Source organism: Mchenga conophoros, linkage group LG5 (assembly GCF_057382185.1).
Source record: "Mchenga conophoros isolate Kocher_MC1m ecotype Shallow Benthic linkage group LG5, M_conophoros_male_GT1.1, whole genome shotgun sequence".
NCBI classification, from domain to species: Eukaryota; Metazoa; Chordata; class Actinopteri; order Cichliformes; family Cichlidae; genus Mchenga; species Mchenga conophoros.
In genome coordinates, this window is record NC_140530.1 from 6,510,867 (window position 1) to 6,576,635 (window position 65,769).

Sequence of the window (65,769 nt, forward strand, 5' to 3'; positions counted from 1 at the left end):
ACGTTTTCTCATAGATGACTGGGGCTTGTAGGACCTTAGCTTACAATTAAAAGGTCTTTGAGACAACTGCTGTGGTGAATTGGTGCTAAATAAATGTATTATATTGTAATGTAATGAACTGAAATCACTTAGACAATAGTAGGCAACCCCTGCAGCCTGGACCTGGATAAGTGGATAAGTTGTCGAAGATGGATGGGTAAACAGTTTAACTTAGTTCTAGTAAAACTGTGGTGAGAGGCCATACACATGAGCACAGCAAAGGCCAGCTGACTTTAAGCACAGGCTGCAGATGTATGCGTGTATCTTGTATCTTGAAACACTGCTAATACACATTTACATAAATATTATATTCCTGTCTTCTTTCTCCTTTTTGCAGCTTTTCTAACTGCAACCCTTTCTCTATCAACCATCTCTCCATCCCCCCGTTCCTTTACTCTCTCTCCTCTCCACCCTCACCTAGCTCTTCACTCGTTCCTCTCTGTTATTTTCCTCACCATTCTCCTATTGATTTATCTCCATCGCTCCTACATTACTTTTCTCTCCTCCTTCTGCCTCTTTTCAGCTCGTTCCTCCATCGTCCATCTCTTCATCCCCGCCCCTGTCCACGGGCTGTTTGTTCACCCATGTTACCTCTCCACACCCATCTCTTTCCAATTTTCCTACATTCCCCCCCCTTTCCCCCCCCACACTGATGAGCTGAGATGCAGCTCTACTCATCAGATTGCCTGTCTCTCCTCCTTGCTTTCTTTAACACTTGTAGAAATGACCTGACACATCCAATCCCAGGTTATTACACAGATGTGCCAAATCTCTCTCTCTCTCTCAAACACACACACACACACACTTAGTGAAAGAAAAAGCACATTCCCTGCGGCCGCTACACAGACACAAACTCACCCTATTACAGCAGTCCAAATGAAAATGAATTATGCATTCTGTCCTGCCACTTGTAACAAGTATATGATGCATCCCCCATTTCCACACAATTGGGCACACAAAAACACGTGCAAAATGGGAATGGACATGCTCATGTAAACACGCAAACACAAAACGTAGTGAAAACAAAAGCATGAATGCGTTATTGATGGAAATATCAGACAAGCGCACGCTCGTTCTTCACCAACACGTTGCTTCGCACTGGGCTAATGAAACTCTTCACAGCCCTAATGCTGTGATTTCTACTTAAATGGACGCGCACATCACACAAGACCATCATTGTTTTCAGCCCTCGTGTTTACCGCAGTTTTGAATGATACGCCAACCACAACCAACCCCTCCTCCTGCCTTCCAAGTCCATACCAAGGTCGTCGGCCTCCCTCCCGGCTTTAGCATTCCCCTCGTATCCCCCATAATCCTCACTGTTTAAGCCTGAGGTACAAATACATTCTATTCAACCTGCACCAAGGGGGCTGATAATACCCAGCACAGTGTGTTTGCGTATACGTGTGCATGCTTAAGTGAGAAATGTGTGCCCATATACACCTCTGTGTGTGTATGCACACGGGTGTCTGTACAGGGCTTTGTGTTAAACACCCATAGGTGCTTAGTATTCTCTGCGCCACGCGTCCTTGCATCCCCACTCTTATTTTTTCCGTCTCTGTTCTCCTCTCTCAGATGAGACTCCCAATGGCTGATGGAGAGTGGAAAGAAAGAGGGTTGGGGGGGAAACGGGGAAGATGGAGGTGGAGGTATGAGCAACAAAATGCAGGTGGATAAAGTTTACACAGCGTGACTGTGGATTCTAAACATACCTTGCTTTCTTTATAACAGACAGTTAAAGCATTGCTAATGCTGAACAGGACATTATCCGCTGAGTGTCGATACACAGTAAACGTGTTAAACAGAGAGATGGAGTGCAAGGTACACCCACCTGCACTCAGTTTATCCACCTTTAATAAGACACAGCTGAATATAACCCCCTTTAATGCTCAGGTCTACCTAATATCACAGTAAATTGAGACAAGTTATATAATCCATACTTGTGTCACACATACACACGCCTTTAGCCTGCGGCGTGCTTAGTAATCACAGGTGATTAGCTATATCCCAACAGAGAGAAAATGGAAGCTTGTAGCACGAACAGCAGTTTACTCCAAACAAAATCTAATTTGGCGTCTTCTCAGGCTGCTGCCGAAATGTGTCCACGCCAGATGGTGAGGCTTGCGTGTCGTGGTGGGATCAGACATGCCTTACAACGTCCTCAAAGCAAAAAGTACAGACAGGAGTTTTAGGAAAACTAGTAAAACAAAATGTTCAGACCAAATTCCTTCATGTAACTTTGTAGACAGCTGTACTTGAAACTATTGCAGCAACTGGTCAAGAAGATTGTGCAACAGATGTGATAACCAGAAGTGGTAGAGACTGAAATAATTAGTGGAGGGAAAAACGGCTAGAGGTCTGGACTCAGTGGAACTCGTTGGGAAACAGTTTGCAATGCATATGTTTCCCGACGAAACATATGCATTGCATTCCTGTGCAGTTCCTTTATAAAGGAATGCTGCAGAAGTTCTGATCACAGGCCAAAAACAAAAAAGCCTTTTGTCTTTTGGAAGTCAAAGCAGTGATCTGTCAACTTGATTTTCACTTTTGAGAACTACACAAAGTTGTAGGGAGGCAAAGTTGACCATTTCCATAATCTAGAGGAGGTATTAGTAGCAGTAAAACTATTAGAAAGAAAATGCTCATTGGGTTTTTCCACAGTAGGGACGCTGGTTGCCCCAAACTATGTTGTGAATAGCTGCTAGCACTTGAGCCACACTGACACATTTTAAGTGTTTTTCCACTACAATGCAAGATATGGTTGATTAAGTAACAGAGGTGTGCTGTATCTGTTTGTGCTATTGCATTACACAGGTCTAATTTGATTATTCTAATATAGATTTCACCTGGGTGAATAAGCATACACTAAATTCATTACATTTCCTTTAAGGTTCTCATAATAATAACATCCCAAAGAAAGACGTGGCAAGTAAATATCTAAAGCAATGGTTAGCAATGAATCTCTACAGTTGGGCTGATTAAACTGACTCACCATTGTTACTGATTTTACGGATCATTTGCTCATACCAGGTACTTTTTAGCTAACAAAGACATTTACAATCATAATCTGACAACATGTGATAAACATAACGCGCAGTGTGCTTACTTTTAGATTTCTTTTTTTTTAAATTGAACAGCTTGTGGTAACTACAGGTCAGCTATACTCTCAGAAACAGATACTGCAAATGTTCTATCCCTGTAACTAAAATATAAACAAGTTGATCAGCAAAGGCTAATTTTGGATCTCAGGATAACTGCATATCTTTTTCAAGGGTCAAAAATATATATATTTGCATTGTCTGGTCTAAATTTTAAGGAACAATATCAGGAGACAATTTGTTTACTAGCTATATAGATATTATTTAAAATATTCTTCTTATTATTAGTCAATTTTAAGGTTTTATCTTTATTTTCCTTGTTTCTGGTGAGTTGCTCTGGTTTCCTCCCACATGAATGGTGACTTTAGGTGCGGGGACAGATACAACTTTGAGCTGTCAATAACAAAGAAGTACTTTAAAAGTACTTTACAGAAGTTAGTCCAAAGCAGGCATAATACTAAACCAATACAGAATCAATGCTTGACATCATAACCATCTAACACTGTATTCAATAACTAGCTTAAAAAATGAACATCCTATTAGTTTACTATGAATCTTTTACAAAAATAAATCATAATTTGAATCACAACATGCTTTTGTGTTTATTTGCTGGTATGCCAATGTAAACATAATGTAAATTAGGTTGGCTTTGCATCAGCTCTAACTTAGCACAGCTCTGATACAGTAGATTAAAGCTGATGTCTGCTAGTACCAAAAGAAGCAAAACTTGAGGCCACAAGTGTCCTTTCCACTTTACACTTATCACAAGCGCTGCACAGGTACATTGGCATAGTTATAGGTTATATTATAGCATTAGCTGATAACTTAGCACTATGTTCTCTTGTCCAAATATGGATGAGCTAATGCTAGAAAGCTTGCTAACTAAACTTGCTAGCAAATCCAGATATAACTTCTGACTCCAAACAAAACCAACATGGTACCAGTCAAATTGCCAAAACCAATGAGTGGCATCACTATGGCTATGTAAAATATATATGTATGCATTATATGCAAAAATTCTGTTTAATCTCATTGCTGACATAGTGAAAGGAAGCTGGTAGTTTTGACAGACAGAATGACAGGATTGGAAAGATATTTAGCAGCATTCAAACACTTGAGCCCTGTGCAAAGATATCACCCAGCACAGAAGATATTGTGACATCAAATTGGCTTAGAGAAGTAATCTTCCTCACTGGGCTGTCAGTCAGTCTTCATTATGAAGCTCAAACAGTGCACATATTCAATTTGACAGTTTTTGTGTGAAATTTTGAGTGTGCCAAATTACATTTCATTAGACGCACAAATTACAGGCATGAGGAAAAAAAGCCCTGTGCCCAGGTTTCTGCAATCATGGAGGATACTTGACCTTAAGAACTGTTTAAGTGGATAGAAATATGAATAAAACATGAGAAATGGCCATCAGATACAAAGAATCAAAAATAATTATATGGTTGCATAGGTGTTTTGCAATTACATCGCTTGCTGAGAAGAAATGAAGTACTGCTAATGCCAAGTGACAGCCGCAATTTCCAAGTGGGATAACATTCCTATGGTATAATTTTTGCAGACTTAATTTTGAGGGGATTGGAAGAGAGGGCAAAAAGTAATAAAAGAAAATAAAGGCAGTTTCAATAATAGGTGGGAACATCTAGTTACATTTTAAGTCTATGTGCAAATTTAGAATTTAGAAAAAGAGATTTTAGATCTAATTAATCTGTAACTGACAGACGAAAAAGACTCTGGAGATCAGCTAAAACTCGAAAGTCTGTTCTTAAGACACAAATATCTGTGCATTATAACTGCAGTATGCATAAAATACAGTTATAGTTTGTTATAACAAGGTCAACACCAGAGCGGACTTTACACCTTTACTTCACCACACTGCACGAACCGTAAACTGCATCTTGGACTGCTGGATGTAAATCATGTCTTGCAGAGACACTCAATACAAACATAATTCCAAGGCAGACTGCTCACACAGAAAGAATTCTTGTACAAGAACCACAAATATCGGTGGCATTTGTTCATGATAGTTTAAAGAACTCATGTTTTATATTTTGCTTTGTCAGAGCCAGCCGTCGATTACAGTCTGCTCTTTTTGTCTTACAAGTTGGAAATCGTTAAAAGAGTTAAAAGCATTTGAAATGATTGTTTATTTTCAATAACTTTGCTTTGCAAGACCAGCAAGTTATTATTTGCTTTCTTTGTTAACATTCACCTGGTACCTTTGAACTGGTGTGAAGCTGTAAATCAAATCCTGGTATTGACTATATACACTATACTGCCAAAAGTATTCACACATATATGAACTTGAGTCACATCCCATTCTTAATTCATAGGGTTTAATATGATCTCAGCCCTTTGGAGCTATAACAGCTTCAACTCTGAGGAGGCTCCACAAGGTTTGGAAGTGTGTTTATTGGAATTTTCATTCTTCCAGAAGAGTATCTGTGAGGTCAGACAGTGATGATGGATGAGAAGGCGTAGGTTGTAGTCTTTGCTGTAATTCATCCCAAGGCTGCTTTGTCAAGTTGATGTCAGGACTCTGTGCAGGCCAGTCAAGTTCTTCCACACCAAACTCGCTCGTCCATGTTTTTAGTATGCTGGAGCATTAAGAGTTCTTTTCATTTGAACTAAGACCAACTTCTGAAAAACAACCACACACCATAATCCCTACATCCACCAAACTTTAAACTTGGCACAGTGCATTCAGACAAGTACCGTTCTCCTGGCAACTGCCAAACCCAGACTTGTCTGTCAGATTGCCAGACAGAGAAGCCTGATCTGTCACTTCACAGTGGGTGTGTGTGAAATTTTACGCCACTTTGTGGCAGAGTTGCTGCCATGCCCATTCACTTCAACTTTGTAATAATGCCACTAACAGTAGAAGCTTTGTGGAATATTTAGTAGTGAGGAAATGTAACAACAGTTGCATGGGTGGCATCCTATCGCAGTACCACGCTGGAATTCACTGAGCTCCTGAGAGCGACCAGTTCTTTCACACATGTTTGTAGAAGTAGTCTGCATGACTAGCTGCTTGATTTTATAGATCTGTGGGATGTGATTAGAACACCAGAATTCAATGACTTTGATGGATGAGTGAATACTTTTGGCAATATAGTGTATCCAGCCAATTCCAGGCTGACTGTCGTATTATTTATGGTGGCAAAACTAAAAGAAACATTCTCATGGTGTGAGTACATATGCAGAGTAAAGCTTCACACAGGCCTAGAGACAAGTCAGAATCCATGTTGCAAACAAATGTATATTCACCAAACAGTTGCAAGTGATTGCTGGCAGTCGCTGGGGAATCTATAAACCCCCATTCACACAACATAAGCTATAAACGCACATTTTTTTCAGATAGGTCACTGACTGGGCTCTAGGCCTTGGTCACTGAGGCATAAGTAATTTTAATCTGCTGTGTCATGGTGTCAAAATTAGAATATGATGACAATAAACAAGCTACTTATGAGTCCATATCTATGCAGAGAAATGTTCATACAGTATGTGGTTGAGTTCATCTTGTGCACGTAATCAAAGAAATTTGCTCCTGTTTTAATGTTTACAACATAAAACACATTTGCATTAATTGTGTTACAGTGTTGTGGAAGCCAAATTAATTATTAATGACCCAAGCTACAGATGTGGAAGCACCTTTATACTAATATGCAGTCCTAACAACTGGCTATAAGAACTCTGAAGTCACTCCCCTGTGGATTAGGATAATAAAATCTCCAATCTCTCAACATACAAAGGACAGCTCTCCACACAGCAAGTAAGCTTTGACTAAATTAAAGTTAATGGAAGTTATTTGCCATTGCCTGGTCCCACATATCACCATTTACTAATCCTACTGTAAATGCAAAAATTACATTTACAATATCTGCAGCACATAGCAGACTTTATTTGGGGAACTGAGGGAACTAATTTCTTGGAGTACAAAAGAGGAGAATGTAATTAATGTCTACTTTGTTAAGATCTGTGCAAAATATGTAACTCGACCTCTTTTAATTGTATTGTCAAATGAAAGCAATTTTGACAGTCCATCCCTACCATCTGGACCTGTTTTAGGTTGCCTGTGGCTCAGGAGTTAGAGCAGGTCATCCACTAATCTGAAAGTTGGTGGTTTAAACTTGGCTGTCCTTGAGTAGAAAAGCGCTATATAATAAAAACTACATTCACCATTTATTTGGGGGCCATCTGCATTGACTGTATGTAAAAGATGGATTTAGGCACTGGCACCTCAACTTTGGCTCTGTTGTTCTTTTGGAGGCAGAAGTAACTGCATTTAGATGAAAGGAGGCTGAGATATCAGCAGAGGTTAGATAGAGGGCATTTCAGAGCAGATTTCATTTTTCAACGCTCCATGTGGTCACTGGCCATCTGCAGTGGTTGTTAGCTAAAGGTTTCCCTGTGGAAGATGCAAACTGGCGAGGGTAATTGATGTCTTATGCTGTCATTCGTCCCCACCACCTGACAATGCAACATTAAAACATTTTTAAAGGATTTCATGTGGTATAAAACTCGCCTGTCTATGAGTGCATACAAACTAATGTTCAATATAGTAAACCGACAGTTCAATGATAACTTGTTGTGCACTTATCAGTTATGTTCTGCAAAAATATGGGGACCGCAGGTCTAGCAGCACCTCTGAGGTAAGGTGGCCAAAGTCAGGAGGAGCATTAAAGGCATTTGCTTATATCTGTTGCAGTAATGGCTTAGGATGAACCGCATAACTGCAGTATTTACCACTATATCAGATCTGAATGTCAGTGTGGTGTGCGTGTCATCATGGTTACAGCCTCTATGGAGCATGTTATGAGCCACGTAAGTGGTTGGACGGAGCTGCGCTCGCAGCTGATTGATGCTGGGCGGACCGGCTCTAATGCTGTCTGGCTTGCAGCATACAGAATGTGACACTGGTTTGGTTTGGAGAATATTGATCTCGAATGGTTCTTGCCGAGCGTAGATATGGGGGCCTGTATTGATGTTCACTATGGCTCTCATTTCAGGCTCATCTCACCCTGCCTCTGTGTTTGTGTGAGGGCGTGTGCGTATGTATGTGTGTGTGTGTGTGTGTGTGGGGCAGCAGCAGTGCCGGAGGCTACTCAAGTGTGAAATCGCGTGACGTTTTCTCCATTGCGCTTCATTTAGCCACACATCGCCCATCTCTCATTCCTGACAAGTTTCTTAACTGCTCCAAAATGTGAGCGCCTCAGGGCGGGGAGGCCGTGTAGCCCCGTCAGTGTACAATGAAGTGTGTGTGTGTGTGTGAGAGAAAGTGGGTGTGTGTTTGTGGGGGCTGAAGCGAGAGTCTAATAAAGCTAGCAGCTGCCATGGAAACCAGGGCAGAGGCTAACTCATCCTCTGTGTCTAGGGACCCATCAGGGCCTCGGCCATGGTGCAAACACATGCATGCACACAGAGATACACATATAGACACAGACACACAATCAGGTACCAAAAGCATGGTAAATGACTCTTACTGGGAGGCCTCTCATACACGCTCTCATATAAACAGCAGACGAAGAGCCGTGAAATAAGCTATGGCACCGCAAGAAATGGGAAAGCAAGCTGCCTGTTCAAGAGCCCCTGTGACTCTACTTCGTCTGTCTCACACAGACACACACACAAACACACACACACACACACACACACACACACACACACACACACACACACACACTGGTACAGAATGACATGAGAGTCAGGATGGCTTAAGATGCTCAATATCCAGCTGTAATCCTCTCCCCTTTCTTATCAAAAGTGTGTGTGTGTGTGTGTGTGTGTGTGTGTGTGTGTGTGTGTGTGTGTGTGTGTGTGTGTGTGTGTGTGTGTGTGTGTGAAATAGGTAGATACGAATGACAGCAAACTCAGGTTTTGACGACATGACAGCAGCATTCTCCATGTGGCAGGTTTATTGCATTTTTAATCTCTACTTACATAAACCCTCAAACCCTCAACATCCGACACACGGACACGCGCACGCACACACACACACGCACACACACACATATATATACAGACATTAGGCACACGCTTCATCATCTCTCCCTTCACTGTCGCTCACACAATGAAAAGGGCAGCGGAAGCCAATCAAAATGATCTCTAATAAGAATATTACCCATCATGCTATTTGTGTGTGTGTGTGTGTGTGTGTGTGGGTGGATGGCTTGCCAGGCTTCATCTGACATTTATAAAATGAATTGCAGTTCACATGCTGAGGAAATGGCGCACATCTACGCGTTATGCGATGCAGGTTCTCGGGGGCTCGTGCTTGACAAATCTCATATCCTCGCCGTGGACTGAAATCCCAGCACAGAATTAGGCAATTGCAATTGAAAGTGTGATTGAAAGGTGGATGTTGGTGTAGGCGACTCCGAGTGCCACTCTGGGTGTCACTGAGGTGTCACGAGATAAGGAAAGATGACAGCAGTTAAGGCAGGCGACTGACTTGTTTCCTTAGCTGGGCTGCAGATTCTGTTAGGTCAGACGAGTTCAGGCTCAAACGACCCTGGTGGGGAATATCAGCTCGACGTGTCAGGAGAGACGCAGAGAAGATAACTGTAAGACAAATAGTGAGCAGAGAAGATGATTATAAAGAAGAAAAAAAGCTAGCCTTGCTTCTTGTGTCATGTTTCAGTAAACAGGCGATAAACTTATTAAAAGTGCTTTTCAAAGGCCTTCCAGCTTCAGAAATGAAAAACTGAGGCATATTTGTGAAGCTCCTACTAACTGCTATAATCTCAGGGGGGGTTGATAAAGCCTACGTAATAAATGACTAACTGAAAATGGCATCCCATAGACTTGAACCCAGCGCGAGAACAAAGTAAGCCACCCACCACGCCTTATTAAGAAAAGAAGAAAGAGAAGCTTCCAGGGCAGCATTTCACAGAGAGTGAGTCCAAGTTTAAAAACACTGGGCACATATTGTTCTTTGATCACAGAATGTGATGCAGTGTTGATCAGCCTCCGTGGAGACAAATATGAGATGATTTTCTACAGCAACGCTTTAGGATATTAAATGAGGCAGGTATTCATACCACACTTTTCTCCCATCCCAACAGTGAGAGCATCAGTGGACGATTCCTATAACAGACAGAGGGTGAAAATAATTACATAATATAATGGCGTAAAACCAGATTCATGCTCCAAAGAGGATGAACTCGATGTCTGTCTCTACTGTCACCCATGCCTCTCTTCACACAGTGCAGGGTTTTAGCTTCACTCTTTAGAGCTGCTAAATTATGGTCTGTATTCTGTTCAGTGGGAACAGAGCACAGTGCACTGCTCCAACAATGGTAGTAGTAATTAGCATTTTCATGTAAAATGGTTGAAGGCATACTGGGAATACTTTTATAATGATTAAATGTTAACACTTTCACACTCTAACACCTGTAACAATAAATGTTAGAAGAGAATGTGCCATTCAGAAGGTTAGCTTGTTGGACACGATTCTATTATGTTTAAAGGCAGTTATTGTAGCTCTCACGCTGAAAAGACAGATGGATGTATTTTATTCTATTAAAACTTTTCTGATTATTCCTTTAAAAATTGAGAGTTACAGATTTGCACTGGTTACTTTGTTTCTATATATTTCTGCTAATGTACATTTCTGTATAAGTAATTGCATTCAGTTTTATTTGCAGCAAGAGCTGCAAATAAAACTGTACTACTTACTTTACTTCTTATAATTATAGTAAATTATTGTATGGTTTCTACCTTATTGTAAATAATTATTGTAAATATTGAAAAACAAAAGCTGTATTACAGACCTTAGATAGACATGCCTCAGAACAGTTACCTGACTCTACTATGGACTGCATCTAAAAGACTTACAAAGACTCCATATTCTGCTTTAAGTAACTAAGAGCAATTTTAAATGGGTTTAAATGGGTTCTGAAAACAAACAGCTGAATGGGATTAGAAATGGACTTGACACTAATCTTCAGTAAATATCTAATCACCTGTCTGCTGCTCTGCCTTGGTCAGTTTCAGTGGATGTGTTTCAAACTGGCAGAAATATTTAGGCAAAAGTAATCAAGTAAATAAGTCGGGTGAAAGGAATGGATGAGAGGTTCCAATGTTGAGCTTTTCCTTTCCGAGTGCAGATGTACAAATGCAAAGTGCATTTCAACTATTGCAAAGAAATCACTTCAGTCAGTATTTTTGTAACTAGGCTCTTATTGGCTGAGGGGTCGCAAGACAAAGGAAGCTTTGAACCAGTAATTCACAGTACACACGATTTAAAAACCAGTCCATATACCATTTATATGTCCACATATGCATTTCCCTGTGATTTTTCAGTTAGTCTTGTATTTGATTGGGTGTACGTATGATGGGGTCAGGATTGGGGGTTTTTTATGTTTGGTCTTTGGGTTTCTGTTAATACTGGATACTGTCACTCACCAAGCACATCTCATATTCATTCTAAACACAGCCACTGCTCCCACAAACAAATTAAATCCCTTCCTATATGCCACGGTGCTTTTTCCTCTTGGGTAAAGAGAGTGTGGCACTAGAACTACTGCCATATTTGTTGGTTGGAGTCTGATTATTTACTCTTGCACCTGTTCGGTAATTTCGAGGCTTCAAAACAATCCTGCTTGCGCTGAGTTGCTTGGAGTGGCGCAGCTGTGGTTTTACTTTTGTATTTGTTATGAAATTGCACCTCTTACCACGAACACAAGTGCAAACAGGTTTTTTTGTTGCTGTTTTTTCAGATGGCTCATATAAAGCCTTTTGTGTGCTAGTCCTGAGTTGAGATATTTCAGCTTTAGCTTTTAATGTAAGACTACACCTACGGCTGTGGCTTAACATATTCAAGCTTATCACTCATTAATGGACTAAAAGCTGTGAAAAATATACATATTTCAGTGCAATGTTTTGTCTTCTACTTTTTTCTCTGATAAATGGTAAAAACAAAAAAAGCTAAATACATATATTGTGTATACATTGCACACTTTCTGACAGTTTAATAAGAAAATCGTAGCTCTAGCACAGATGTTGAGGGAGAAAGGGATTTTTGTTTCCTTTAACATTTTTTCCAATGGACAGATTTCAAAACATGGGTCAGCCTGTATGAAGCAGGTGTCCAGTCCATTAAGCCTTCACAAAGGAATCTGGGATCTTTAACTAGTCTTTTCCTGACTCATTAATCCCTGGTGTGATCAACAAAGGAATAGATTCCATGGCAATGGGTCCAGTAATGACTCGCTGATAAAACTGAATGTGATTAATCACCCCACTAACAAAATTAAAACAAGTGAATTATCATCACTTATTATCATTATTAATCAAAGCCATTATTTTAAAGTGGTAGCTTCATTTGCAATTTGTTCAGAACAGTGTTTGTTATTGTAATCACAACATTTATGTCAAGGTCGCAGGGGGCTGGAGTCTATCCCAGCCATCATAGGGCGAGAGGCAGGGTACACCCTGGACAGGCCGCCAGTCTGTTGCAGGGTGAACACATAGACAAACGACCATTGGCGCCCACATTTGCACCTATGTAATGTCTATGGGCAATTTAGAATTACCACTTAACCTAACCCCACTAACTGCATGTCTTTGGACTGTGGGAGGGAGCCGGAGTACCCGGAGAGAACCCACGCAATTATGGGGAGAACATGCAAACAAGCCAGGTGGTGGAATCAAACTCAGGACCTTTGTGCTGTGAGGCAACAGTGCTAATCACCACACCACCGTTTTGTATTCTCGGAAACACAAAACCAAATTTTCCTGTGACTTAACTTTGGTTTTTCCAAGGTCATGTTTTAGAGCATGTGTGATTCAGCACTGCTGCCATTTCTAGATCATCCTGTTCTGGCACCTACACTTGTGCGTCTGCATAGCATGCATCTTCTTGAAATGATGCATGTAGAAACAGTTACTCTTCTACTTCATTTTCATTTGCCAGACGTGGACAAAGAAGAGAGACACAAATCTGTCAAGATGATTTAAGATTGTGTTTCTGTGTTTTCACTGTGCTGCATGCTGAAACCAATCCAGTCTCAGTCGCCATGTGCCAGTCGGTGGGGTTTTGTCAAAGCCTCTGGTCTGGTTCATTTTTGCTTGTTGCCTGCATCCTAACCCACTACATTAAGGCATCAGTGAGATGGATTTGTCAGTACCAACCCTTTACTGCTCAGTACCCAGTAGCGGTTTTTGATACGGGCGACACGAGTGGTTGCCCGGGGCGGCATCGTGGTGGCGGGCGGCATCACGGGCATCGGCAAAAAAAAAATAAAAATAAAAAATTGCTCGTACTCATGCTGCCCCGACATCAGCCAGCGCATATTGGGAATGGTACAGGCACCGATCGGTTTTCTATCGCCCATTTGCTGGGAGTAAGGGCGCCCTCCGTTTGCGAGGTGCGCCTGCTGCTTGCGGCACAGGGAGGAGAGGGCGGGGCAGCGGGGGAGTCTCTGGCTGGCTGGAGCAGCATCTAATAACCAACTCGCAAAATAAAACAAAATAAAAACAAAACAACAAACACGAAAACACCAGACATTATGATACAGACTTATAATTTGCACCAATGTTTTTTTGAAATTCTATACGCGAACAGTGAGCGCGAGAGCCCTCGGTGCGCCTGCTCGCTGCTGAAGTCAAAGTAAACTTTATTGTCATCTCCGCTACATACAGTCCAGTATATAGAGAGACGAGACGACGAGGCTCCAGTTACAGCAGTGCAAGTAAACAAACAATAAATATAAGAAGAGTAAGAAAATAACAATTTGAAATTTATAATTTACAGTTTGATGATTTAAAGTCTCACACACAGAGGGAGTGTTCGCCCGGGGCGCCGAACAGGCTAGGACCGCCACTGTCAGTACCAAATAGTTTTCAGTCACTTAACCTAACCAAACAAAAGTAGGTGCAAAACACAAAGATGTCAAGAAGACAGACCACGACAAACCTGTGCCTATCCGGTCTAAGTCTGACGTCATTAGTCATTTCCGGGTCCAAACTCCGCTTCAGGTCCCAAAGTCAAACGAACACTGCGGCATCACTGAGAGTTACAAACTATCTAAACTGTTTCATCTTTAATAAAATCATCAGTGTTGCTGCTTCACCAGGTGTAACAATTAAGTTTAACATCCAGGCATCCATGAAAACAGAATTTATTAAATTTAACAGAGTTAGAAGTTAGCAGGAAGTTAGCTCGCTAGTTTCCACCTAAACATAATATATCATGTTCTGACTGAGGGATTTCTGAAAAAATTTAAACATTCAGCTCTGCTATCACTTCATAAATAAATGAAGACAGAAAACTAAACAGCAGTAACGTTTGTAGGGTTACTGAAGTTTGGCTAGCTGGTATATAATGATGTGCCACGTGTTAGCTAGTGACACAGCTATGTTAGCATAACATAAACACATTAGCACAGTGAAGCTGGAGGATGAACGCTAACTTTTTTCCACTTGATGAAAGGAGAACAACTGAGATAAGGTTAGTCATTAATATACTGCTGCATGGGCTGGGCTGTAGTTACATCGTAAGGTTTTAAAAACTGAGCTATGAAATGAATAGTGGTAATAAAAACCGAGAGAGGCTGACTGTGATCACTGATTTTTTTAGGGGCTTGTTGAGATTAAATAGAACAAAATACATTAAAAGCATTAACACATGTTAAAAACACAACAGCCTTAATAAACGCAGAGTAGTTTGGACCCAGAAGCAGGGTTCATACGTCATCACTTAAAGACCAGATTGCCATTACATCCCATCCAGCCTCCTAAGGCAGACTTTTTTTTTGTCTCTAAAATAGGACCATTATTTCTGGATGGCCAGTATAGCTGCAGCTGGTCAATAAACGAAGAGGTGAAGGCACCATATGATAAAACAGCGTCATATCTTGATGTGGTATGAGAACGTGCCGGCTAGAACAAAATGCAGTTCAGGTTCTTTCTACTGAACGTTTCAGTAGAGCTGTCCATTGACAGCACTGGGGATGAATTCCCTCCAGTATTCAAATTTTCCCCCTACTGATTACTGCAGAGTAAAGAATTTTTATCACCAAAGTTAAAATGCCTACCTTCAATAGGAACTCCATTTTTCTTTGTTGTTCCCAGCAGCTGCCTCCCTCTGAGACTATTAAACCACAAACACACAGGATTTGGTGTGGCTCCACATGAAAAACACAGCAAGCTTACTTGATAAACAGTAAATTCAAGGTTAGGCATATAGGCTTTTGCTACAGCCCACGTAATATGACTTGCCCTACACTTCAACTCCCTATAAACCTGTAGACTACATCTTCAGCACTGGGCTGACGTGCTCTTCTGTTAACTAAAGCACGGCTTTTGTCGGCTGACATTGGAGCTGTTGGGCACAAAGTGGTCACTAATGGCAGCTTAATCATTCTTACAACATTTAATAGGCACTTAACAAATGCTTTTAGTGTACATTTAACACCTACATTAATTAATTCCACTCATTTAGTGCTTGCCTGCTAGCTATGTAATGTCATTAAAGTAGAGCCATGCAGTAAATTGACTGTTCACAGCGATGTAACATGAGCTTCAAACATAAATAAGTGAAGAGTTGTACCAACCACAGTTTGGTGGTGTGAAAACAGCATTAGTCCTCTTTCCCTGTGTTCAACAACTGAACACCATTTTTAGCTTATTCTGACCTTTAGTAATGTCACGGTGCAGTTACACAGAAACCCTCAGTCATAATTAAACTTGCTGGTTTGTCCATGTTTCTCTTTGTTCCCGCTGGCTCTGTTTATAATCTGCTTTCTTCTTCGTTTCTTAATCTGGCCTCTGCACACAAACACAGCAGATTTAAAATCAAACAGCCAAGGTATGGATTGTAAAGCTTAGAGTGGAGAGGTTCGACAAAATTATTGCATTAATTATTGCAGTTGTTGCATCAAGTAGTTTTATAATCAGGTGAGATCTGTTACAGGACAGCTCGATTTCTAGGGATTCGGTTTAGACAACTGAACAACAAGTTTGTTTTTTTTACAGACTAAACATTTTAGCATTTTAAAGAGAGAGATTAGACATGATATTATGATGAAATTCTATCATTTCCTGTACTTTCCCAGATTACTTCAGTTCAGTATGGTTTATGGAACAGTAGTGATGTATAATACCAAGTAACATTCAGGCAGGTATTGGCAATACTGATCTGATAGTGATACTTTGTATCAGTATGCACTACAATTTCAACAAATGAGACTTTGTCTTTTTAAAGATGCGAAGAATTCCAGTCATTTAAACACAGACACAAAAACCTAGACATAAGTCACTTTCCAAAATTCAGCACCAGTGCTACACGCAGCCAACAGCTCCACATTTCATTTGTACCTGGATAGATAGTGCCTGCCTGCAGCACCAAAGGACTCCGCGAGCTATGTTTGTCTCGCCCCAGCAGCACCTGTCCCTCTCCTCCTCTTCAGTTTGCCTCATCATAAACTCATCATCATATTCTGTGTTATAATTTACTTTTGTTTCTGTTTGACAAGGTTTGCAGTCTTGCTACATTTGTCACAAACCGCGTCTCGGCTGTTAGTGGAGCTGAAATAGCTCCACACATGACTCCACTCATCAACTGAGTGAGCGAGCACAAGTGACCTGTGACGCATTTACACAGCTGTATTTCGCAGATCACTATGACAGGCGGAAGAAGAAGTAGTTCTTACCAATCATTTAGACAATCCCTGTAATACAGCTACTGTGTTCCTGTTACTCATAAAGTACAAATTTACCACAAAGTACCAAAATGTATATTTTTATGAGAATCGATTCTAAAACAGAAATATCTGGTATCGGAGTAATTGATATTTTGTATTATATCTATATTTAGTATTGATCCGCACTCCACTAGTTTATGGCAGTGGCGTTCTTTCAGGGCATGCAAGGCAAGCAGTGCTTGTCTAGTGAAATCAAAAGCAGACATTAATTAAAGCATACCAAATTAAACAATCTTGTTTCACTACACATAGCATTCTGTCATTAAATTTCTCTCATGGCTGTTTGCATTCATGCATTACTGCCATCTTGTGACCACAGATGGTTATTGTTACTAGAAACAGAATTATTTCTGCATGGTAGGAGTATGGAGTAGGCGTTCTCATGAAAGTGTCCATGGCTGGTTGACGATGGCTGGAATTTCTCAAGCTTAGAGCCAGCAGCTTACAGTTCTTTGTTTGTGCTTGTGCACTGGGGATAAACCTCTGGTCTGATGATTAGCATGCAGGGCCAACTGCTGCTGGCTTTGCATCTACTGATCTGAGCTGTGTTTAGTGACAAAACAGAGCTGGAATTGGCAAGTAGATGGAAACTCTATTATCATGATAAAAGATGAGCTTTCTCTTACTAACCACTTTGGTCAACATATCCAACATGTAAGAAAGTTTGAATCAATCATTCAGAACATTATAATGAAAACTATGATGATGGCGAGGGGAACTAATGCTCTGTTTGGCTTAATAAAACCACCAGGTGAATAGGTGCAGGTTCCCCCAGCATTTCATTACTTTATGTAGAATTTCAGATTAACTTGTCACTTGGTTTACCAAATTTACAAAGTTCAGCTGGTTTGCTAATACACCACCTTCGCTTTTCATTCAGTTTTTTCCCCACTATAGATATCGACAGCTATGTCACACAGTGCTCAAGCGATGAGCACAATGCGATGCATTACTGTGCACTGAACAGAATATGAATTATTTAAAAGAAGCTCAATGCTCAGCAATAGTAATGCTAGTAATACTGTAGGAATACAGTAACACAGTAAACCATATAACACCAATGTGGAACGTTTTTCTGCAGGAGAAGTACTTTCATTTCATTATCTTACATAATGTTTGCCAGTAATACAGTTCTGAAGTATGTATAGAAGTATGTATATGTAGAGTATGGCATGTGTAGTCAAGTATTTTTATACTATTCTGTTGTTTGTTTTGCTAAAGCATTGCTTACAGTTCTATAGAGTGCAGAGACATGAAGGGGGTTACATCTGCTAATTTTCTGTACATGCTACTGGTTTATGGTATGTAAGTATTTACTTTCAACTTAAGTGGTTAAATGCTGCAATTCGGGCATGTTAAAGCAATGGATAACATATACCACATGGATGCAGCAAGCTTTGGCAGCTGTGATGTTTTTTTGTTTTTTAATTAAATTATGTTATTATGTAGTTTGATTAGCGAGCTGAAGTCATAAAATACATGTAAGCTAAATAGTGCTAACTAACAGACTCATAAAATTATAGAGTTCCACTGTGTAATTTGTATCACACATCGAGCCATGTTCTTGGTGAGACAGTTTTTATTAGCATGCTTCAAATTGCACCAAACTTGGTGGAGAGGTGAAGTTTAGTGATGATAATGAGCAAATAACTAATTATCATAAGTAGTTGTTTTAGCAGATCATAAACAAGTACTGGTGATGGTTTGATTAAGATTGCGTGCTAATGCTATAAAGTTGGATGTCTATTAGAGGAACGGCAGTTTTTGCACTTTTGCTTTTTTAGTCACCTCTCGCTCTTGTGTGGAAATTACTGGTTTGGAACATTTAGGCAATTTATAAATTTAGCATCACAATACATGTAGCATGTGCAACATTTCCCCAAAATTGTTTTGTCACTGCTTCCCAAAGTGCAAGAATCCAGTATGACAAGATAATGTACTCCACGTTGAATTGTGTCATTTCAGCCTCACAAAACTACCCTGTTAGATATATGAGAAAAACTGATGCGAGCTGTCAAACACAGAGACGCTTAACATCCTTTAAGGGGAAATTCTTGGTGGAAACAGAGAGTTCTGGTCACACTTTTTGCTTCATCTCAACTTGAAAAGTTTTGGCTGACGGCAATTTGAAACCCGAAATAGACGTGGAGCTCTTAGCTGAAACAGATGCACATGTTGTTTCGGCTACTTCTCGACAAGAAAAAGTGCTTGTAGTTGTACGTACATAGACACACACACACTGAGAAGAGCATTTACTGGAAACAATAGATGTGGAGGGGACACCTGCTTGCCTGATATGCACCCCCCCATCCCCCCCCATCCTCCCTCCCATCCATTAGGATTCAGTTCAGGGCTCGGCTCTGTCTCCGTGAGTAGGTTAGCCATGTGTGTCATGGTGAAATCCAGTGAATGATAATGAACTAACTGTGTGTGTGTGTGTGTGTGTGTGTGTGTGTGTGTGTGTGTGTGTGTGTGTGTGTGTGTGGAGAGGAGGAGGAGAGGAGGTGGCATGCTTGCTGAATCACTCCCTCTATCCATCCCTCCATCCACCTATCTATCTAGCCATCCAGCTATTCCTCCTCCTCCACCACCTCCTCCTCCTCGTTGGCGGTGTGTTGGCTAGAAGGACGGCCCCCATGCTCTGACACACACACATGCAGACGCACACCTCCGCGATGTGTCACTACCCATTCCACCTGCCTCTTCTCGTCATTCTCCGCTCACTGTTCCATCTACCTACACTTGCTCTTTCCCACCCTCTAAATCTCAGTTTGTCTTTATTAATATTATTTTTTTAGTTCTCTCTTAGTCTTGCTCTCCACCCCCCCACTGTTCTCAACTCCCCCCCACGCTGTGTGTCACCACTGCCGGGAAGGAAGAAAAATGCTCCGGCACACGAGAGCGAAAGGAGAAAACGGTGAAAAGAGTCAAAGGGAGAAGACGGTGAAGACTGGAGTGTGCTCGGAGCACAGCGATGCCTCCATCTGCTATGAGCCACACTCTTCTTTGATGGAATATCCCGGACAGCGGAGGGCAGAAGGAGGGAGAAGAAAAAGAAGGAGAAGAAGAAGAATAACAGGACTGAGAAGACGGGACGGCCAGCGCTCGCCTCAGGAGGGTACGGCAACACGAAATGAAAAGAACAAAAAAAACAACCCATGTATGACATGCTTTTGCCAATCATTTCTCTAACAACTTCAGCTCTTCTGTCCCTTTTGGCGTTTTTCATTTTGGGTTTTGATCTCTCTCGCTCTCTCGCTCTCTCTCTTTATTCCCTTCTCTCTGCTGAGTTGTGTCCACAGGCTCTGTTTGGGACTTTGGCTAATTGTGAAACTATTCTCCGGACTCAGGCAAAGACGAGACTTTCTATACCCCTCATTTCTTTTTCATTCTAATTAATCCCCCCCTGTGCAGACCCTCAAAGAGCCCATCTCTCTCTCTTGCACTCTCCATAACTCCAGCTCTGCCTCTCTCTACCTCACTCACTGTTTTTTTTCCCCTCACTCTCTCCATCTGTCTGCCTTTGAGAAGCAAATAATTGGATGTGGAGATTGGCTTCTCTGTGGCTGAGCCAGAGGATTGAGGCTGCACGGCACTTCACACACAGACACACACACATGAAAACACGATTACTCACACACACATACACCTGCAGCTCAGGCTGTGTGTGTGTGTGTGTGTGTGTGTGTGTGTGTGTGTGTGTGTGAGACAGAGAGAGTTTGAATATGAGCTGCAAAGATCTCCCTCGTTTTTTAAAAAGAGTAGTTTTCATCGTTTCTTTCTTCTTCTTTTTTTTAAAGAATTTGCCAACTTCTGAATGTGCTCTCAAAGCCAAGTATAGACTAAGTAATGTGCCTAAATGACTCTGTGCTTTTTCTTTTTTGGGGGGGGAGAGAGATCCTCTGCTGAGGTTTTTTTGGGATAACGAAAACATATATATATATACACACACACGTAAATATATTTCTCCTCTTCAAGTTATGGATGTGAGCTAATTTCTTTGGGGAAAAAGTATTTATTGTAATAGTATTTTATCAAAAGTATTTTTTTACAGTGCAGAAACTAAAAGAGAGAAAGAGAGAGAGTGAGCTCGAGCGGCTGAGAGACCTTTGAAGAGTTAGTGGCAGAGGTATTTCCCTGCAGAGAGGGAGAGAGAGACAGAGATGAAGAAGATGAAGAGGAGGCTTCTGAGACAACAAGACATGAGAGGTGTTGTGATGCTGGCGAAGTTACAGGCTAGCTGGCTGAGTGGAGGACACACACGCATACACACACACACACACGTGCGCATGCACACACACACACATCAACACTTAGAAGAGATGTGAAGCTCTTTTCAGCACACTCTCTGCTCTGAGGCAGGGCGCCAAGTCCCCAGGGATGGATAGGAGACCTCTCAGCCGTTACACTCACACACACACACACACACACACACCTTAACACATTTTACACACTCGCAAAGCCTCAGATGGAACAAGAGGGACTTTGCTTCGGGACAACCTTTTTCACATTTCTTCTTCTTTTTTTAATTGTGTTGTATTTCATTATTCACTCTCTCTCTCTCTCTCACTCTCTCTCCTCTTTACCTTCCCGCCCAACCACACATCTCCCGCCTCCCTTTTCTCCTCCTCCTGCTGCTGCTCAGCTCCATCCAAGCTCATTGTCCTCTCAAACGCGCACACACCTCGCCACTGAGAGTGTTGCGTACACGTGCGTGCATGAGGACGGGGGTGTGTGTGCGGCCGGTCTTTCTACGCAGCAGCGCAGCCCGGCACCAGCTTTCACTCTGAGGTGAGTGTTTGTGCGCCGTCTCCGTATCTCACAAACTCACCTTTTTTCTTTTAAAACACAGTTTTTGTGTGTATTGAAGTTTGTAAAGTGTGTGTATGTCATATTATTTGAACTATTGGTGTTTGTGTGTGTGAGTGAGTGTTTGCGTTAACAGGGGTCAGAGGTTCTGCCGGTGACATTTGGATGGCAGCAGGGTTGGATATGGAGCTGAGATTGTGTCCCAGGCTGCTGGTGTGACTGTGAGTGTTATGAGCGTGTGTGTGTACGTGTATCCGTGCGTGTGCGTTGCCAGAGGGTGAGCTCGGCTCAGTCTGTACGTGCTCTGCTTATGAATTACTGACCACGGCTTGAGTTCTGCTCCCTGCTAGATCACAAGGAGCCTGCAGATAGCCTCTCCTCTGTGCTTTTTTCTTTCTCTTTTCTTTTTTCACACTTTCACATCGCTCCGTCTCTTCCTCTGTGTCTCTCTCTTTTCTCAGTCCGTCTCATTTGAGTCGGGCGTCTTAATTGGCATACCTGCTCGTGGCAACCGCACCGCCAAAGCTGTGCGCTCAATGCATATTCTCACACAACCAGTTTATATGTTGAAATAATCTCCTCTGTCACTCCCTCTGTCACACACACACACACACATTCCACGGCAGATTTAAATATTTCCCGGCGGGGTTGGAGGGTGAACAGAAATAGATCTAATTCTAAATCAGGACTAGAGCTCGGCTCAGGCAGCCACACCACCCCCCCCCCCCCTCCCTCTCTCCCTCTGCTACAGCCAGCAGCTACAACACTTGCACTCCAAAAGAAGAAGAAGAAAAAAAGAAAGTTCAAAGATTTGCTGTGAGTTTTACCAGTGAAATATACTGCGACAGCGTGAGAAGAGCAACTCTTCCCTCGCCAAACCCCGCGCTGTTCATCCACATCAGCCTCAGTGCTGAACACGGGGAGACAAAAAGAGCTTTTTAGTTTCAAAGATGCTGATAATCAGACTTCCTTTATTTTTATTTTTCAGTTTTATTTTGAAGCAATAACATTAATAAAAAGCAGATTTTAAAAAACGGTTCATTTGCTTCACAGAAACTTGACTTTAAAAAGATTTTGGACAGTTTTAAGCTGTATGGATTTTCCCGTTCCGCCTCTTGGCTGCTACAGTAGCTGGCTGCGGGCGGATTAAAACTGGAGTTAAGATACAGATCTGGAGTTGATGAGTTTCTAGCTGCCTGTCTGTCCGCCTACCTGTCTGTCTGTGATGCCGTGTCTGTGTGAGTCGGGCCTGATTCCAGAGCGGTGATAGGATAGGTCACGGCCTGCTGGCTGCCTCCAGCGGCGCAGGAGAGAGAGAGAAGGAGGAAAAGACAGAGATATGGAAAAGAGGAGGACGGCAGGGGGAGCAGGTTGAAGGAGAGGGTGTGTGTGTGTTCATGTGTCAGGTTGTGTGTTTGTGATGACGGTGTGTGAGATAAGGCAGAATGGGGGGGGATAAGATGTGCTGAAGGCTGGATAAGCTGCACCTGGTTTGAGAGAGAAAATAAAAGATAAGAACACACAAAGAGAGATGTGGGGAAAAGGGGAGGTGGCAGGTCGCAGGAGTGTGTGTCTGTGTGTGTCTGTGTGTGTCTGTGTGTGTGTGTGTTAAGCTTCCGATATCTACCTACTGTCTCCTACTTCTCCTCGCCCGCAGTCTCCCTCGCTAACCGCCCTCTTCCTCTTCACTCTCTCCTCTTTCTCTTTTTTGACAATGAGCCGACAGCAAAGAACAAAAGAAGACATAATACATGCAAGCCCTCCTCTCTCTGCAGTCAGGAAGGAGAGGAGGAGGAGGAGGAGACAGGAAAGAGGAGAGAGGTATGAGTAAGGCGCAACATGCAAGGCAATTGTCGTAATCAAATTATATAAAATAAAAAAGGAATAAATAAAAATAAGCTGTGTGGTTGCTCCAGAAATGTCAAACTTATGAAAGGAAGGTGAATCAGTGGGTGAGTTCCTGGATGTGAAATGGTATTAAAAAAAAAAAAGAGTTTTATTCATGATCACAGACCAAAGTTTTCAAAATGTGCAGACAAACAAGCCTTCTGCTGTTGTTGTCTTACTGACTTTCTGCACTAATAAGACAAGGTGACATTGAAAACAAAAACCCTCAGGTGACTCTGTGCTTCATCTCTTACCAACAACTGTTGAGCCGTCCTGTTTCCAGACTCTCTCTGTTGTCTTTAATCTGGACGCAGCGACCTGGAACTGCACTCGTAACGTATGTTTGGACCATAATTAGTTGGAACCAAGAGCAACGACCGATCACTTCAGAATTTAAAGTGTGCTGTTTAAAGTAATATCTCTTCTACTTAATTTAAAAACAAAAACAAACAGTAGAGATGTTGGCAAACTGCTGCTTTAACCAGTAGCAGCTACATCTAAGTAGAAGTCATTTTAAGTTCATATAGTGAGATATTAGATTAAAGGTTAGTTCTTTACTTAATGAACTTTTAAGTAAAGTTAAGTAAACCTGAGCCTGGTTCTTCCTGTTAAAAGGGAGTTTTTCCTTCCCACTGTCACCAAAGTGCTTGGTCACAGGGGCTCATATGATTCTTAGGTTTTTCTCTGTATGTATTATTGTAGGGTCTACCTTACAATATAAAGCACCTTGAGGCGACTGTTGTTGTGATTTGGAGCTGTATAAATAAAATTGAATTAAATTGAATTAAAAATAAACAACACGGCCACATATGCTAATTTGTCGCATCTTTCAATAGGAGCTTAGGTGGTTTCAGTCGACCAGAATGATTACTTTTATTTTGTTCTTGATTCTCTTTGGGATATAAATTCTTTGGACTGTTCACTGTGATGTCGTTCTGGGTCTGAAACCCAGAACGACAGCGAGTTACCCGCTCCCTCCGCTGCTTCATCTTCAGTTGTATAAACTCCAACATTATCACTCATACAGTGAGTGCTGCAGTGTATTTCCCTGGTTAACAAACTGGTACAAATGTGAGGCTAATGCTCCAGTTTGAGCTGTTTTTAGCTAAAACAGTTGTAGCTGTAGTGGTTTCATATTTGTATTTTGTACGCTGAAAAGTTTGCTCAGCAGAGGGTTGTCCTGTGCTTCCCATTTGGCTATTATTGTCTGAAAGCAGGCTAGCGGCAAAGAATTCAGACACTGGAAAGAACAGACTGGACAAAAACTGTTGAAGTAGTCAGAGGAACCCCAAAGGTTAGCCAGATTGTTTGAGCCAACTTTTTCTTAGCAAATATGTTCACACACAACACTATTAATGTTACCAGCCATGCAGTTCATTCACATAAACAGTCATTTTTTTTTTCAGCTCATTTGGTTTGAATGATGTTGACACAAAGGTGCAGTGGTTAGCACAAAACTTCCTTGTTCGAGACTGGAGGTGGAGTTTGCACGTTCTCCGGGTTCCTCCCACAGTCCATAGACATGCGTCTCAGGTTAACAGGTTGATATGGTCTCTCTCTAAGTGATAGACAGGTGACCTGTTTGGATGTTCACCCCATTATTACACAGATGCTTGTTAAAAATCTAACCTGCAGGAGTCCTGCTGCAGATATAAAGAGGAATGACTTAACCTTCTGAACTCTTTCATGGCATGCATTTTTAATTTCTCTTTGCTATTTGGGCTGATTGGGACCTGATGAATGTAAAAACAAAGTGTTACCAGACATTTTTTTTAACCTGATTTTTGTTTCTGAGAAAAATGAGATCCACATATGAGGACATTCATTTTAAATGTTGATAGATCAGTGGCACTATAATGTCCTCTTAAGTAGATATCAGGCCCTTGTAGAGCAAAAATAGTATTTTGATCTAGATAACCCAAAATGTGATGTCCACATATGTGGACGCCAGGTCCTAGGAGGTTAAGAAAGCAAAAGTAGTTACGCTTACATACAGATTTAACTGGCTAATTTGTGGATTGTATAGCATCAACAGGATTGCACTGGTTTTCCCTTTGCCTTACTTACACCAGATAATTAATGGTTGCTGATTATTACACAAAATAGGACTCCACACACACACATGCAGTGATCACACCCGGCCAGCGATTTCAGCTGCGGTAATTAAAGAAGCGTTAGCAGTGAGTGAATAAAACATGCATCAATCCCTCTTCCCTTCATTCGAACCCCCTCCTCCATCTTTTTTTCACTGTCTGTTCCTTTCTGTTTCCCCCACCCTGATGAAATTCTCCGGCATCTTCCTTTCCTCCAGTTCATCTGCCCCCCCACCCACTATTATTGCGCTGCTTTCCTCATCTCCTTCCTTGTTCCTGCTCTTGCTCTTTTCTGCCCTCATTTCCTCCTTTATCATAGTCTCCCTCCTCTTACTCTTCGCCTCCTCCCATCAGACTCCAGCCTCTCCTCTCTAGCATTCCCCAGAGATGAACCAATGTGTGCAAGCTGTTGCAGCAGGAGCAGTACAGGTGTAGATAAAGCTATCGTGGTGGGGATGTGCTTGTCGTTTTTTGCACGCGCATACACACACACACACCTTGTAGGCACTGCAGGTGCTGCATCAAGATAAATGAGCCGTCATTAGCCAATCAGGTCAGCCGGTGGGAGGGCGATGGAATACCGAGAAACGAGATCAGCTAGTGGAGGTCAAGCCTCTGACAGGAGGGATGTGTGTATTTATGTGTGTGTGTGCGCTGCATGGTGAAAGTGAGAAGGAGGATTCCCTGATTAGATGTGAGCAAAGTTTTCTTCTCCTCCTGCTTTTTACTGCTCAAACTTCCCCTTCCTCCCTCTGTTACTGTCTCCCCCAACCCTCCCTCTCCCCACCAGCACTGCTCTGGGAAAGTTGAGCGTTGCTGAAGATTGTTGCACTGCAATTTGACGGCCTAATTGGTATCTGCGGCCGGTTGTTTATCTCTTCATGGTGACTTGGTGCAGTGAAGGAGACAGCGATTGAGGAGGAATTTAAAAGCGTTTCAAAAGTCTTGTTTGCACCTCTGAATTTCTGCTGGAGGGAGAAGCTGATGTCATATTGTGTCTTCAAGCTCCAGGGGAAAGCCTAACTAGTTAGAGAGAAAGTCAGACTCACATATATTTTCATTAGAGCACCGTGATCTATGAGCGTGCATGTGCATGTATATGTTTGCCCTCCTAACATTTACTCTGGGGCTAATACAAATGGATTTATGCATAACGTGCTCATTCTCACAGCTAATGTGCTGCTGGGATGGAGGAAGGTAAATGATAAACCCCATGGAAAAAACCCTCTAATCTCACTTATTCTCTCCCTCTCTCTATGAATGTGTGTGTGTGTGTGTGTGTGTGTGTGTGTGTGTGTGTGTGTGTACGTACATGTATAAAGGGCTTTCAGGATGGCCGCTAGCTTTCTTTGATCACTAATCCTTTCTCTGGCCTGACTTTCTGTCCCTCGTTCTTTTTTTCCTCTGCCCATCTCTCCGCTCTCCTCTCATCTCCTCTCCCGCGCTCGCCTTGCCATGTCTGCATTGTGAGCAGCTTACAGGCGGCTATCTAGGACAGGGTGCCCTCTCTCTGTCTGTTTCTGACTCAGGGTAGTTCTCCTTTTTCCCTTCACCGCTGCTTTACTATTCTCTGATTTCTCAAGCATTAAAGATGCACTCCTTTCTTTTCTTCTTAAAGCACAATACATTCTGTTTATTTAGAGTTTCTGGTCCACGGCATCATTCCTCCTGTGCTTGCTGGGTATGGTGCAATGCTTTTCCTAGCACACCTCTGAGCATAAAGTGCAGCGCAGAGCAGGTGTTTCAATGGAAAATCAAGTGCACCAAAAATGTGTGTGAGTGTTAATATGAAGCACATTTTGCTAGCTTAGTGTGAGTATTTTTATCTGTTTGGCTTATCCTACAAAGATCAGTGGAAATAAGGATCAAAATTATTTTAACCAATACAAACTGATGGAATAATATAAAAGTACAAGAAGATGAAGAAGAAAAATACAGGAAATGTTCAAATAATAACAGAAACACAGTGCACTGCAGGGTTAACAGCTACACAATTAGCCCTTAGAAGTATTATGAAATGAGAAAATTAGTGTTTTGCAGTTGTTGCCTGGGCTCTGGGAACTTTAGTAATATTATCACTATTGAAAGGTTAAAACGAGACATCCAAATACAGGCAAACAGGTTTGGTGCGTTCAAGATTAGCTTGCTACGTGCTACAAATATGAGCAAACACATTCGATGTCTGAGATCAATAGAAAGACTGCAAAAACGCCACTGTTGAGTATGGAGTAAAAATTGCATTTTCTCAGGTCAGGCCACACATCTTAATAATTTTTTGAACAAAACTACATATTTTAGTTACTCTGTTGTAAGCTAACGTCATAAGCTAATTTGCTAAGACCTTAAGTTTAGCATTTTTTGCTCTATAGAAAACTAAAGACAGGACTGGATTTTGTCCTGTTTCCTTTCAGGTCATTGCTCTAAGAAGAGATACCTTTTTGGATAAATGGTGAATTAAGGTTTTAACCAATATATATGAACTGTGAGTACTGAAAGGACAGTTTTAACACAGTTTTGGCCTGGCAAAATAAAAGCGCCCTCTTTCATTTCTCTCCATTCATTTTCCTTATCCTGAGATCACTGTGACCTTTCTGTCCTCTTTTTTTCTTGCGTTCTCTCTCACTCGCTGTCTTTCTCCTTGCTCTCAGTTTCAGGTAATCTGTCCAACCAGCTGAGGCGAGAAATCTCTTGACTGCAGCGCACACAAGCAGTCTCTCTCTGTCCCTGTTGCTCTCTCTGCCTCTTGCTCTCTCTCTCACAGTTCACAGCTCATCTAAAGCTCCTGCCAATGCTCACGGCATTATTATTCACCATGTTCATAACTTTACCGATGAGCCCTGTGGTTGGCCAGACAGTTGTAGTGCTACCGAGACCTCGTAATCTCACTGCTCTCTGCGCGGGCCTTGTTAAGCCTTATTCTCCACTGGGAACCTGGAGGTTATAATTATCCTACCTTGAGCGGTCCGGGAGCATCTCGATTGCTCTCTGTAGTTCTGGTGTCGCTCCAAGAAAAAGGCAACAGAGACTTCTACAGAAGGCAAGTGATAGCACAGAAGCACCAGCACTGGGGACGCTAAGCTCTAAATTGTGCTGTTGGTGAGTGCTGTTTCGACACCATCTCTTACAAGAACAACAGGACACGTCCGACCACACTTAGCTTTGACAGTAGGCGTATTTTCTATTAATGTTTTGTTGCTCCATGGGTCATGCTAAATATGTACTCTCCACTTTCTGGGAATCGAGGAGTTGAACAAAGCAGCGTGAAAATTGTATAAATATACCGAAAAAACGTCTTCTTTCTTTTGTTTGATTTTCTTAAGCTCAGTTGTTCTCTTGGTCTCTCCAGTTGTTTTGGGGAGCTAACACGCTATCGCCTGAATAACAGTGTTTATTAGAACCACAAATTCATGTGTTGTAGTTCTGCAGATGGGATAACTCCCACGCACGGACACATGGAGACTTTCTCTGTTTACCATCAGCAGGTCCCACTCCTGGGAGAAACAAATTCCCTTCTTGAACACCAAAACAATGAGCACAGGAACAACACCAGTTTCCCCGGGTACGTCGCGTCTAGATAAGACCCTAATGTCGGTCAGCCTCTACCTCTAGCCACCTCTTCCATTTGAGAAGCCTGCTTTCTAGAATCATGGCAAACTGACAGACTGAAATCACTTGCAATTATCCTCAAAGTAATCTGGCATTACATTTTACCTTTTTAGTTTCAATAAAAATCACCGTATCCTTTTTTAGATAGGATAGTTGAGTCAGATGTCCCCAAATAGCTGTTAGCTATTTCCTTTTCATCACACTTTAAAACAAATGTTTAAAATGACTCATGTATAAAACATTTTTTGGGCTAACCACCATGATGTACTGTTTGCAAAGTATTTTTGAAACTTGTCATTTCCCCAGACCTCTACAATGGTGGTGCAGTGCAAAGTTGACGTAGCGCGAAGGTAGCCGCAATAATGGAAAAGACGGCAGGTTGAAGTAAGCGATCCTTTACGTGCCAGAATATATAACCTGGTTAGTATGAAACGTTGGCGTGTTTTACTGTTTTTGGATCGTTTTTGATCTCTTGATTCAAACATAGACTTAAGGCACTTCCAATGTAGAAGTTCCTTAAACCTGCTTTCTTTCTTGTGTCCAACAAGATGGTTGAAAAGGAACTAAACCTGTTGTGTCGAAAACAGATCTTGAGCTGCCTTGCTCCATGACCTCAGTAAACACTTTCCTGAGTTTATTGTCTTGGTTGGTAGTTTCAAGTCTTACCAGGTTACCAAATGCATTATGGCAGCAATTCCCAAAGTCAAGAGTGCTGTGGCCCACTTAAAAGTCCCACGGGGCCCATCCGAGCTTCACTGTAATCAAAATACAAGAGAAAGTGATGTGTTTCCTTGAAGATTTTATTTTTAAAAACATTAATCGCTAATGCTACATAGTCATATTGCAAAGTGTCAAGGCCAGTCTTTGACCCACCTGCCACTGGGACACAAACTTCAATACAAAAGCAAAAAATTATTAGCTTTTATTCACTTTTTAATGAATAAATACATTTATATAAATTAGCGCTATTAGCATTAATCTCGTTAAAATGACGTTAACACCATAATCGCATTAACGCAGCAAATCTTGATTTATCGCGGCTCGCCCCGTGTGTGGGGCTGGACGTCACTAATGCGTTAACGAGCTAACCGCGCTAATGCGTTGATGCGGTACAGCCCCACGTACGGGGCGATCCGCGATAACTCGCTAACAGAGATTTGCCACGTTAATGCGATTATGGTGTTAACATCATTTTAACGAGATTAACGCTAACAGCACTAATATAAATATGTAAGTGAATTTCTGTTGTTACTGCGGCCCACGTGCAGTAGCTTCAAGGGCCACCAAGGGGCCCCGGCCCACACTCTGGGAATCGCTGCATCATGGTTCTCATTTTTTAAATCGTAGTCCCCTGTTTGTCAAAATGGACGATGAAGCAAGACACACTTTAGTCCTCATAGCTAGAAAAGTTACTACTGTATGAACATACAGTGTGTCAGTGAGTCCACCCTCGAACTGTCGGCATAGTTTGCAGAGGTTATTCCGTGTGACTTGTAAAAACAGATATTTTATGATTCTCAATTCAGAAGTGTAAACTTATCCTGTAGAAATGATGGATAGGTGGAGGAGCAGGTGAAGCAGTAGGATGGGTTTTGGTGTGTATCAGGAGGCAAAGATGTGTGTGTGGAGGGATTGAGGGTGAAACACAAAGCAGTGGCCTGTGGAGAAGAAAGAGAGCTCCTCTGTGTTTAGAAGTCAATAGGCTCTTTGTTCACTGATCCTGGGACACAGTTAGCCATGAGACACACTGACACTTCATACACACCATAATGTACCTGCGGACACACACATGCAATTTAAATACCTAAGCCCAAAAAGGCATTCCTCCATTTTCAAAGTAGCTGCTTTCCAGGTTTTAATCTGTCTACATACATATGCCACCCTTTATCGCTCAGCCCTCAGCTTTGGTGTCTTTATGTTGAAACTACAGAGAAAACCATTACCTTGACTTTTTCTTTCACTTATCTGGGAGGGGGGATGCGGGGAGGGGTCAGTGGGTTTTTCTTCTTTTTTTTAACGAAAACTGGACAGAGGACATTTTGTGTGAGAACAAGAGAAAGAGGGTTGGGAAACAGAGAAGGGGGCAGGGCTGCAGGTACAGGTAAAAGCTTTGTGCAGGTACCAGAACCGAATACGTGAATTCAGATGGAAAAGAGAGCAGGAGGCGCTCTGTATGTTGGAGTCAGTCGCACAAAATGGCAGGAATTGGTTCTTCTGTGGCTTCACGGTGACCTGGAAAAGTGCATAATTGTAAGTATACATAAAAAATCTTCAGGTATTTCTCTAATTTTTGTTATCTCTTGAGCTGTAAAAGAGGAACTCGTGACTTTCAGGAGCTATATTGTGTTTCTTCCTAGTTGTGCAACCGCGACTCATTTCGGGCAAATATTCAGAAACAAGAAGATGTTTCCTTTTAAATGAAGTCTCGCGCATTCAGTTTGGCATTGCATTTTTTCTGTTATAGCTATTTGGTTTTTATGAAAAGGGGATAAGGACATTGATCTAATTACACTTAACCTTAGATGGGTTGCCTGTGACCCGGTGAACCCCAAGAGGTTAATAATGTGTAAAACTTTCGATGAAACGAGTGCTGTGGAATTCAGGGTTTTTTTGGCCATTGCCGAGTAGAGCTTCTGGTTCTTGCACCAGTGAGAGCAGGTAAGGCGCTTGATGGGAAATGTTCTGGATGGGAGGTTTCTCGGTGGCTACTTATTTTCAATGAGAAGAAGTCAGGCACGTGTCAGCACGAATCACGCTCACACACAAGGTTCCTGCTTTGTATGTATGTGTGTATGTGTCCGAAGGCAGGCCCGATATAAATAATGGATAAAGGTCTAATAAGTTTTCTGTGTTATGTCTCTGGGCTGTTGACCATTGGGATCAGCATTACGATTCCGTCACTCAAACTGTGGCACAACACTCGGCTTATCTGTGTTTTACGCACACAAATGCACACACACGTCCACGCCAACACTCCCACACGTCTGCGTACACGCTCGCAAACACTGATCGCTTTATCTCATTGTCCAAACAAGAAGATAACAAATAAACCACATTGTCTGTTTCCACAGAGGATCTCGATAAGACACAAATCAGCTTACGCACACAGACAAACGGACATACGCGTAAATATCTACAAACAGCGCACACAAGGAAGCGGTGTGAGTTTTCACAGGGAATGACGGTGGTAAAAAAAACGGATTAAAACAAGGATGGATGACTTTGACATTAATCCCACCTGTTTCAAACTCTTTCTGAGTGACCCTTTTGCTCCATTTTCAAGCCCTGATACCTTTATCTCTCATTTCTTCTTATCTTTCCGGCACGTCTTTGCAGCCCTCTGACTTTCCTATTCCCATGCCTGTTGATACAGCAGGCTGCTGAAAAAAGAGGGGATTCCCCTTCAGTCTGAAAAGTAGCTCTTTGTTCACCAAACAAGGTACCACATACTTTAGATGTGATTGAGGTTATTAGCTGAATGAGTATATACTATTCTGCTGATCGCAGTAATAAATATCAGAGAAATAATCTGACACTGATCTTTTCCAAGCACTTTTTTTTTGGCACATTAGCTACTTTTTCACATATACAAGACTACAGCTAACAGCAAGTTAGCATGGCTTAGCATAAAAAAAACGTACATCACAAAAACTGATACCTCTGAAACTCTGAAGGGTTCCAAAGATTTAATGCAATCCTTTTTTGTCCTTTTATGTCAAGGCAGGTGTAAATAATTATTCTATTATGTATTCAGGTATCCTCATTCATTCGTATTCAGTGAGGCCCATCTCATAAGTACCTTCTTCTGCATCCCCTGACTGAACTGCAGCAAAGGCCTGGCTCAATAGATCGGCTTCAGCTGTATTTCTGCCATACAGCAGGTACCATAAAAACTGTGGGAACAGGCACTAGTTGGAAACAGCGCCATAAAAAATGGTTGCACACACTAAACGTCATGTATAGAGAAATTATGCAGTTGAGTTGGATAATCTGAAAGAATTCATAAAAAAATAACAGTCAACTTACCAAAGCTGCTCAAAGACAGACCGAGCTGTGAGCAGAACTGAAGGTGAGAGAGAGTTTCAGCTATAAAGGCTGTGCTCGTGACGCTTGTGCCACAGCTCGTGATGCTGGCGGTAGAGCAGGTCACATACCAGTTAGATCAGCGGCCCCCAACCTTTTTTGCGCCACAAGCCGATTTAATGTCAGACAATATTTTCGCTGTGTAACACGTTGTGTAACTTTATTAGCAGCGTCCGCCTGAAATGCGGCAACAACATTGAGAGTAACATCCTCCTCTCTGCCCCTTAATGCTCTCTGGTCACTATGGTAACGCGTAAATATTTCTTTCAAAATAAGACGCACAACTACAACACGGGAAAAGACCCAGGGAAACCGAGTTAACGATAAAAACCCTGAAAACCATAAATTTCACACCTGAGTCTCAAGTCTCGCGGCCTGGTACCAAACGACTCACGGACCAGTACCGGTCGCCCGGGGGTTGGGGACCGCTGAGTTAGATCAATTATCAGATGGTGGGACATCTGGTGGTTCGACCCCTGGCTGCTCCAATCTGCATGCCAATGTGTCCTTGAGCAAGATGATACTGAACCCCAAGTTGCTCTCACATCCAAGTGTTAATGTTACACAGAAAGCAGTTAGGCATAGAAAAAGGTTCTTGTATGAATGAATGAATGAGGCGGTTTGTTTGAAGTGCTGTAAGTGCTCAAGTAGAGTAGAAAAGCACTATATAAGAAGCAGTCTATTTACCATATAGGACGACTATTAAATCTGAATTTAAAACATTCGCCTGAATGTAGGGCTGCCACGATTAGTCGACTAGTCACGATTACGTCGACTATCGAAATCGTCGACGACTGATTTAATAGTCGACGCGTCGTTTGAAGCTTTGTAAGATCACAAAAAACGCAGGGATAAGTAGTAGGATTTAAGAGTGTAATAACGGACTGAAACAGAAGATGGCAGCACTGCACGTACAAGGATGCCAGCTGCCGTTAAACCCTGAAGAAGAAGAAGCTGTGTCCCAGAATTCATAGCGCAGCTGTCAACAATGGCGGCAGCTAGTAAGTTTTAATATTACTCTTATTATTCTTTCTGGGTCACAAAATAAACGTTTAGCATATTGTCAGGCGAGAATGTAGCTGTGTAAACCTCAAATATCTGCTCAGTTTATCAAGACACGACATATTTTCAAAAGCGCTCCGACGTTTTCGGAGACGTCTGTTACCCACCAGCTCGATAGCGAGCCGGGGGCAAGGTCACTAGAGCCGTGAGAGCACCGGACTCCCGGCAAATCGTTTTCAAACCCACCGCCGTCTTTCGCTACTCAGGTTAAACATATATATAAGTCACTTAGATAACTTAAAAATTTTATTGTTTGGCTTTTTTCAGTATTTTATTTGTTCCTGAGTAAATCGGTTAGGCTGAGATTAAAGTTATAGTTTTTACACAGCTGAGTAAACGTCAAGCAGACAGCTGATTATCAGAAGTGTGAGATGCTCGAGAATATACTCCGGTGTCCCGTTATATTTTAGATAGCAAGGAGTTTATTAAACTTCACCGAAACAATCTGCAAATTTCATTAAAATTTAATAAACTATCATCTTGTCTTTATTTTTAGTTAGCACCTTAAACACTTACAGCTGTAAGCTAATGATAGTTATATAAGAGCAGATGCATGTTGGTGCAATAAGCTGTACGTTTTACGTCCAATGGATGCACGATCTGATTAGTCGACTATTAAAATAATCGTTTGTGGCAGCCCTACCTGAATGAGATTGTGAGAAACAAAGAATAATAAAATTTTTGAAGATTAATAAATAAATTGCATTTTGTGGAAGACAACCATTTCAGCGCCTGGGACACCTCATGACATCCAAAAATACTAATATATGAAACCTTCTTACTAACCTTCTCATCATCTGCTGTAAGCCAGACCCTGACTTGTTCTCCCAGAATCTGGTATTGTTCCTGGTCAGCCTTTACAAGCAACACTAAATATCTCTGTTAACTTCAAAAGTTACTTCTAGTTAGAGCTGACTAAGCCAACGAACTATTTAGTTGTAGGGATACTTGGGCATATTACTGCCTTGTAATCAATAATTTACGAGTGAAACTTTTATCAGAGCGTTAAATAATTCAAATTCATCGCCGATCTACTTTTTTCACTAACAAAAGCTTACGCTCTAACCCTTGTTTGTTTCCCACGACGGCTGGTTCATGCACAGTGCCATGCTGTACTTTATGTGCATATTTGTGGACGCACGTGGGCTATTTTTTTATGCTACCCTCCCTCTCCCTTGCTCTCTGTTAACGTTGACTCATCCATTTTCAGCCAGTTAATAATTCAGAGGGTCTGCAGGCTGTATTTTCATCTATCTCATCTCTACACTTGCCTGTGAAAGAACCTCTAGAAATTACGCATCGCCAAACAAGACGGTGACTCCGATGGCTGGCAGCGTGGCTGGAGATAGAGAGAGACGGCGAGCCGGATGAGTGGGAGAAGAAGAAGAAGCAAAAGGAAAACAGGGGAGAGTGAGTGGAGAAGGCCAGGAGTGGGGGATTGGAGGATACATGGGAGACAAGAAGGATACGCAGTGGAGATGGGTGTCTCAGCACTGCTGTAAATCCTCTGCAGGGCCTTGTAAGCTGTCAGACAAGCTGAGGGTGTTAAAGGCATGTAGTGAGAGAGCTGCACACACAGACACACACACACTGCGCGTGCATCATTGTGTGGAAAGAAAAGTTTACTCTTGCTACCAGCGTGATGGCTCGCTGCTGTGTTTTATGGCTTTCTATTCCTATGTGATTTTCTCTGGCATGTCACATAGGGTCTAAAGCCATTGGGTACAGAGTGGGAGATCTGCAGACAAGGATTAGATGGATATATGGGATGGCAGTAAAGGGATAAAAGAAGAGCTCATGGAGGTTTAATAGTATATAGTACACACAAATGCATGCGCGCGCACACACACACACTGGATATGGCCCGAGGCGTTTTTGTCTCTGCTCTCAGGCAGCCCAGAGCCCAGCTCAGCTAATTGCCCCCATATGAGACAGGTTGAATCAATCCTTAAACCACACACACACTCAAGCACACGCGTGAATGCAGACACTTCATGTTCCATCTGTGCTTGTGTTTTTGTCACCCACTCACTCCCTCTTGCACAGCGCACACACACACACACACGCACTCCCCAGCCAGGCCTGCTGGTGCTGCTGACTCAGGTTGGTATTTAATGAAGCTCTTAGTTTCACCTCGCGTCTCCTAATCTCAGAGCTCATTTGTGATTGGCTGCTCGAACACTGGCGAAAAATGTTAACGCTTGGAGTTTAGTGAGCCTTAAGACATGCGTGTGTATGTGTGTGTGTGCGTCTGTCTGTCCATCTGTTTGCGTGAGAGGGAGCCAGAGATGGAGACAGAGTTGCGCAGGGAGAGAGTAACTGAAGCGCAGACATGGAGAAATGTTGAAAAATATGAGAAGTGTAGCAGTAAAATGAGTTTTTCTCCTTGCTGAGTGACAGCGCTCAATAGACTGTGTGTGTGTGTGTGTGTGTGTGTGTGTGTGTGTGTGTGTGTGTGTGTGTGTGTGTGTGTAATGACCTACTGACTGAACCCCTGTAACTTTATCTACATGGAGTTTTTTCTTGCTTAATGGGCTGAACATGGTTTTCCGTTGGCGGTGTGTTGGCAGATCGTAGGGAGCTTTGGACCGTCTACCTGCAGGGAGCGTCTGTTACCAGATGGAGGCAATGTCCTAAGTATGTGTTAAACTGGTCTCTGGGCTACTGTTGCATGTGCTGCTGTTGGTCGCTCAGCCAGCCGTGGAGAAGAGCAAAGTCCTAACATTCAAAAAACTGAATGTCTGTCAAAAACCGCTGTCTGTGCTTTTCAAACTCTGGTTTTGATCTCATTCCTGATGAATTCCATGCACGAGAGCACGTTTGTGTAGACTGAAAATCTCTCTCTGTAGGCAAATACCTATGCAAATATACAGCAGCAGCATAAAACAAGTATAAGGCACTGCAAATATGTGGAGACAACCACATGCAGATATCTACACAGTCACACACGCTGCCTATTGTGATTTACTGAAATAACATCACTTGCACATCTGTACACCTTTACCATATAAGTGACGATAAATCTCAAAAGATTAAGAAGTTAATCAGTGTTTTTGCAGGTAAGATCATTTAGTTTTGGTCACACAGGAACTTCCATCAGTCGATTGGCTGTATCTCTTTCGTTTTGTAGAGTGAGTGTTCGCAGACTACAGCCAGTGCCGACCCCTAACCTCAACCCCTACCACTTGACAAGAAAAAAAGGCTCTTGTATGCTTAAAAAAAGAGGGTGATTTTTGTTAGTCTCTCGTCTTTCATCCATAATATCAGAGTCATGGCTGGTACACTGGACAAATTTACGACATTTATTTTTTTTGAACCAAGCTCGATTTTTGTTTGGATCCAAATAAACAGATCTGACCAGTCAGACCACTCGTAGCTTAAAATAAACCAGTCGTGACTATAAAATGATATGGAAATGGTTAAATATCTTTTAGATCAAATATTACCTTAGACACACAGCTGCTCCGGGTCAGTCAGCTCTCTGATATTATTTCGCTGCCTCCTCAGATGGGGTCCCAACTCTGCCAACAAGAGTTCAACCTGCCCCACTGATATCCTGAAATATGTATGAAAGTGCTCGTGATACAGCTTCATCTCCTGGATCAATCCATGAAACTCTCTCTGTTGCTGCTCCCTTGTCTCAAGAATGGGATGGGTTAGGAATCTGTTTCTTCCTCATCTTATTTGGAAACATTGGGACCATCTCATCATCTCTTGATGCCGTCTTAAATTTTTTTCTACGCTGCGTTTTTTGTTGTTGTTGTTTTTTAAAGACAGATTTTCCACACACAAACATTGATAAATACTACAGGTTTTAAATGTAACCTCAACAAAAATGTGACTACAAAAAATTAACACAAACATAAAGGATCACTTTGATATTCTACGGTCAACTCAAGGTGCTTTATATTGTAAGGTAAAGAACCTACAATAATACAAAGAAAACCCCAACAATAAGAAGACCCTCTATGAACAAGCACCTTGGCGACAGTGGGAAGGAAAAACTCCCATATAACAGGAAGTAACCAGGCATAGGGAGGGACGCCCATCTGCCACAACCAGTTGGGGTTGAGGGGAGGAAAACCGAGTCAGAACATACATATACGTTCCATAATAACTAATGATAAATACAGAGTAGTGTATAAAGACATAAATGGCACATTACAAACACTGAAAGTGTTAAAGTGTACATTATCTTATGAAACCCTCATTTGAACGTTCGGGCCTAAAGCTTACACCAGCTGACACTCGCTAAGAGGCGGCGTGCACCCTCAACAAATCAGCAGTCCATCCGCAAAGATATGTGTCAGTTTGTATCAGGTGGTTTTGAAACAGATTCACCAACATCAGTGTTTATGAACCAACGCACCTGCTTATTGGGACATAGACTTGCTGTGTTTTAAAATACTCTAGGGTTGGGCACCTTGCCCTCACAGTAGCCTAGCTATTGCTGATTGATTTTTGGCAGCCTTAATGAAAAAAGATGAAGTTCTAGACTACCACCAGAAAAAAACACACCAAATGTAGTCAGCAAGAGCTGCCAAATAGATCAATAAACACATACATACAAAAAAATAACCCAATTTGAAAAAATAACCCAAGTTTCTATGCATAAAAGATACCTAGAAGAATGAAATGACAATAATTATCCCCGTGTTTATTACTGGCTTCGACGAAGGTGTAAAAAAATATAATATGATCAAAACTGTAAATTTTGGTTGAAATAACTAACCTGAACAGTGAGTCAGTGAAAACAACTTTAATGAACATGGTTCAGAAATTGTCAAGTACAGCTGCAGCAAATTTGATGCACCAGCCATAGTTACTGAGTAAGTGATGGCCTTTGGTGAATATGCAGTGCTTGACAGGAGTTTTGATCAGCTGTTCCTGGTCCCAGTTCAAGGACAGGCAGAACATCAACAACAATCTTCTACTTTTCTATTCCAGTGTGAATGCACACAGTATGAAAACAGTATTTCTGTGGGAGTTAAACAGTAAATACAGGCCAATGTAACACATGTTCTCCATGTGAGCGGGACCTTTCAAATGCCCATTCTTTGCCCTGATCTAAGTTATCATCAGTTATGAACCTGACACTAACCCTAATCCTTACTGTTTGCCATCATGTCATTTTTTTAAAAAAATGTTCTTCCAAGTGTTTGCTTGTCAGACTCATGACACTGACCAGCATCATCTTCCCAATGGTTTCTTTATTAATGGCAACACACCGTCTCCTCAAAACAGGAGACCAGACTGAGATCGCCTTCCTTTTCCTTCAGTTGTATGAGGGTAATGAGTTGCCAGGGTTTTTTTTAAACTTACTGATATAGTGGATGCCAACTGAATGTTGCGTTCTCTCCACTGAAAGCCTGTCCAAGGTTCACACTTGTTTTACATTCACTCATTAGCTCAGTCCTGACTCCAGTGTCTTAGAGAGAAGCAGAAAAGCACTCTTTCTATATCCCCTCATTGCCAAGACTTCAGAGAACAATTAAAAGAACACAAACATGTGTAGGGTTAGTGTCAGACATCACTGGTGACGCCCTGGACCACACACGGCCTGATTTAGAAGTGGAAAAATACTTTTGGGACTAGCATCTTATTCTGCTCAGTAATGTGGTAGCTGTAGCGACTTCTATTTAAAATTAACTGTACGTTAATGTTGGTAAGTATTTTCACTGTAGAGATTTCATGTATTGAAATAGAAAGATTGTCAGTGATGAACCTGTATGCCATCATATCAATATTTTATAGGAGCACCTAATTTTATACATTTAAAAAAATGTTCTTCCAAAAGTTAACAGGCAGAGAACAAAGAACTGTAAAACTCATGTTTTTTAATTGGAGATAAAGTATCTGAATTTCGGGAATGGGACCATGCCTCCAAACACGCTCCTTCCGGTTCCCATCTATATATGTTCCCCAGTTCAGAATCAGAATCAGAATACTTTATTAATCCCGAAGGAAATTAGGCTTCTACAAGCTGTTCCTTCTCATTTACGTGTCCCACCCTCCCTCCACCTTTCAGTTCTTTAACTTCTTCACTTCTATTTAGTACATTGGGATCTGCCGGGTCTGGGAGCCACCGCCAGCCCCCTTCGAGGCCTTCCCCAAACCGCAGCTCAATTCACGTCCAAGCCATTCACCTTTATCTACTAAAATGCTGTCAAACCTAAAATGAGGATGTGGGCCCAGCGAGTGAAAATGCTTTTTGATTAGGGTCAGGTTCAAAGATAGAGTTGGGATTGTTTCCGATGATAACTTTGACCTCTGAGGGTTAAGAGCTTACAGGTCTGTGCAGAGCCTTTAGATTCATGTTGATTACAGTGAAATTTAATTTAGTTGGGGAGGCTCTCCCCATTTGTGTTCCAAGCATAAAAAGGATGCTAATCACTGAAGCATTTATTGTTTTAGATGGTACCTCTGCTTAAAGAGTCCACTGCACATAAAGAAATGGCCACTAGCTTAATCTTTGCTAAGTTCCATCCAGAAAACTGGCTTTGCCTGAAACGTGCATGAAAGGGAAGCTTCTTCTTCTATTGCAGATATCCATGTTTGTTCCAAGCAAAAGTCCTTATCATGAGCACTAGATGAAAGAGGACTGTTTTAATGCTTTACCTATTCTTCTCTCTCTCCCCCTCTTCCCTCTGTGTCCATTCACAGGTTCACGTAGATGCGGTGCATCAGATAGGACATGCCCTTCACCTGCGCCTGCTTCTGTGGCCTTAATGGCTTCTGCCGCAGACGGAGGAAGAAGAAAAGTGATCAAGTGGAGGATGAGGAGTGTGAAGAGGTAGAGCAATGGAGGGATCAGGAGACACAGGTGTGACAGCATTGCTGTCAGCCCAGCTGTCTTCGCCTTTTCTGTGGGATTTATCCCTAATGGACCGAAATGTGTGGCCTGGGTTATCACTGCTCAGGACAGCCTCCACTGTCTGGTATGCTGCCTGGCGACATTATAACAGAGATGGTAAAGGGGGTTCAACGAGCACAGGCTTTTATTTAAAGTTAAAAAAAGAAAAGAAAGAAAAGGTGCTTTCGAATCAGGTACTGTATTTTTCCCAGAGTATCGGTGACTAACACTTCTTCTTTTGTACTTTTTAACCTGGCTAAACTCAACAAGCACAAGGCTGTCTTGAGCCACGCTCTTCAAGTTGAAAATAAAAGCCTGCGAACTCCTCGCTCATGCCCATTACACATCCCTGCAGCACTCTCATTTCTCCCTTGGCAGCTGACTGAGAACTTTGCTTTTGCTGATGTGATTCCAAAAAAAGAGAAAAAAATCGTATCTGTTTGATTAATTTCTTGCCATAGCTGGCGTTCCTCACAAGGTGCGAAGAGGCGATGGACTCTAGAAATCCATTATTTTTCTGAGTCGCACTCCTCACCGCTCCTCCGCGGGGGCTGAATTAGAGCCAAAGCTCGACTGAGCTCTGCACCTCCTCACCTACCTGCTTATGTCAGATCAACTTAGTGAAAACTTCAGCTGAGTGAGAAAGTGTGCAGTAATTTCCAGAGTCACCCATGGAGGGCCGGAGCCCATCTCGGCTTTTCACGCTGCGCTGGGCTCCATCTAAAGCCAAGCAGCTGTCCAATCAGCAGCTTAGCTGGAGTGTGAAGATAGGAGTCAGGGGTCAGAGTGAGCAGCGGAGTTTGGGAGAAGTCCTTCCGCTTACGGCGTAGCATCTCTGTCTCATTAACAGGCAGACGAGTAATTACAAACACACGCACACATGGATGCAGACCCATCAATTAATGTCCCCCATTGGGAGAGGAGTGTCTGTCCGTAAATGCCGTTGCGGTGCTCTTCCAGCTGTCACCTGTTTGAGTGTAGGACTCTGCGAGTGTTGTGTGTGTGTCTGTGCTTCTTCTTGGCTGCAACAATAGCTTTTCAAAGCTGAAACAAGTGGTTAAGATATCTGTTCAGCCACTACAGTACAGCCTTTCCAGAATGCACATGGAGACACAAAGACAAAAGACACACACACACACAGGTCTCATTAGCATGTGTGATTATGCATGGCACGTCCAGTCAGGCAGTGGAGATGTAATTAACCTTTTCCAGCAGGAAACAGATGCCTGGATGTCACACACAAACACACATGCTATGGCACACATACACACACACTGACACACACACACGTCTGCTGTCAGGGAAACAAAGCCAACGTCATGGTGTCACGGAAACAAAGCCCCAAAAGCGCCGCCTGGCACTCTGTGATAATCCCCTCACGCATATTTACATTCAGGGCTTAGAATACGCCTCAGTGCCGCCGTCTCCACCCCCTGCTGCACGCTGTTTCGCCCCCCTCCCCAACTTCTTCGCTGCCATCCTCTCTCCCCTCTCCGATCTACCTTCGGGCCTTCCACCTCATTCGCCCGAAGTCCTCCTGCTATCTCTCCCTCTGCTCCATCTTTCACTCGTCGTGTCCCGAAACTCTCTCCTTGCTCGGATTCATCTGTTTATTATCGGTGGATAGTACATGGCCTTGCATGGCAGCTCCCATAGATTAGCCCCCACCCGTCTCTCTTTCTCTGTCTGCGAATATCAGGGATTCCTTCAGGCGGGCAAAAAGCTGCTTTACGACAGATTAATGAACGGCCCTGATTGTGTCTGTTGGTGTGTGTCTACGCCTGCATGGAATAGATTGTCTGTTTACTCATTCTCCTGCTACAAGCGGCGAAATGAGACAAAGCTAAAGCCATTTCACAGTGTAGAGCACCTATTATGATTCACTGTGTTACGACGCAGCCCTAATGAGAAAGAGAGAGAATGAGAGGAGGGACGATAGCGGAGGAAGAGAGAGAAAGACGGTAATGAGAGCACGAGCTGGATGCGTGTGTGTGTGGAGGGGGGGCTAATGCTAGACAGAGCAGTCATGCTAATTGGCTACAGTGGATAACTTTCTGAGGTGGGGCATGAGAGTGTGTGCGTTTGGGGGGGAGGCAGCGAAAAGAACAGCCTGATCTGTCGGCGTTGCACTCGTTTAACTCCCTCCATTTCACCTCTTTAATGAGAGGAATATTCGCTCCAGTAATGGAGAAAGACTTTAAATTGGTAACGATTTAACACACACGCATGCACAGAGGTGGTACGATGTGGTGGTGGGGCAAGTGAGGATGGGGTGGGGGTAGGGCTGGAGGGTGAATTGGCACTGGCAACGGTGTGTGTGTGTGTGCGAGCATGTTCTCCCTCAAGCACCACAACCCCTTTATGGATCATGGCAATTTTCGGGGATTGTAACTCAAGGACAAACAGCTAAAAATAGAGGGGTGGTGCATGACTCCTGTGAGAGCGGCGAGGGGGAGGGCGGGTTGTGGGAGGTGGTGAGCGCGCGGGGACGGCGAAAACGAGTCCTGTCGCATTAGATTTGGGTCAGAAACGAGGGAAGAGCCGGCGAAGCGGAGAGTGTTACAGACGGCTGGAAGATTCATCACTTGCTGCTCCCTGTACGTCTCACGCGTCTCCTTCAACACCTTGCTGCCCCTCCTCTCTGCTCCCACACATCATGCACACACCTGCAGGAGATGGAGAGGGGAGGGCGCCGGGAACAAGGACGCCCAGAGAAAGGGTGAGAAATTGGTGAGAAAAGACGGTAAACCACCGGAAAGACAAAGATGTAATATCAGGGCAGAAAAGGCAAATTTGAAATGTGGCAAAAAAAAGAGAGTGAACTTCAGTTAGGTTAGATATAATATTAATATATGTCATCCGATTCAAAGGCCCTTTGCTGCATAATGAGGTCATACATAAATTCAAATGGTGGATGATACTAGTAGGGAATGAACTCTAATGAAAGGGACTTACTTCTGAATTGCATCAGAAGCTCTGTTCCCCCAGCTTAAAGGAGAAGCTTCACACAGTAGGCTTATTTGCTCCTGTGTCAAAATGGCTAATCTTCTGTCTGCACGTTTAATTGTTAGCAAAAAGAAAAGGGCAGACTGAAGTCTTTACACGAAAGTGTCATTTCCCAAATGTCGGACTTCTGCTTTATTATGAAGGGGAGCGAGTTAATCTCTACCTAACCCCATGTAACCCAACGATAGTTCCCTGTGAATTTAAAATGAGACTTCTGAACCACATTATTTAAGTTCCATTTGAAAACACGAATCACCAAAAATCGATCGCCCCAAAGATATTTTCATTGTTGGGCATTTGGATACAACCCAAGATTTGTCTTAGTTGGTTTGCGACTACTTACAAATCATGAGTAGGTGCAGTGTCACGTATATACTGTATATATATATATTGCAGATATAGTCCAAACATATGTGTCCGCATTTCCAGCAGCTTAAGGAAATGACATGATGTTGCAGATGTTACAGGGGTTTGTGGTGGGGTTAGCTGTACAGCATGATTATTATAGCAGGGTTAGCAAACTCAACCACAGACTTTATATAAAAGATGGATATCACCAATTTGACTCTGTATTTGAAACCTCAGATTAAATTATTCATAGAGACCAAAACATTCTTTTCACTATCCCAGGCTGTAAATGTGCTAATTTCATGGCAAAAATTGGCCATGAAAATATGTCTGTAGTTACTGACTTACCCTCAAGTGGCCAATATAGGAACTGCAATTTCTGCACCACAGGTTGACCGTTGTAGTAGAAGTTCTTATTCTGGTTCAGACAAGTCATGATCAACACGAGCTGATGGATCAAATCTATTTGCAAGTGATGTATAAATCAAAGAAGACCTTTGTAGACCCCAGACAAATGACAGTATTGCTGGCACTAACATAAAGTTGTGTGGTATTCAGGGAAAACCAGTGAAGCTAGCTCGCATGGTTGCACCACAGTTGCAAGCTGTTCAGTCAGATGGGTGTTCTAGTAGCCTGGTATTGTAGATGAATGCATTATACCTGCAATATGCCACAATTTGATTCTGGCCACCAGCCTATGTGTCACTGTCAAATAAAAGGCAAAATTCCAAAAGAATAATCTCAATAAAAAATTACGCAGTAAGCGTGCACATACACTTAGGTGGCAGACCCGATCTCTCTGTGCAAACATCCCCACATGCAGATAGACACACACATCACACACGCACATATACCCTACCATTCATCACACTGTTGTCCCACCATTGCTTCTGCTTCTCTCACCCACATCTGTTGTGTTGTTCCTAATGAAGAGAAAAGTGATGGTCCCACTAAGGCTAATTAGGAGAAATGAGATGCGCAGTGATGATAGACTGGTGATAGTCAAGAGGGAAGTGCTAACGCCGGCCGATTAGAGCTCCCACCGGCTCTGGAGTATCAGAGGAGTGGAGCGGGAAAAATGGGGGATAAAAACAAGCAGTGGAAGGAGAAGGAGGGAGAGATATATAGCGTAATTGAGACTGTAATGGGTTTTGTCAGGAGCACCTGTCAGGGTCAAGTTAAAATGGCTTCGGTGAGAGAGGAAGAGAGGGATGAGAGGATGGGAGAGCGGAGAAGGGGCCAATTGGAGTCAGGATCCTGGTGAGGAGAGGCCCTCGTCCATGCCAACCTCACCTGATTGCCAATTTGTGCCAGTCTTCAGGCATCAAACACAATATGAGCCACAGTGAGACACACAAACACCTCTGATTGGAGAGTGGTAACCAGCTAAAAGCACCCATGCACACTCAATCACACAGACGGGCGCAAACTCACACTGACAGCCCACCTACGCCTGTTGATTGGGCACATCTAGCCCCTTAACAAGGTGTCCACGGTGCAGACCCAGGCGTGTGATTGAAAGATAAAACTGTCGCCATTAAATATCTAATTCTCCCCCACGTCTCCATGAAAATAAGGCACGGTGCTGATTAGATTGCAGCCTGCTGTGCCAACCTCAGGTCTGCGCCTTGGTCATTACCAGCCCCCCCAACTCCACCAGGCCCAACCAGTCCTTGAGTTGCCAACCACACATGTGCTCCTCGTGATAGAAGAGCAATTCTGACACCCTCGAGAGCTGAGGTCGATGCCTGAGGAGTTATGAAATTAAGTTGAGTAAAAATGTATTTATAAATCACTACTAAAGCTGCACCTGGCAATTTAGCATGCTGCCAGACCCAAATGGCTGCACTGCATAACTGAAAATGTAAGACTTTACAGAAAAATTCTGTTAGGGTGGCGTCAGTGACTTGCCTGACTCATGGGCCAGGGTAGTGGAGGTGCTGTAGAGGACGAGATCCATCATCCTGGGGATAAAGTCCTCGCTGCTGCTGTTTATGGATTTGCTTTTTCAATTTTTTTTTCAACATTTTTTGTACTAGCAAACATTTTGACGCTGCATGCCACATTTGAAGTGAAAGGTGGAGACTATGCCTGGTGCCTCAGTCAGATATATCGCCTCTCAGTGACATCATACAGAGCCAAGAGCAGAAAAACCTGTCTCAAACCTAGTGCTCAGAGAAGTGTGAATCTTGACCTTTGGCTGTCTGCATTTAAAACGTCTAAGAACAGAAAATAAGTGAAACGTAGTCTTCTTTAAGAGTCTGAGGTGACAACCTGTTTGTTATTAGATAGAATGTAACCTTCCACCAGGTTCCTGAAACTCCTGAGTGGCTTATTAATAGATGTGCTGCGCTGTTTTTAAAATGTAGTATTTGCAAATATACTTGTTTTTTCAAATCCTCAAATTAGAAATTCATTCATTTCCCAGCAGTGTTATAGTTTGTTCACAGTTGCTGAAAAATTTCCATAAATATTCAGTGATGGTTTGGAGAAAATGTTGTGTTGGGTAAATTAACACCACAAAGAATCGTCCAAAAATCACAACAAAGAATTTTTTTTTTAAATCATGAAAACAGAAATATGGCTTTCACCACACAGAGATGTTAACATTTGTGAATACTATTTACAGATAATAGATGTGAATTTGAGCTTAGGAAGAAGTGGAGGAAGCCATGCAAGATAGCGGACCCTGCGTCGCGGGATATAAACCGCTAGGAAGAAGAAGATGTGAATTTGAGCTAAAGGGTAATTGACAAAAGGCAGAGTAAAGAAAAGAAGCAGAAAATGATAAGGCCTACAATTCCCATCATGCAACTCAAGAGAAATAGCAGATAAAAGTCCCTAAAGAGCCCCAGTAAATATAGCTGAGTTCATACATTGAGAGATGTGATAAGTAATTACGAAAAAGAAAATATGTATAATTAAAGAAATGCGGGGTGGGTAAAATGCGAGGGCTTTGACTCCTGACATTAGAGTTTCTGGCTACGGCCCTGGTGCTCATCTACACAAACTCCATAATTGTCCTTTTGTGCTGCATGATTTGCCTTAAACATAAACCAACAGCCCGATTTTTTTGTACTAACTTTTTTAGTTTGTTGATTGTAAGCTGGAGTAAAATCCTCAAGGTCCGCTTGCTATATTTTGCAAGTACAAATACAGCATCAAAGCGTCAGGAAAATGAACTCTTTGGACTCTTCTCCCTTGTGTATCTCCTCAGCCTTCACCGCTAACTGGAGAAATGAAAAAATATCTTCAAGCAGAGGCTTTCGGTGTATTTACTCTTCCTCACAAATTAGCAAGATACTCCGCCACTTCAGTTGCCTTATTTTTCGACCGGGTGGGGGTGAGGGTGGCGGGAGGCTCCGTTTATTGGAACATTTGCTGCTAACGCTGGAGATGTGAGATTATTTTGTATACTTCACTGCACCAGGAGCTTCACTGGGGAGCTCACTTTGCAGAATATAACCTGGTTCACTGGCACAATTTAGGCTTCGGAGCAGTTTAGCTTAATGGTCTTTAAGTGTCAGAATTTAGTAAGGGTAATGAGAAATTTTCTTTAAAGAGCAGCCTCAGCAGCAGCCCTGCCAACAAAATATCAAATTGATGTCTATTTGAGATGCTGGAAACACCCCAGGGCCTTCAGTTTTAGTGGGCTGAAGGTTAAAGGAGATGCACAGCGAGATGGTCGCTTTTTCCCACCATCACCTTTAACGGACTCTTCGATTCAGTCGCTTCAGGCTGTCTGCTCTCTTACACGTGCCATTTTCCACACATCCCCTGTTTTATACTTTTGTGTTATTGAGCTGTGTTTTCAAGCGTACAGAGGAAAACTTTTCTAATTGGCAGGCGGAGGAGGTGGGGGGGCTGTAAATAAGGTCAGGCATCCCACATATCTGATGCCAAATCACCATCATCAATGGGAGATAAATCAATCCCTCGCTGCTTTTTCCTCTTCATCCCGCCCCGCCTCCCATTCTCTCTCAAACTCCCTCTCTCCTTCGCGCACATAAGCACTCCCACCGAGGCCGATCGATACCGGAGCGGGTATTGAGCAGTGGCTGTGGTCCAAATGAGAGTTTGATTTCTCGGGGGGGGTGTTAGCCCCTGTAACCATGGTGTTGAGTCCCCATCGGGGACCTCTTCGCCAAACGCTCGTTGATGAAGTGCGTGTGAGAGCAGCGAGCGTGCGCTTTAAACACCTTTTGATTTAGCTGCGCTCGAGAACAATACTTTTCATTAGCGGCTGATAGCATTCATTAAGAGCAATTCAGCATGGCCGCTAATGAGCTGATCTGCTCTTGAACACTTCATCCTCCTTGAAAAACAATCAAGCGCGAGAGAAACTTGCCCTGACTGGAAAACCAGAGTTCATCACAGCTCCAAATCAGTGACGAATAGCCGGTTGATTCTTTGCTTGGGAAGCTCTAGCTTTGAGCTCCTGACTGCAAATCCACCCGTTGGAGCCTATTCATTTACTAATCTGGCGATACAGTTTGTCTAAACTGACACAAAGCCTGTGCCTTCAGTCCAGTACGCGGCCAGAGCAATCGCAGAATCCGTCCGTCAGCCGCTTCTTTGCCCGCGGGAGCCTCAGTTGTCTTTGACAGGAATTCGTTTGTAGCACCTTACAAATTCTTTCACCCCCGTCAGATTTCTCTGCCCTCTGTCTCCTAACAACACGTGGAGCAGCCTGTTTGTCTGAGGGTGAGCAATGCTATCTGCTTCTTTCTTATATTATTCATATCCCAGTGCCTTTGCAGCGGAAAAACAAGCAAGGCAGAGAGAGGAGAGAAAAGATGGGGAAGGGACCTTTGACAGAGCAGCTCTGATGAAGAGCGCGACATAGTGAGATACATAAACATGAGGTCAGAGAGTGCTGCGGCGAGAGACGGAGGAGGGAGGAAAAAAGCCGAGAGAACGAACGAGTACAAGGGAAAAGCAGCTGAGAGGCAGCGCACAGCTTCAGAAAGGTTGTCCGTCATTGACGGAAATCCACCAATCAATGCTTTGGCACAACACACACATTAACCTGTGATGAAGGGTGTGTGTGTGTGTGTGATGGAGGAGAGAGTGTGCTACTGGTTTGAAATGCAGAACACGTCAAGAGTCCTAGGGAGCTCCTTTTGCAGCAAAGCCTCATTAAAGAGACACTTGCCTTAAAGCAAGGATATACTGCCAGACCACACACACACACACACACACACACGCAGGCAGACTCACTCAGGCTAACAGAAAGGGACACACACGCAGGAGCAGCTCCGGACAAAATCGAACCCGAGTGCAGAGATAAATGTAGACGGGTAAATGCGGCGCTCTAATCCCTTTCCCCATTTCCTCTCCTTGTTCTCCATTTGAATAAAGTTTCATTTAACACCCCCCACCCAACAATCTCACACTAATATTATATTCATGTATATTTGATTGTGTCAACTCTGTGGAGAATGGCTACGCTGTATCTTGTGTGCCTTTTTAAAAATGCATCGATGAATAAATAATGTCTGTATTCGCTGATTGAAAAAGCCATATTGCCAGGAAGCCATGATGAAATGATAATGTAATATCTGTCCCTGTGCCGAATAAAGTCAAGCCATCCCTGCACCCCCTCTTTTTTTCTTAATTCTCTCAGTAAATGAAACCTGAAGCTCTGCAACTGCACCTTACACTGCCTGATGACATTCTGCTGTATGGTTTGCACTGCTGCACTAAGTGTGTTTTAATAAAGACGAAGCTTCTTTCTGTACGTCTGAATGCTGTGTGCTTGTTTCCAGATATTAATAAAGAGAAGCCTGCCATTTGCAGTCCACCCCACCCCCACCCCTCTGAGCGTCTCCCCCTGCTAATTGACAGTGATAGCAGAGACTCGTCTCCTGGGCTGATGTTGGGAGCCTAATAAAGATGCATTACCCACCTCCCATCTTCACATCCTCCCCCACCTCCTCCTCCTCCTGCTATCCCCACGCAAGCTGATTAAACTGATAAACTGTGCCAAAAAAGAGCCAGAGATGGGGATGTAAATAATGAAACAGCAGCGAGTAAAAGGAAGAGTCAGTAGGGGAGGTGAGAGCAGAGACGAGCCAGAGAGAGCAACCCCATTAGGAGCAGCTCCATGTCTAATGAATAAAATGCAAAGTTTGATATTGCCTGCTTAATTTCACAAATTCTTAATTGGTATGACATTTTAAGTTAAAGGCTCTGGCCTCTCAGCGACCTCTGAGGTGTCAGACTGTAAATAAACCACACACACGCACAAACTCTCTCACGTAAACTCGACAGGCAGCCGCTGCTGCTTGTGGCTTTGATATTCTCTCATTAGCATAGCAACAGCAAGATGACCATCCGCAAGGGATACAGTAACCCAGGCAACCAGAGCTGGCCGGTCCAACTATGGGAACCAGAGGCACGAACAGAGCTCTCCTCCCAGTCCTCACAGTAATGCTTCAGTACTCACGGCTCTGAGCAAACGAATTTGCGCCCCAAGGGTGTAGCAATGGTTTGCAGTTTTTACCATAAGTGAGAAATACATTAACGTGTACTCGTAGTCATTTTTTGTTTCCTGAATCACATGGGTGACTTTGGTGAATTTTGAATAACGTTAAGTGTCTGCAGCCTCTTCTCAAGGAAACAGAAAGTTATAAATTTGCATGTGATTAAAGAGGAAAAGGTGAAAAAACACAGCGCTGTGTAGATGCTCTTCACTTTTTTTTCAGTAATGAAACTCAGTAGCGCTTTTAATGCCAGCCAAAATCAACTCCGACATCAACTGCCAGCCATCGAAAGTTTGCACATAACCCTTTGTCCTTAAAAGCCACAAACATGTCTTATGCTAATGCAACCTTATCACCATATTGCACAATTCTGCAAAACCCTGAATTTCCATCAGCCTCCTTTCTCACGACCCGTGCCAATCTTTTTTTGAGTTCCTGTTTTCTCTTAAGCTTGCTGAGCCCCAAGTGACTAAGAGCACATGAAGACTGCGATTATGGTTAATAAAACACAATTTTTAATTGTAGCATGGAGTGAATGATACTTCTTCAGCACCCCGACACCTACAGTGTCTACCAAGGTACATGCTGGCATGAACTGTATGTAAAAGACAGAGCGCTGTGACATCACCTGTTAGACTGTGGTGTCCCAGAGGGTGGCAGATCTGACTGAGAAAGTAAGGGACACCGCATGCTCACAAGGTAAGTAATAAAGATTTTAACCATCACATGCAGCCAGGGCATCTTCAGTCACTCCTGACATTAATTCTCCAAGTCTCTGCAACACTACAGGATAAACCTTCTTCTTGAAGATATATATTTTCTTGTTTTGATGATGGCAGTTGTATAGAGCACCGTCAAACACATCATTCCAAAAACCTTCCATGTGTTTAACTTGGATGAGAGCACATGGTGGCTTGTAAGAAACGGTTCTTCTGAAAGATACCAGTGACATCAGGCTAGAAATAACGCTTTCCTGTTTTAAAGGCTAAAACCCTTGTTAGAAGCTAAAACAATAAAATCACATTAAAACACATTAAAAACAATCATTCAGAACAACTTAATGGATGGTGTCCAGGCTTAATGGTTTGGGATGATGATTTTTTGCAAGTCAACCCAAAAGATATCCTGGTATCTTAAAAAAACAACAACCCAAAAACCAAAACCCAATTCAACCCACAAATTTTGAGAATTTTAGTAGAGAGAAACCAAAGAGCAAAATGCTAACTCGTTTGTAATTTCAGGTCCAGTTCCTGCCACACTCTGTTGCTGCTTTATCAGGATTTGCTTATTGTATCTGTCTTTCTTACTGTTAGAAATGTTGCATTTAAATTACTTGACACATAAAAAAAAGTTACTCCCTTTAGGTTAGCTCCTCTTCTCAGACACTAGCTAAATGCTAAAGTATCACAACCACAACTTAGGGACAAAAATGCCATTCCGCTTCACTCCAGCCCCTGTGTATAGGACAGGTGTGCTTTAAAAATATAAGGATTAGAACATACATATATATTCATGTTAAAATATAGTAAAAAGTTGTCAGAAAAATAAATACTCAAATGAAGTATTGACACCTGAAAAATCTCCTTAAAGCACAGTAATAATGTATTTTTATTAAGCAGTTTTGTGGTAGTTTTGCGGTGTTTTTTGGCGACTAGGCTCGGCTAGCATTGTTTATGCTAGGCTAAGCTAAACTGGTTTCTTTCTGGCAGTAGCACCGAACATGAACACACTGACAGAAAATAGAAAGGCAGTCTGGTTTTACTCCTTGCACAAATATGAATGAGCCAACTATTCATTCAAAGTCCTCAGCAGTGCATGATTTTTTTTTTTTAAAGTGGCTTTTTAAAAAAAAAAAGTCTCTATTTGAGATGAGCTACTTCTCTCTAACAAACATTTGACTCATGTGCTATTTTTACTCTGTTCTCAGAAGACATTTCAGCCAAACAGCTCTTCACATTGAGTGAGACATTGTAACAAGCTCTCCACCCCTGTTCGTACCTTTCCCACCTCAATTGTAGACCGTGCTGCCAGGTGGAACTGTGTCAATCTCTCACTATCATTTGGCATGAAAACCTTGCAGAGTTTTTTTTCAAATGCATATGGTGGAACCTGCACAGACGGATACCTCATGCTGGCAATTTCATTCCACCTGTCAGTGTCTATCCCTTATGCCTGACATGTACAGGCGCACAGTCACGCACACACATGTGGGAGAACAGCGGAGGTGGTAGTGCTGTAGTTAATTAGAATGTAACGTATCAAACTGCATTTTCTCAGTACCTCCGTGTGTGTGGGGAGGTTAATTGTGTGGGCAGAGTGACTAGCTGCATAGCTGTTTGTGTTAATTCAACACAGAAACACAGGCTATGTATGGGAGTATCTAATAATAGAGACATGGACAGATTGGAAAATCCTCTGCCCAGGAAGAAGAAAAGTGCTTTAACTACATCTCAGAGTAAGCAAAGAGGCAGCGGGAGGAGAGCAGGAGGAGGAGGAGGGAAAAGTTGAGAAAAACGAAGACGAGGGAGAAAAAGGGTTTGTTTTCCACTCTCTGTTCGTTCTTTGTGATCAAGAAAAAGCAATGCTGTTCAGTTTCTGGATGCCGCTGTGGTGGTATACAAGACTTTTCAGCACCATATTTGCCTCCTTGCTCTTTGTGTGCAGACCCTTCGCAGGCCTCCCAAAGACACAACTCTTTAATGAGCATATTGATCAGTGTTTCTCACACCTTCATTTTCCCCACAGAGAAAGGAAGGAGGAGAAAAGGATACAAGGGGAGGGGGGAGGAGAAAGCGATGAAGAGACGAAAGCTTTAGAAAAGCTTTAGACTCACAAAGTGGGTTTTTTTTCTAAAGACCGCAGGGGAGTCAGCTTTGTGCCTGTAAAATTCAATTTACCTTTTCACAGATGGGCTGTACTGCAGCTGGTATTGAGGTGCACAACTCGTAAACTGCTCTGAATGTGTGTGTGTGTGTGTATGCTCCTCGTATTGCATGTGCATTAGTGAATATCCATGTGTGTGTGTGTGTGTGTGTGCACATGTGCAGGTGTTTGTGTGTTCATGTGTGTGAGCAAAGCAGCAGTGTAAGCCACCCTGGTGTGAACCTGGGCTTTCTCTCGGAGCGCCGTCTCGCTCCGGTCGCTTCTCTGCATCACATTACTTCTCCACCTCCACCCACCCAGCAGCACAGAGAGAACGGGAGGGAAAGAAAAACATTACAAACAAAAACAAGACGAAAAAAAACATCAAAGACAGCCTGTGAGAGCAACTTAAATTGCTGGGATATGAGTTCTTTGTTGACTCGAGGGAGAACAGTCAATACTGTGCAGTTTGGGGGAGGTGGCTCTGTTGTTAACATCCATCCCTGTGTCTCCTGGGTGTGGGGCTGCACTTTAACAAACACTATGTAAGTGATAATAATATGCTATGTCAGCGGAACATCCGGTTCCACTTTGTATGCGACCCCAGTTCTTTCAAGTGACGCTCTGCAGTGACATTTCCTCACAAAATCAATTCCTCTCAGCCAGCCAGACAGCTTGCTTGGCCGCAGAAAACATCTGAAGATTACATGCTTGTTTGCACTGGTAACTCTGCTAGTAAAACTAGTGACAAGATAGGACAAGGAACACTTGTAGATAATGTTTTATTAGATATTGAGTGCATATGCTCTGTAGCGCTGATGTTACAGAGCATATGCACAACCCTAAAATGCTACAGAGCTGGTTAACTGACAATGTTGGAAAAGCCATAGAAAGTAATTTTTCACATTATCTACACAGAAAAAAACAAACATGCATGTTCAACTGCAGTGCTTATTTTTATTGTGTTTATGTGATGTTTGTATTTTGTGCCACATCTTTGTACACAGCAAATTCAAAAGTGTTAAATGTTTTGGTGTTAGTAGTCTTAGAGTTAATTTTACTCTAAGCAGAGTCACATTCTTTTAATGTAACTCTGAGGTGTAAAATGATAGTAGTTAAAATCGAGTGTTAAAAATGAGTGTTTCTATGTCAAATCTGGAGGTGTTACAATGGAAACATTAACTCTTGACCTCTTAACTCTGAACTCCTACAGGGGCTATGACACTAATAGAGTAAATTCACAGACTCCGCCCCCAGCACCATAGGCTCCAATCAAAGCTGAAGTGAAGCCGTTTCAGAACATTTTGCTCTACATATTTGAGTTGTTTGCCATGCTTGGTAAGTCATTTTTTCAAAGATTGTTTCAATTATTATTATTAGCTTTTACTTCTGTGGCTCTTTGGAGTTGAGACAAAGCTGTGTGAAAGGCATTAGCCATGTTGCTCGGTGATAGCATAATATTCTGTTTTAGCTAGCTGAAAGGTATTGTTTGCAGGCAAATATCACAACCTTGAAAAAAGCTTGCATGTGAATTTTCAGTCACATTTTTGGTCAAATACACCTAAAACAATGTCTAGAATGTGAAATGTTGGTATAATGGTGCTACTTGAAGCCTGAAAACGATCGCCCATAAAAAAAAAACAAAAAACGAGCAAACAGCAGTAGCAGACGTCCTACGTGGGTTACTGACCTGGTAGCCTGGCTGCCCCTGGGTGGGTCCGGGATGGGCGTGAGGTTCTGGGGTGCTCCGTCTCTGGGCTGGGACCTGGACCGGGCCTCGGGGGCTTGGGTCCTGGTTGGTGTGTTGCCGGGGTTGTGGGCGGGTGGGTGCATGGGGGCCCAGCCCTGGAACAGGGTGCCGCCGGTGCATCGAGCCACCTGGGGGGCTCTTCAACTGGTGGGGAAGATTGTCACATCTTGCAGGAGCTTTCCTCTCCTCAGGAGATCCCTCTGCAGGAGGGGGAGATACAGGAGAGGTGGAGGAAGATCTCAGCATGGGTGTTTATTGTCTTATGTAGTCTGGAAGATGAGTGGATGGTGGGGTGGGTGCAGTTTTCTCTGTGGTGGGGTTGGGTGGACTGTCCCGGGCTCTGTGGGGCCGGGAGGCGCTGCTGCACTGGGCCCCGGTCTGGATGAGCCTGGGCCCCCCTTCCCTGGCGGGTCGCGGAGTATGGGGGTGCCTACTGGGGTCAGCGGGGGAGCTGGCCCCAGGGAGGGGTCACTTGCCCCTCCCTTCCTTCCCTCCCCATCTCCAGCTGCCTCCCTCTTCCCGCTCCACCACAACCACCCACACATGCAGGACCTTGGAGTAGGGGTATGTCACCAGGGTGCAGAGGAGGCTACCCCCCCCCCCCCTCTGTCCCCTTCTGGCTGCCTCTGCCTCAATTTTATCCCACAACTTAGACATTCACATTACTCACACTCTCATTACACATACATATAGGATCTTGGGGGTGGGCACGATACACGGAATCCAAAGTACCATCAGGGTGTACACCTCACCCCTGGCGTCGTTGCCCACCTCTCAATTTTGAATACACGTAGACATTGAGGGCTAACAGGAGGGACTATGCGCTTACCTGCTGCTCTCTGGCAGGTAGCTCCATGCCCTCCTGGGTTTTAAATGCACCTTAGAACACACATGCATCAACACTACAATGAGCGGGTGGAGGGAGGTTTGGAGTCTTCTCTCACCCCCATTCTCTGCGACCTGCTGGAGCGGGGGGGCTAAGAGGAGGAGTTGGCCGTCCGACTGCGGTCTGGAGTGTGGGGCCTTCCTGCTGCTGCGGAGTCGGGGCGGTCTGCCTCCCCCCACCGCAGGGAAAAGGGTAACACCACCTGGGTCTGGGTGCAGTTCCCCCCTCCAGGGGCAAGGGTACCTAGACCCGGTTCGTAGAGTACGCTTGGGGAGTGTGATCGTGTGTACAGCGTCTCTTTATGTCTGTCTCCACGTTGGTTGAGTGTGGAGTAAGTGCATATGAGAGCATGAGGGTGGGAATGGATGTTTGTATATGTGTGTGCCTGTATTTCTGTGTTTATATGTCAGGTTGGGTGTCAGGCGCCACCTCTCTGGGGACATCTCAGGCCCTCCAAGGTTTGGAGTCCTATCTCCCCCTACCACCACTTCCCCTGCCAGTGGCGGACTCCCTCAGACATCGGTGCGTTGGTGGTTCTTTGTGTCCGGGGATGGGCGTCGAGGTACACACCGGCTCACTCCTTGGCGGCCGCTTATCGGGGCCTGGAGCCTGGGGCTTGCTCGGGCCACTTCGGAGGTGGGGTGCCCTTGGCCTCTCGGCCTGGGGCTCGGTCACTCAGGCACGGCTGGCTGCTGGCGGAGCTCACGGGCGCGTCACTGCAACTCCCCCTGGCTTCTGCTCCGCGGCTGCTGAGTGAGCCCTCATCTGGGACTCTCCTCAGCTCTTTCTGGGACAGTGGCGCAGCTGCCCCTCTGTTGGTCTTCCTTGGTCTCTTGTGTTCTGGGGGCCTCTGGATGTCTGGAGTTTTGATCTCCTCCATACCTGCTTCATGCCCTGGAGGACGGGGCTGTGGCCCCCCCACACCCTCTAGCAGATCATTACATGAAGGAACCTTTTAAAAAACAAAAAACAAGCGCGTCCATGCTCACAGGTGTACACACGGGTGATCACACCCACAAACTACACCCTTTTTGGCTCCTACCTCAAAGCACACTGTGTTCTGTTGATCTTATGTGCCGCACAATAATGTTTAACATTTAGTATTTACTGTCATATTCCCATATATCATTGTGATGTTGTTTATTCTATTACTCTTGTTCTCTTCTGCTTGTTTTCTTTTTTCTTTCTCAGCAGGTGATCCAGGTGATTGATATATGCATTTTTTTTCTGCTCATTCTGTTGGTTTTTGTCTTTTGCCCTTCTCCCCCGTCCCTCTTCTCAGCTGTTTCTTTCCCTCTTTCTTTCTCCCCTTCTTTCCCCCAGTCAAGTCTGTCCCGTATTCAGTAAGTGAAAATAAAATAAACAATAAAAGGTGAATCAAATGGACCATTACGGCAAGGCTGGGATGGTCAATTTGGTAAAGTAAATCCGTTGGGCATCTTTCTTTGCCTTTAGACAACAATTCTGATGGCAAAAGAGCCAAACGGGACAGGCAAAAAAAAAAAAAAAAAAAAGTAGCAGACGTCCTGACTGGATTCTACGTTAGCATAGATCCCTCCAGAGTTTTGTGCACACGGTTTAGGTAAAAATGAAAAAGGTTGAGGTTTTACATTTACATTTCAGTATTACCTGTTGTCTGTGTCCTTGTCTTTTGGGAAAATACTTTACACAAGTAATGGCTCAAAGAGGATTTTTTTTTCTGTGCTGCAATTGTTTACTGGATTATTTGTGCCATTAATTAGTGTCAACTAATTTTTTTTCAATCTCCACACAGGATATGCTTGTGAGGTTTGAATGTGGGGGAGAGAAGAAGTGCGTTGAAGTTCCACAAAGGGATGAATGAAGGACATGCATATTGTATTGAAGAAATAAGTGATGAGAATGCTGTTATTTGCATTTACCATGTCAGACCTTTTGATAAACAAAATTCTAATGAAAGTGAGAACATGTATACTGTTACTACGGTGGCCCCTAGAGACAAAGCACGTACAAACTCCAAAACACATGCAAATTCCAAAACACATGCAAACTCCAAAACACATGCAAATTCCAAAACTCGTACAAATTCCAAAACACTTGCAAACTCCAAAACACTTGCAAAACCCAAAACACTTGCAAACTAAAAAACACTTGCAAATTCCAAAACAGGTACAAATTCCAAAACACTTGCAAACTAAAAAACACTTGCAAATTCCAAAACAGGTACAAATTCCAAAACACTTGCAAACTAAAAAACACTTGCAAATTCCAAAACACTTGCAAACTCCAAAACACATGCAAATTCCAAAACAGGTACAAATTCCAAAACACGTACAAATTCCAAAACACGTACAAATTCCAAAACACTTGCAAAATCTAAAACGCTTGCAAACTAAAAAACACATGCAAATTCCAAAACACGTACAAATTCCAAAACACTTGCAAAATCCAAAACACTTGCAAACTAAAAAACACATGCAAATTCCAAAACACAACGGAAGTGCTCCAGGACGCTAGGGGCAGTGTTGAGCTCGATTTGCAAAATAAACGGCAAGTTTGTCTGTATGGGACGGTCTAGTCTCCGTCGCGCTTCCCAGGTTGCCTAGCAACCGTGATACTAACCGCTGAAAACGTGTCATACAACTTGGTTTGACAGAAATGAGGGAGAACATATTTTGTTCATTTGTTTGTTTGTTTCTACAAGAGCTTTGTGTGATTTGATAAGTATCTGAGGCTGAGACCACAGGACAGTAAAACATGATTTTTGGGCTTCATTTCTGTACTGAACAGTTATTTCAAGATTAATTAGTAAATAAGAATTAGCTGATGTTGTTCATGAGACTAAAGTCATATCACTTTGGTAATGTAAATATAATATGGCCAATATTATAGTTATTATATTAATCATTATTAGCTATTACAGCAGTGAACATGAACTCTGTGTCAAATACTGAGCTTCAGTACAGATTCAAGTTGCAGTTATTTATATGTCTTATCACCTTAAATCTTCACTCAAAGACAAGTATCTTTGACAGTGCATATATAGGTGTATCATATATAAGAGACAAATGTTGTTCCTTCATGTTGGCATTACTAAATTTGGCTCAATGCTTACATATATTTATAAAAAGAAAATGTACAAGCTGTGATAACTGTTTCTGATAAAATGAAGAGTAGACCGATATATGAAATATTCCTTTATTGGGTGAGAAAATCAGACCATGTCATAACTGCTTTAAGTCATACAGAATAGATATCAGAGCCTTAAACAGGCTGACTTCTGCTAAATGGGTCAAACTGGGCAGAAAGTCTACAAACACATAACATCCTTATAGAATAGGATGTAACACTATAGATCAACTTACCTCAGAATATATAAAGCATATAAGCAATTACAGCAATATGATGCAACAAACACAGCAGTACTACTAATCCAAAATACTCAAAGCTTCATAGAACTGAAACAAACATTTATTTTTAGTTCCATTCTGCTGCTGATACATACTTTAGGTTTCTGAATATTAAACTTGTTGCTGCCTTTCATAGTGTGTAACTTGAAGGCCCTGAGTACTTTCTCCCACACTGAAAACACTGGGATGATCAAATTATTTGAACATTACCTAATAAGACTGATTCAGGACAGACAATTAGTTATGTTAAACTTTTCTAGCAGTCCTTCACAAACAGGGAACAGTCTGTCTATTCTCTCCATCTGTCAGCTGCTGCTGGCTCTTCCTCCTCCTCTTCCTCACACACTGCTGAGTTTGTCCTGGTGGATCATCAGGGGTGCAAAGCCTCACAGATGATGTGCAGCAGTGGGTCCCTCAGTCTGTCCTCACTCTGGACACTTGCAGTTGTCACACATGGAAATCAAATGTGTGATAAGCTGCAGGATTCAAACACAAGTGTGACTTATAAATACATGTTCATACTTTTATTCCACAATCAGAGAGAAAGAAACAGAGAGCGAGTGCAGGACAGACAGACAGGTGACAGTCTCAGGTGTACACACTGCTACAAAACAGCACAAAAGGAGGATTTAGTGTTTGTGTTATTACGAAACAAGAGGAGTTCCCAGATGGTGCAGTGGACACATGTGTGACTCCTGTGATTAAAGCATCTTTCTTTCAGCTTAACGAGTGAACCGTCAGCTCGTTCAAACACACGTTAAAGTCCGTTTGGCTCGACACCACCGAACAGAGGCAGCAATATAACATAGTTAACATTAACAGTGCAGTGAATCCTGCTTGTGCCGTGATATTCAGGACTGCAAACCGAGCAGCATCACTGACTTTCAGCTTGTTGTGTTTGTGGATATATGACTGACTTTAATTATCCACAAATTATCACAATCTCTGTAAGATTAAGGTCGACTATATATATATATTTTAAAGTAAAGGCTTTAAAACCAAGTTAATTCTGAGAGTACAGACATGACTAATGTCACATAACTTTCCCGACATGTGGCCAACAATAATGGTTTAATGTTCTTCATTAAAAAAAATATTTGCGCATAAATAAGTGACATAATATTCAGTACTTACTTCTGAAAGTTTACTTTTCCTACGCTCCGCTTCCACCATTTTTTTTCGGCAAAATTATCCACACCACCACCGCACTATGAAGTCTGGGATATGTTGGGCCATGAAGGCTACACCGACCCATCCTTAAAATTCAGGGAAATTATGGACGCATTTGAGGGCCGCATTTCGAGCAGCCTTTGAATTGGGAAAGCCTTCTCTTGTCGCTGTGACGTAATCGGCCTTAAAATTCGGCCTCTAAGGCTGCAAACCCCAAATCCGGTCATTGGTACTTCCTGGCTTGTGTAGTTACTAGGTAACAAAAGCTCAACACTGCCCCTAGCGTCCTGGAGCACTTCCGTTGTGTTTTGGAATTTGCATGTGTTTTTTAGTTTGCAAGTGTTTTGGATTTTGCAAGTGTTTTGGAGTTTGTACGTGTTTTGGAATTTGCATGTGTTTTGGAATCTGTACGTGTTTTGGAGTTTGCATGTGTTTTTTAGTTTGCAAGTGTTTTGGTTTTTGCAAGTGTTTTGGAGTTTGTACGTGTTTTGGAGTTTGCATGTGTTTTGGAGTTTGCAAGTGTTTTGGATTTTGCATGTGTTTTGGAGTTTGTACGTGTTTTGGAGTTTGCATGTGTTTTTTAGTTTGCAAGTGTTTGGAGTTTGCATGTGTTTTGGAATTTGCATGTGTTTTGGAGTTTGCAAGTGTTTTGGAGTTTGTACATGCTTTGTCTCTAGGGGCCACCGTAGGTGTGGACCCATATAGACACTTTAATAGTGTTGAAATCATATCTGACAGTGTTAATTTGGACATGCTGGATTTGCTGTGTACCGGCCAAAAACAGCCCTCTTTCTTCCAGTGTGGAATGTGTCTCCTTACCCACACCGGCAGCATGCAGGTCCACTGTTCTGAGTTTGCAAGGTCCACAGCTTTCCACAGGAATTGCATGTTGGCTTTTAGAGATGATGACGACGATGGCCATATGACAGACATACTTTAGCAATAACCATAATGTTGTTGCACTGCCCCACACAGCAATTATTACTGCCCTCTATTTAAGCCTGAACTTGCAGGGTAACTCCATTATTCTGTGTTATTTTGCTGTGTTCAGAAAAACAACCAGATAACGCACAATGAAGAAGTTATCCACTGTCTCCACCACCTTCCAGAGATTCTGGGAGGCACGCAAAACAGCATATGCCTAATGTGTGTGGATGAATAAGGTTTTCTTTATATGTCATGTGCAACTATCTCATCACGAGATTTAGATTTGGTTCTTTGTGAGTCATGTGAGTCACCAGACTCAATCAGCACCACTAATAGAAAAAAAACAAGTAGAAATAAGACTCAATGATGCTGGTGATTACTAAAATTACTACAACAACTCTTTTCAATTAGCTTGTGAATGTTTGTTATATTGTCCAGGGGACAGGTATCATTCTGCACATCCACCTTTGATCTATGTGCTCTACTTTATTTCATTCTTCAATCAACTTCATCATTTTACAGTTGAGTGTGAAGCTGCAGATGACGAGAATAAGAACCTCCAAATACGAGGCCCGAGTTCTTGGGCGCAAAAGGCTGCTATGCCCACTCCGGGTTGGGAATGGGTTGTTGGCTCAAGTGGAGGAGTTCAAGAATCTTGGGCTCTTGTGAGGAAAAACGAAGGGAGGTGTTGGCTACAGTGAGGAATATAAAGGGTTCCTACCCTCACCACAAGCTGTGGGTAGTGACCAAAAAAATTACACTGCAGATACAAGTGGCAGAAATTAGCTTCCCCAGAAAAGGAGTTGGGGTTCACCCTTAGAGATAGGGTAAAGAACTCTACTCTATCAGAGTAGAGCTGCTGTTCTTCCACATCAGAAGAAGCCTGTTGAAGTTACTCAGGCATTTGTCCTAGATGCTTCTTGGACATGTCCCAGGTGAGGTGTTTCAGGCATGTTCAACTGGATTACTTGGGGATGTCCTGGTGTCCAGAAGGAGCTACAAGAGGAAAACAGAGTCCTGGGCATCTCTCCTTACACTGCTGCCCCTTAAACCCAGAGTGGACAAACAGCAGAAAATGGATGGATGGATGGATGGATGGGTGGGTGGGTGTCCACTACTGTAACAGAATGTATGTGACAGAAAAAAATAAGGAAAAGCATGAAAAAAGTAACAAAATAACTGCTTGCATTGTATAAGTATTTGCGTTACTTGTTACAACAATAAAGTAACATTATTCTAATGAGTTTCTTTGTAGAGATTTAGCCAAAACAACATGACTGTAGTTTCTTTGTTTCTGAATGAAAACTGAAAACTTTTCAATAATTTCTTCTTCTTTTTTTTGTCCAGTTTACTCAAAGAAAAAAAAATGGAGAAAACTGAATAAGTAAATTAAACTAAACAGGAAAAGTGCAGGAAAGAAGCAAGAAGAGAGAGTGGAGTAGAAGAAATGTGAGGACGTAGGTGTGAAGAAGATGAAGCAGCGATGAGAGAGAGAGCGAGAGAGAGAGCTTGTATGTGACTGTGATGGCTCTGTCAGGTTCTGTTAGCGTGATTGAACCTTCAGTGTAGCTCCTGGTTTATGTTTGTGTGTTCATGTGAGTCCATATCTGTGTGTTTACGTGCACCTGCCACACTCCACACTTCATACAGAGTTTTTAATGAGGAGGAAAATTCTCTCCTCGGCAACCCGAAGTCTCTGCAAAGTCAGGGATGAAAAGTGAGAGAGAAACGGTTGTCTTCATAGAACAATTACAGTGACACTCCCCCTCTTTCTCCAGTAGTAAAGACACTGTGCAGCTCTGCACCAGCCACAGCAAATGCTTTGACATTTCAGAAGCCCGAAAATGGAGCAACAAAAAAAGTAGCTTTCTTTGTCAACAGAGCAAACGTCAGAGTTGAAAGGGAGATACAAGAGCGGTGGGGAATTTATTCCCTCTTTGTCTGTCAGTCTGCGTCTCTGTCTGTAAGTCTACATGTCTGTCGCACACATATTATCTCTATTTGTATGCTTTGCTGTTGTATGCATGCAGTAACTCCCCATATTTATATTTATTGCCTAAGGTTTAACCATATTAAATAATTCACACATATTCAGGTAAACACATTTGAATAATGCATCTATGACAATCATTTTTATTGTATGTGAAGGTAAAGGCTTAACGTTATGTTTATGTATTTCAGTTTGGGTTGGTTTTTTTTTTTTTTTACATCAGTGATGTACATATTATGCCCAACACCATGAGCCATGAACACAGCAGCAGAAGACACTCGTGGTGTCAGCAAAGAACAGGAAACTGAGGCTACAGCTCACACAGGCTCAATAAAGTGGAAAAAAGTGGCCTGTTCTGATTAGTGTTGATTTCTGCAGTAACACTTTATAATACGGCCCATGACTAAGTGCATGAATTGCAATGCGTTATATTTAAAATTATAATGTAATTATCTTTACAGATAAATACTTAAGTTAAATTTAATATATTTAATATTATATAAAGATGTTAAAAGTCAAGTTTAAGCTACTTGATAATAAGGCCCTGAAAAGTACAGAACTTTTAGGATGTAAAATATGGAAATATTCTTTGTTTTCCTGTAAAAATTACTGTAATATTACTCAATACTTAACTGTACTTACAGTTTAATTATTCCTTTGTTTCCTGTAAAAACCTTGTTACCCTGTAATTCTGGTGTACCTACCTTTAAGTACTTGTAAGTATATTTACATTATAATTTCAAATAAAAAACATTGAAATTCCATTTAATTAGAGGGTATTATGCCCTTAGTCATGGGTCATATTATAAAGTGTTACCCATTATTCAGATGGTACGGTCAGAATTTGCTGTAAACAACATGAAACAGAGCATTCTCATTCCTAACACGTAACATGGCAACAATTTGCCATGTCCCGAGGCATCTCATAGTAAAGCGAAAGATAACCTTCCATGTCCCTATGATACGCTTCGGATTGTGAAGGGAATCCAATAGAATAACGCTCCATGACACATACACTCAACAAAAATATAAACGCAACACCTTTGTTACTGCTCCCATTCCCCATGGGATGGACGTAGAGACCTAAAATTAATTCCAGATACACAATATAACCATCCCTCCCAAACAGTGGTCACAAATCAGTCCAAATGTGTGGTAGTGGGCACATCTGCTATATTGAGATAATCCATCCCACCTCACAGGTGTGCCACATCAGGATGCTGATCTGACATCATGAGTAGTGCACAGGTGTACCTCAGACTGCCCACAACAAAAGGCCACCCTGGAATGTGCAGTTTTTTGCGCTATTGGGGGTCTGGGGACCCAGAACCGGTCAGTATCTGGTGTGACCACCATTTGCCTCATGCAGTGCAACACATCGTCGCATGGAGTCTATCAGATTGTCAATTGTGGCCTGTGGAATGTTGGTCCACTCCACTTCAATGGCTGTGCGAGGTTGTTGGATATTCGTGGGAACTGGTACACGCTGTCGTATACGCCGGTCAAGCACATCCCGAACATGCTCAATGGGTGACATGTCCGGTGAGTATGCTGGCCATGCAAGAACTGGGACATTCTCAGCTGCCATCTGCCCTGAACAATGTGAACCATGATTCATCCGTGAAGCGCACACCTCTCCAACGTGCCAGACGCCATCGAATGTGAGCATTTGCCCACACAAGTCTGTTACGGCGACGAGCTGGAGTCAGGTCAA

At 42.7% G+C, this 65,769-nt stretch overlaps 1 protein-coding gene across 6 annotated transcripts; it reads left to right on the plus strand.

Annotated features, from left to right (window-relative positions):
• The first annotated feature begins 19,502 nt into the window (after positions 1-19,502).
• On the plus strand, positions 19,503-43,183 carry blacat1 (BLACAT1 overlapping LEMD1 locus). Of its 6 annotated transcripts, XM_085272942.1 has the most exons (3): positions 19,512-19,967; positions 21,495-21,640; positions 41,053-43,183. In XM_085272942.1, the coding sequence occupies exon 3, from the start codon at positions 41,084-41,086 to the stop codon at positions 41,216-41,218; it is 135 nt and encodes a 44-aa protein (XP_085129068.1). In that variant the 5' UTR covers positions 19,512-19,967; positions 21,495-21,640; positions 41,053-41,083; the 3' UTR covers positions 41,219-43,183. The 6 variants fall into 6 exon arrangements, 5 of the variants coding, with proteins under 5 accessions (XP_085129068.1, XP_085129069.1, XP_085129071.1 ...); XR_014892411.1 differs by lacking the exons at positions 21,495-21,640; positions 41,053-43,183 and adding an exon at positions 20,152-20,925 and having other exon boundaries at positions 19,503-19,967; XM_085272943.1 differs by lacking the exon at positions 21,495-21,640.
• Positions 43,184-65,769: the final 22,586 nt, after the last annotated feature.

What these genes read in the sequence shown, in the direction of transcription:
- blacat1 (XM_085272942.1), top strand. Translation starts at nt 41,084, where the DNA reads ATGCCCTTCACCTGCGCCTGCTTCTGTGGCCTTAATGGCTTCTGCCGC.